This window comes from Phyllostomus discolor, chromosome 2 (assembly GCF_004126475.2).
Source record: "Phyllostomus discolor isolate MPI-MPIP mPhyDis1 chromosome 2, mPhyDis1.pri.v3, whole genome shotgun sequence".
Lineage (NCBI taxonomy): Eukaryota > Metazoa > Chordata > Mammalia > Chiroptera > Phyllostomidae > Phyllostomus > Phyllostomus discolor.
The window spans coordinates 166,643,695-166,696,218 of record NC_040904.2 but is presented as its reverse complement, the minus strand read 5'-3'; the positions used below and the strand labels follow the sequence as shown (position 1 = coordinate 166,696,218).

The 52,524-nt window shown below is 44.7% G+C and overlaps 1 protein-coding gene across 2 annotated transcripts; it reads left to right on the top strand.

Annotated features, from left to right (window-relative positions):
• The first annotated feature begins 12,204 nt into the window (after positions 1 to 12,204).
• On the top strand, positions 12,205 to 33,538 carry TMBIM6 (transmembrane BAX inhibitor motif containing 6). Of its 2 annotated transcripts, none has more exons than XM_028532710.2 (10): positions 12,205 to 12,554; positions 21,948 to 22,035; positions 22,437 to 22,545; positions 25,490 to 25,610; positions 27,266 to 27,314; positions 27,421 to 27,518; positions 27,724 to 27,803; positions 28,261 to 28,361; positions 30,084 to 30,159; positions 31,522 to 33,538. In XM_028532710.2, the coding sequence occupies exons 2-10, from the start codon at positions 21,980 to 21,982 to the stop codon at positions 31,543 to 31,545; spliced, it is 714 nt and encodes a 237-aa protein (XP_028388511.1). In that variant the 5' UTR covers positions 12,205 to 12,554; positions 21,948 to 21,979; the 3' UTR covers positions 31,546 to 33,538. The 2 variants fall into 2 exon arrangements, with proteins under 2 accessions (XP_028388511.1, XP_028388512.1); XM_028532711.2 differs by lacking the exon at positions 12,205 to 12,554 and adding an exon at positions 13,156 to 13,263.
• The last annotated feature ends 18,986 nt before the right edge of the window (positions 33,539 to 52,524 follow it).

The window sequence follows — 52,524 nt, the reverse complement described above, 5'->3', positions numbered from 1 at the left end:
CAGGGCACAAGCCTGGGTTGCAAGCCCAGGGTCCCCAGTAGGGGGTGTGCAAGAGGTAACCACACCTTGATGTTTCTCTCCCTCTTCCTCCCTCCTTTCCCCTCTCTCTAAAAATAAATAAAGAAAATATTTAAAAATTAAAATAATACAGGTGAAAGATGATGATGATTTGGAGCAGGATAGTAGCTGTACAGGCAGAGAGAAATGCTCAAATTTTTTTAACCTCTAAATACTTTCTTGTGTATTTCTTAAAATCAAGAACATTCTCTTATATAACCGCAATACAAATGAGTCAAGAATCAGGAAATTAACATTGATAAAATGCTGTTTTTCAACCTACAGGTTTTATTCAGATTTCACCTATTGCCCTAGGATCCAATCCAGGGTCCAATCCAGGGTCACCTGTTTCATTTCATTGGTCATGTCTCATCAGCCTTCCTGCGTCTGGATCAGTCTTAACCCTTCTTTCTCTGTTCTTCTCAACTTTGACATTTTGAAGAGATAGAACCAATTATTTTGTAGAATGTCCCTCAATTTGGATTTGTCTGATAGTTTCAGACAAATTAGACTCAGGTTATATACATCGGTGACAGGAATCCCCCAGAAGTGATATAATACTCTTCTCACTGATCCTATCAGGTGGCAGGTGATTGTGATTTGTTCCCATGTTGATGATGTTAACTTTGATCACCAAGTCCTGGACAAGTCCTCCAAATTTCCCTGCTTAGTTACTATTTTCCCCTTTGTAATTAACTAACCTGTGGAGAAATTATCTGAAGCTATTGGAATATCCTATTCCTTATAGTACATTGGTGACTTTTGCCAGAATCAAATTATTATGATTGTCAAATAGTGGTTTTAAAACTCTATCATTCCTTCTGCATTTATTAACATTTTACCATAAGGGTTTCCCCTTCTCCCTTGTTTACTTATTTACTTCTGTCAAAATAGATCCATGATTCTGATTTTATTCAATGGGCTATAGTCCATTTCTATCATTACTTATTTTGATGCTCAGATCAACCCAGATTTGGCCAGTAAGAGCTCCTTCATTCTTTGAGCACATCTTAACTTCTGGCACAGCGTGGTCCAAGCATACCCTTCCAGCCCCAGCCCTGGTCTCAGCCACTTTGCTAAGGACCCCTGGTTCTTTTTAGTGGGGAATGTTAATAGAATTCAAGATCTGGAACTAGCTGTGTTCATTGCCACTGAGGTGTCATGGCTCATGTTCTTACAGTGAACAGACTGGAGAAAATAGTCATTTTATATAATTCTTGCCTTTTGCCACTCTATGTTTATAGCTCCTTTCTCTCACCATGAGAAGCCTGGCTCCCCAAAAGATCAATATATTTACTCCTTTGCTCAATTCTACAATACACATAAATTTGTTTCGAAGTTACTATGCCCATCTCACTATTAACTAGCCAGTTAAGTCAAATTTAAATTTTCTTTGCACTTCTTTTGATCCTTTATCTTCAAACTGAGGATAGTGAAAGTACTGTAGCTGAAAGATAAGTCTATCTGTTTTGTTTGTTTCCAAATTAAGTTTAAAAAAATCTTGTTGATTTAACTTTTGGAATTTTAATGAGGCTGTGTCTTCATGTGGGCCTCTTTGGGTTCACTTTATTTGGGACTTTCTGTGCTTCCTGTACCTGGATATCTGTTTGCTTCACCAGTTTCGGGGATTTTTCAGTCATTATTTCTTTATACAGGTTTTCTGTCCCTTTCGCTCTCTCTGCCTTCTGGGACCCCTATGATTCAAATATTGATATGCTCGATGTTGCCCAGAGGCCCCTTAAACTATCTTCATTTTTTAAAATTCTGCTTTTCCTTTTGCTATTCTGTTTGGGTGACTTCCACTTCCTTGTCTTCTAGCTTGCTAACTCCTTCTGCATCAACCAATCTGATGTTGATTCCCCCTACTGTATTATTTATTTTGTTTCAGTTATTGTTTTCTTCCGTTTTGATGGGTTCTTTTTTTATTTGTTCTCTTTGTTGTACTCACTGAGCTCATCTGTCTGTTCTTCCCCTGCACTCATTGAACAACCTTATAAACACCCGTGTCTCTAACTCTTTATCTGATAGAGTGCCTGTTTCTGTTTCATTTAGGTCTTTTTTGGGAGTTTTGTCCTGGTCTTTTGTTTGGAACATTTTTCTCTGTCTCCATAGTTTGGCTGTCTCTCTGTGTTTGTGCCTAAGAATGATGCAAAACAGCAGCCTCTCGGTCTTGAAGTTGCCTTGTGTAGGACCTTCCCCTTTGTAGACTGCGTTTGCTAGGTGTCTTTAGCAGGCCAGTTGGAGCTGAAGCTAGAGTGGGTGTAGGACAAGGGAAATCCCAGGGGACAAGCAGTGCCAGGACTGCTTTGGAAGGCTGGTTCGATTTGTAGATGTAGCAGGCTTAGGCCCTGAATAGTTCCAGGCACAAGCCACACTGGGCTGGAAACTGACGCTGGAGCAGTTGCAGGCTTCAGGGATTCCCTGGAGTAAGCCCCTGGGGCTGCAGGAAGTCTCAGGGACCAGCCATACCCAGGCAGGAGCTGTAGCTAGGGTGGGTGAGAGCCAAGGGGAGTCCCAGAGGCAAGTCACACCTGTGCCACATTGGCAGGCCAGCTGGAAACTGGAGCTGGAGCAGGCCACAGGCAGATCCAGGGACAAGCCGCATTGGCCGGAGTTGTGAATGGAATAGGCAGGAGCCTCAGGGAGTCCAAGGGACAAGCAGCAGAGCTGCCGTGGGCCTGGGGTGTGAGGGGCACTGGAATGGCTTTGGCCTGCAGTTAAAGTGCCTGGATGGAGCTCCTGCCATTGCAATCATGGAGTTGGAGAGGGTCACACGTGGTGCTCAGTGCATCCCAGCTGGGAGAGCGTTCCCACAGATCTCCTCCTCCTTGGTAGATGCTCTAGGCTTAGTAAATGAATTTCCTTCCCATATAGCCTGGGTGTCCCTTAAACCATTGTTGTTTACCCTCAGGAAGGGCGAGCCTGCACAGGCCCTCCAGTGATCCCTCCCGACTGCAAGGCAGTACATCGGGTAGGAGTGCTCACAGTGCCATGTCTCTGACTCTCCTGCCATTTCTATGTGGTCTCTCATTTGTTGTACAGAAGCTGTTCAGTCAGCCCCCAATTCTTCAAGGAGAATTGCTCTGTCTGTAGGTGTAAATTCAATGTGTTCATGGGAGGAGGTGTTCAGTATCTCCCTATATCACCGTCTTGGACAGGAGCCCTGAAGCGGTCCTGGTGGCTTTGAAAATATAGTCAAAAGAATTGCTTCACACTTTGAATGTGGAGGGTGAATGAAAGAAAACCCAAAAGGATTTGACCTGAGCAACTTGTGGCAAGAGTAGATTTTGTGAGGGAGCGATGGAAAGAGAAGATCAGGAACAGGGTTTTGGCTATATTGAGTTTGATTTGCTGATTGGACATCCAAGTAAAGGCACCCAGTAGGTACTTGGATATATTCCAAGCCCAAGGAATCCAGGCCAGCAATATCAGTTTGGAAATCATCAGCACTATTTATGCTTTTGGGGAAAAAAAGTTTATTGATTTCAGAGAAAGAGAGAGAGAGAGAAAGTAAAAGTAAAAGAAACACATCAATGTGAGAGAGAAACATGTACCAGTTATTTTCCATACACATCCCTACTGCGGAGCAAACTCACAACCTAGGCATGTGTCCTGACTGGGAATCAAGCCCTCAACATTTTGGTGTATGGGACAATGCTCCAACCGAGTCACACTGGCTGGGGCCATAAATGATGTTTTTTAAAGCTGGTAAATTCTACTTTTTTGTAAGTCAATCTGAGTTGAATTTCTTTTTCTTTTTTTTTTAAGATTTTATTTATTTTTAGAGAGGGAAGGGAGGGAGGGGGAGAGAGAGTGAGAGAGAGAGAGAGAGAGAGAGAGAGAAACATCAATGTGCGATTGCTGGGGGTTATGGCCTGCAACCCATGAATGTACCCTGGCTGGGAATCGAACCTGGGACACTTTGGTTCCCAGCCCGAGCTCAATTCACTGAGCTGCACCAGCCAGGGCTTGAGTTGAATTTCTATTGTTTATAACCAAAAAGTCGAGTTCTTGTCTTTCCAGACCATTTAAAACTCTCTCCCAAGAGGCTCAGCCTCTTCCAATCAGTTGGACAAACCAATCAATTCACATCTTAACCCCTCTTTTCTTTTTTGTTGTTCACTAGGCTTTAAAAAAAAAAAAGATTTTATTGATTTATTTCAGACAGAAGGGAAGGGAGGGAGAAAGAGAGGGAGAGAAACATCAGTGTGTGGTTGCCTCTCTCATGCCCCCTACTGGGGACCTGACCTGGCCGGAAACCCAAGCATGTACCCTGACTGGGAATTGAACCCAAGCGACACTTCGGTTTACAGACCAGCACTCAATTCACTGAGCCACAACAGCCAGTAACCCCTCTTTTCTTATCACTCCACCCAAATACGCACTTTCCCAACTGCTGTATCGGACTCTTCTAGGACAGAGCAGTTATAACATGACTAAACACTTCTACTAGGCAAAAAAATAAAGAACCCATGAGGGGAAATAATTCATCAGTCATTTATTATGGATGTTCAAGGAACGTCTAGCGGAGAGAATAGCTTTGACAAGACAGTAAACAGCAGTGTATTCACCTCTGTGTAGTCTCTTGGTCCCAAACCTTCTGTTTTTCATTTTGCTTGACGACCAGATTTAGATACTCTAGGGTTGTCTGGAGATTGCTAGATTACTGCTTTCATTGTTAACTCCCTGCTCACCCGTCTTCAAAGCTTTCTTCTTTTATGCAGGATAAAGCCAAAACTGAATCTGGTGTTCAATGGTCTGTGTCGCCTCCAAACACCAGTGCCCCTTTAATTGACTTTCGCTATCTTACCTGGCTCTAATATTTCCTGAACATTTTGCTTCAGCTGAAAAAGTCCATCTCCAGACATTAGTTGTGCATTCTTATGTCTTCAGCTTTGCTCCTTGGGGTAGACAGAATAATGAATGGTTCTCCAAAGTACCCTTGTTAATCCCCAGAACCTGAGAATGTGTTATTTTACATGCCAAAAAAAATTTTGCAGATGGAATTAAGCTGAAGATCTTGAGATGGGGAGATTATCCTGGGTGATCTGGGTGGGCTCAATGTCATCACCAGGATTCTTGCAGGAGGGAGGCAGAAGGGTCAGAATGAGGGGAGATGTATACAGATGCAGAGGTCAGAATAACACCGGGCCACAAGCCAGGGGATGTGGCACCCTCTAGAAACTGGGAACGGCAAGGAAACAAATTCTCCCCTAGAACCTTAGAAGGAACACAGCCTTGGTAAGACCTATTTTCCAACTTCTAACCTATAGAACAGTAAGATAATAAATCTCTGCTGCTTTAAGTCACCGTCTATGGTGATATGTTAGAGCAGCACTAGGAAATGAATATACTTCTGCTGGGTCCCTGATCTGGATTTCTGTTTTCTTCTACAGACCTATTCAAATCCTATCCAGGATCAGCATAATCTAGTTTTTAACAGAATCTAGTTTGCAACAAACTCTTATTGGATGCTTATCATGTGCAAAGCATCTGGCTAGATAGCAGTAGATAAAGAATGCAAGATATGAAGATGTGTAAGAGACCCCCTGACTGCAAAAGAGCTCGCAATATAGAGCCAGTGAGGCAAGACAGAGATTTGTAGGAGGAGTATAAACCACATTTGAAGGCACCAGATGGGACCACTGGTGTTATATCAGTGGGTACCAGCTTTATACCCTACCCCAGAGTTCTCCCGGATTTAAATGATTACAACTCTTATTTTCTCTACTTTTCATTTAGAACTTAATTCAACAACAGTTACTGAGAGTCTACTACATGCAAGACACTGTGCTAGGTGCCATGGAGGATACTCAGAAACATAACTTGTGTTTTTTCTACTGCCTTTTGTTTAATTATTTTGTGTGTGTATGTCTTGTCTGGACTGCGGGATTTTTGTTTGTGTATTTGTTTAAGACATATGTATCTAGTACCTCCTTTGTTTCAAGTACAAAGGAAGATTCAATGATGAATAGGTATCTTTTTTTCAGGTGCTCACAGTCTAGTAGGAAAGAGTCCAAAGTAATGTTTACAAAACAGCATGATAAGTGTTGTAACAGAGAGGTATACAAAGTGCTTCTGAGAGAACCGAGGATGGGGTTGGGAAGGAAGGCTTCACGAGGTACGACACCTGAGCTGGGGCACAGGAGGGAAAAGTGAGGCAGTGAGCTGAGAAGGTGAGGGAAGGAGGGGTGATCAGGAAGGGGAACAGGCATTCTGGGTAGGAGGAACATCGCCGGCCAAAATGAAGATCAGGGAAAGAGCACAGAATGCACAACGGAAAGAATTTCAGTAAGGCTGAAATGTAGAATGTGTAGTGGAAGGACAGGGAACAACGCTGGAAAGGCAGGTCAAGTCAAGTTCAAGAGGAATCTTGTGCTCAGCTGAGAAGTTTGCTTTTTATGCTGTAAATAGTTCTGTGTCCTAGACAGTTTTTAACTCAGCTCTTTGGAAGATTCCTTCAGGAGCATTTGAGAATACAGAGAGGTCCGTAGTGATGATGATGGAGAAGATAAGGGCCTGAACCAAATCAGAGCAAGGGGAACAAAGAAATGGAAAGCTGAGGGAGAATTTCGTTAGTCTGCTGGAGCTGCCATAATAAAACACCACAGGTTGGATGTCTTACACACCAGAAATTTATTTTCTCACAGTCCTGGAGGCAAGAAGTCCAGGGCCAGGGTGCCATCAGGGGTAGTTCTGGTGAGGCCTCTCTGGTAGATAGCCACCTTCTCTCTGAGCCTTTCCTTTGTGCACACTCAGAGAGCAAGGGGGCGCTAGTGTCTCTTCCTCTTCTTTATAAGGACAGCAGTCCTATAAGATTATGGCCCCACGTTATGACTTCCTTTATCCATAATTACCTCCATAAAGGCCCTGTCACCCTGCGTTATTAGGTCTTCAACAACTCCCACCTCCACCTTTGCCTGCCCCACTAAGGAAGCTCCTGTATTATCTCTTGTCTCTGCTAAGGTCTTTAGAAACACACACATCCCCTCCCTTGTTTTTCCTGAGGGCGCGTGGGGGAGAAATATGAACACAGATATTTCAAAGGTTTTGTTAATAATTTACCCTTTTACAGCTAGAATGTTCTTCCTCTTCTTCTTTGCTATTTTCTGCTCATCCATTAAAAACTACAACAAGAAAAAAACCATAAACTCATAGGTCACTTCTTTCATGACTTCTCCAGATCTGATTACGAACTTGTCTGTGAGCACATCAAGTCTTAAATATCTCTGTCATCATACTATGACAACATCAGACTGTGTAAGGTACTTCAGGGCAAGTAGATATTACTAATGTCTAGCAATAGCACTCACTTCATGTCTATTACATGCTCATTAAACAAATGAATGACTTCATACATTGTTACCTCCTTCCCACACAGTGGGAGTCCTTCTATATTCTTTATCATTCTTCCCAAATACAGTCTGACTGCTCTTATCACTCAGAACTCAATGCAGGAAATAAAACCCTCTCCAAGTAATTTAAGGCTATAAGGACACACGGGTTTACAGAATCAGTTGGAAAGTCTAAAGGGGCCCAGTCTGGGTTGAAACTCTGGGAACGACCTTCAGAACACCGGAGAAGTGCTGTGCCAGGGAAGCTGCTACCACTGCCACAATCAAGGAAGGTGGGGCACCTGGAAGTCCTCCCCTGATGACTGGGTTTGAGAACAAGTAGCTACAACTCTGACCTGGAAACTATAATCAGCACATTGCCGCTGCTACACTCTGATGCAACCACCTCTCAATATTTGCAAAGCTAGAGACATCACTGGATCACAGCTGTAAAAAATACATCACATCTCCATGACTTTGCTTGCCAGGAGAAATAGCCAAAGTAGCAGTATAACTGCCTTTGTCTCACTTCTGCCTTTTAAATCTCACCCGAGTACATCTGACTGGCTGCAAGATATTTTGAGAAAAATAATCCTTAGCTTCTCAGCCTCTGCAGTATAGCAAAGCACGCTGGAAAGAGATGGGGATGTATGTTGAATGCTAATTAACCATATTTGCCACTCCGCTTGTCTGAAATATATCCAGTGTCCTATCATCTGCAGCTGGGTCTCTTCCTTCCTCCCCAGCCCCCTTGCCCCATGCCCTGGTGCCTAAAAGACAAGGGACAAATCTTTGGTCTTGGTCCCTTTAGTCTACTCCTTCAGGGCACACTTCGCCCTTTTCTGTGACCTGGGTGAAGCAAAAATTCTTAGCTGATTCTAAAAGCACAGACCTTAAGAAAAAATGGGTGTATTGAACTTCATCAAAATTAAAAACTAATGCTCTTTGAGAGGCATTGTTCAGAGAACTAAAAACAAGCCACCAAATAGGAGAAAACATTATATGTAATATAATATTTGCATATATATTTTAATATGCAAATCATATATCTGGCAAAGGGCTTTTAAAAATATATATTTATTTATTTTAGAGAGAGGGGGAGAGAGAGGGAGAGAAACACCAATGTGCAAGAGGTACATTGATCGGTTGCCCCCTCACATTCCCCAACTAGGGACCTGACCCACAACCCATAATCGAACCTGTGACACTTTGGTTCGCAGCCTGCACTCAATCCACTGAGCTACACTAGCCAGGTGGCAATTTCTTTAAAAGTTAAATATATACCTACCAGCCCTGGCTGGTTTGATTCCCAGTTAGGCCACATACCTGGGTTGCAGGCCATGGCCCCCAGCAACCACACATTGATGTTTCTCTCTCTCTCTCTTTCTCCCTACCTTCCCTCTCTAAAATAAATAAATAAAATCTTAAAAAAAAAGAAAAAAAACTGAGGCTTTCAACAACAACAACAAAAAATATATATACCTAGCCCTGGCTGGCGTAGCTCAGTGGATTGAGCGCGGGCTGGGAACCTAAGTGTCCCAGGTTCGATTCCCAGCCAGGGTACATGCCTGGGTTGCAGACCATAACGCCCAGCAACCGCACATAGATGTTTCTCTCTCTCTCTCTATCTCCCTCCCTTCCCTCTCTAAAAATAAATAAATAAAATCTTTAAAAAATATATATATATACCTACCATATGATTCAGTCATTCTATTCCTAGATATTTACTCCGAAGAAAATATGAGCACATGAAGGAAACATGGGCACACAAAGACTTGTACATGAATGTTCTTAGTACTTTATTTATAACAGAAAAAAACTGAAAACAATCCCGAAGTTCATCATCAGGCTAATTGATAAACAAATATTGGTAATCTATACTATGGGGTACTCCTCAGGAAAAAAAAGGAATGAACTATGAGCAATAAATAAATCTCAAATTTGTGCTGAGTAAAAGAGGCCAAACGAAAAGAAAAAGAGTGCATACCACCCTGGCTGGTGTGGCTCAGTGGATTGCACACTGACCCGTGAACCGAAAAATCTGCAGTTCTATTCCCACTTAGGGCACAGGCCTGGGATGCAGGCCGGGTCCCTGCTTGGGGGCGTGCAAGATGCAACCAACTGATGTTTCTATTACATGTCAATGTTTCTCTCCCTCTCTTTCTCCCCTCTCTCAAAATAAATATTTTTGTAAAAAAGAGTATATACTGCATGATTCCACTCCATAAAATTCTAGAAAATTCAAACTAATCTATAGTGATGGCAATAAGGTCTATGTTTGCTTACGAATAGGAGAGGGTGAGAGAAATTACAAGGAAGCATGAGAAAGTTTGAGGAGTTAATGATATATTTATTATCTTGAATTTAATGATAGTTTTATGACAAAACTCATGAAAATGTACATATTATATATGCAGTATATTATATGTTTATTTTAAAGATTTTATTTATTTTTAGAGAGAGGAGAAGGGAGGGAAATAGAGAGGGACAGAAACATCCATGTGTGGTTGCCTCTCTCACCCCCTACTGGGGACATGGCCTGACTGGGAATCGAACCGGTGAAGCTTTGGTTTGCAGACCTGCACTCAGTCCACTGAGCTACACCAGCTGGAAATATTATATGTTAATTATACTTAAATAAGGTTTTAAATCAGGTTACTTTAAAATTAAAGTAAAGCAGAGACACTTGGACTGGGGAAGAAAAACAAACCATATACTCTCTTTGTATATATTCATTTACATGATTGCTTGATGTCTGTCTTCCTTGAGAGAGAAAAACATTCATAAAGCTGTGGCCATGCTTGTTTGCACAAATGCATATCTAATATTTAACATAGAATCTTAGGGGCTTGTCAAATATATGTTGAAAAGAGGAAAGAGAGCCCTGGCTGGTGTGGGTCAGGCTTAGTCTATTGAGTAAGGGCCTGTGAATCAAAGTGTTGCAGGTTCAATTCCCAGTCAGGGCACATGCCTGGGTTGCAGGCCATGGCCCCCAGCAACCGCACATTGATGTTTCTCTCTCTCTCTTTCTCCCTCCCTTCCTTCACTAAAAATAATAAATAAAATCTTTAAAAAAATCAACTAACAGTCCTGGCCAGGTGGTCCCCTGGCTATGTTGTTCAATAGCTTGGAGTGACATCCTGTACACCAAAGGTTGTGGGTTTCATTCCCAGTTGAGTCAGGAGGCAACTGAACGATGCTTCTCTTTCACACTGATGCTTTTTTCTCTTTCTGTTTTTCTCTCTCTCTCTCAAAGCAATAAACATATCCTCAGTGGATTAAAAAAAAAAAAAGAGTCAACGCCCTGGCTGGTGTGACTCAGTGGATTGAGTGCCAGCCCCCAAACCAAAGGGTAGCTGATTTAATTCCCAGTCCGGGTGCATGCCTGGGTTGCAGGCCGAGTCCTTGGTGTGGGGCGTGGGGGAGACAATCACACATTGATGTTTCTCTCCCTCTCCTCCTCCATTCCCCTCTCCCTAAAAATAACTAAATAAAATCATTTAAAAAAGTATTTTTTTTTTAAAAAAAGGTTGCTGATTTGATTCCCAGTCAGGATACATACTTAGATTGCAGGTTTGATCCCTGTTGGGGCACATACCAGAGGCCACTGATTGATGTTTCCCTCTCTGTCTCTCTCTCTCTTCCACTCTTCTTCTCAAGAAAAAAAAAAAAAATCAATAAACATATCCTTGGGTAAGGATAAAAAAAAGGTGTGTCTATGTTGATACATGTAAATCTATTGCCTCTGCTGTATGGTTTTTCATTGTATAAATCTGTTCCTCAACCTTTGTTTTATTATCTTCCCCAGCGAGAAAATATAATTAATTTTGAGTTCTTAAATGAATCACAATTTTAATTTCTCCCAACAAGAGAAATTAAAAACTAAGTAATAAAGTTTTTGTTGGATAGGAATAAGGTTGGGAGGGTCACTACTACAAACCACATCTAAAATTTTTGGTACCTCTAAAAACCAATTTTCCTGTTGCCCCTGTTGACATTGCCCCGTCGAGAAAACATGAGATAAATATATCAGGCTTATAATTTTTTATTTCCAGAAATGCTGCAACAAACAGCCTTGGGTATGTATTTTCTGCCCTGACCAGGGATCAAACCATCAACCTTGGTGTATCAGGATGATGCTCTAACCAACTGAGCTACTTAGCCAGGATTATATTTTCACATATATGTATAAAAATACATACCTATAAATTATGAGGGTATGTTCATTTCAGCTTGTTAAATTGCTATGCAAGGTGTTTATGCCAGTTTTTCATTACACCAATAGTGTATGATTCCGTTTTTCCACTTCTTCACCAATACTGGAGTTGTCAGACTTTTTGATTCTGCCAATCCTGTGTGAAATACTATACTGTTGTCTCAATTTGCATTTTTCTAATTACTAGTGAGAATTTTTTCATGTTTATTGGCCACTTGGGTTTTCTTTTAGTTAATTGCCTATTTATACCCTTTGTCCCTATTTATATTGATTTTGGTCTCTCTTTTGGGGGGGGGTCTCTTATTTGTGGAAAGAACACTATTTCAGTTATCTATGAGACTCCAAAGTTGATGGTATAAAACAATCACCATTTTATTAGGCCTGTGGGTTCAAAGATGCTCTGAAGTTTAAGCTCCACTAGATTCACAGCAAGTTGGCCTCTATGAGAGCGCTTTTCTATGTGTTTTCTGAATCTCTTTCCTTCTTTAACATTTCGTAAAAAGCCTTAAGCTAGAATTCTGGGACTTAACAGCGCTATTCCATCACGCGTCATAAGGGTTCCATTATTTGGCCAAGCCTGTGTCTTGGGTAAGGCCTGCCCTTCTCCACTTCCTTCACTACAGCCAGCTTTGGACAGCAATCCTTCCTTACTATAGGTGAAGAACGCGGAGACCTTTTCTACGACGCCGGTTGTTGGCCAGGGACTTGATTGACAAAGACGTTAGCGAATGGCTCTGAAGTGAGCTGCCCAAGTTTATGCATGTTTAGTCAAAGAAAGGGCAGACATGCAGCCAATGGCCAATGAGGGCTGGCCTGAAAATGATCGGGGGCGGGGCTTCCTTGGAGGGGCGGACTCCGGATAAAGAGTCTGAAGCGGACCTGGGGCGAGTCAGAAGCATATCCGGTGTTTAAAGAGCTTTGTGGGCTCCGGAGAGGCGGGTGAGAAGGTACGTGTGAAACTGGGATTGCGCAAGCCGGCAGTGGAGAACGAAACGGGGGTTACTACTTATTGTATGAACGAGGATGGGAGTAGTCTCCGTTTTCGGACAGACTGGAGCTCGTGGGAAAAGACCCTCAGCGACTGGACTCCAGAGGGCTGGGTGGAGAGGGGAAACGGGAAACTGCTACAGCGCACGCGCAGCTGTACGGCTGCGCGTTGGGGGGGAGGGGGGAAGAAGTCAGCCAGGTTTTGTGGAGCGTTCAGGCGCCCACTCTTCGCGGGAGCGCTAGCGAAGACCCTTTTTATCCTCTTCCCCCCCTTACTCCCAGTCTGCGTCCCCCTTGCTCCGCCAAGAACAGACGCTGGGGCCCCTTGCCCAGGCTCATTTGGAATTTAGGGCATGTCCTCCACCCCTTCCTTCCGAAGGGAAAGAAAGCGAAACCTCCCGGGTTTGTGGTCACCCCTGCCGGACCCGACCGATCACTGCTCCACCTCCGGGCCTCTGGGTGAGCGCCTGAGTCCCTCGAGAAGGGCCTGGTCGGGCAGGCTGCCCTGTCACGGCGGGGCGGGTGATGTCACGCTCTGTGACACGCGAAGCTCCTTAGTTACGTGCAAGCCAACAGCAGAAGCGGGAGGTGTGGAGAGATCGGGCTTGGCTTGGCTATCCAGCCCTACAGGGCAGCCCGCTCTGGTCTGATTGGTTTACCTTCGGACAGGTGAGGTGGCTTGGTTTTATTTAGTCCTGAGCTTTGTGGGCGACTTTCTCAAAGTCCGATTGGGAAAGGCGGTGGTGTTAGGCGTTGTGTTTTTTTCTGGAGCCTGCTTGCTGGAGCTATGATAATTAGGCTGTGATATTTTTGTGTATTAAGTGTGGAATTGCTATCCCGTGCCAGCCCGGGTTGCGTTGCCCATCCCAAACAAGGGCAAAAACCTCTGAACTTGAGACTCTGTTTTAACAATAGTTAACTTATGAATGTGTAACCCAGTAGAAGAGCTGACTGTGCCTGAAACACAAAGATTTTTAAGGTTAAAGGTTAATGGAGAATAGACTTTTCTAGTTACTTATTTATTTCTATTTTATCTTTTGGTAGAATGTGCAGTTTAAGAAGTCAGTTCAAAACGGGTTTTTCTAGTCGCACCACCACATTTCTTATGGCTTCTGTGAACACACTTATTTCTGTAATAATTAGATTTACTCTCTTTGATGTTTTCGTATTCCTCTGTTGAATATTACTATGTTGAAGTTTAGATTCTGCAATTTTCCGGCAGGGGGACAGAATAGTTGAATTCTTGAGAAATGCAATTCGTAATTTAGATTCAGAGTTTCCTTCTTAAATTATTCATCTTGTTGTGGAAACAGGACTTAGTACCCGCTTTCTTTCCTTCTCTACTATTGATCTGACTGAAGCCTTGCTCCTAAGTAATAGGAAAGATCAAATTAACCCACATAGCCAGCATTTGTATAGTTTTTCCTGTTATGGATATAGTTCATGCTTATTGTAGAAATGCTAAAAAATACAGAACGTGTAATAGGAATCAGCATATGTTAATTTAAAAGAAGATTTCCCTTGATCTATGGCTGGAACTGCCTTGATGAAAACTTGCTTTTCTACTGTAGGGTGTACTAGTAGAAGGGGTATCGCCACACTTCAGAGGTCAGAAGACTCATAACCTGGTTCTGGCTCTGCTGTTTCCATATTTTTGACATCTGATGTTGGTCTAGTTGATACCAATGTCCATTTTTCACTTTAGAATTATTTCACACAGGTTCTTATTGGCATTCAATAAGCTTGATAGAGCAGGTGTTAGTTGTCCTTATCTTACAGGTGAAGAAGCCTAGAGGACCATAGGTAAAATGACTTTTCCCAAAGTTATGTGTTAGAAAATAGCAGGACTTGTGACTTAAATCCAGTGCTTGTGCCACTATTACACTGCCTTTTTTAACTTTCTTTTTTTAATCTTTAAAATGGGACTTGCTCTTCCCTCATCTAATGGTGTGAAGATCAAAGGGGATAATGTATATAAAACACTGTATATGAAAGTTGTAAAATTTTATATAAATGCAGTCAGTGGTATTGTAGGAGATGCTATTGCTGGCCCGAAGAGTTTCACTTTATTTCATAAACTACCACAAGAGCATTAATCTCTCCTGGGAAGACACTGAATATTCCCTCGATGCTCAATCTTCTAAATTATCCTTTGCTACCTTGACTTGGTTGTAGAAGCTGGTGGAAATGTCTTCCACTCAACTGTGTTTTGTTCCCCCAGAGCTTCTAATCAGATTTCATGGAATGGTTTTTATGCACATTTTTGTTTTCCAAAGACATTATTCAAACCTGGAGGTTAGGCTAGCTGTTAGGAACACTTAAGTTGACCACTCAACAGGTCTCCCTCTCAGCAAGCTGGGGAATGTTGATTTGAGGTTATAAAGTTCTTTTTTTTTTAGATTTAATCTTTATTGTATTTTTTTCCTTTTACCATTTAGTCCCCTTATACCCTCCTCCCCCTGAAGTTGTAACATTCTTGATCAGATAGATAATGGGATCTGTATTTGCTATGGAGACTCTTGGTTGTGCCTTGAAGTGTGGGGGCTTGCAGGCTGATTCATTTGCAGGCTCTGCTCTGAATGTGCTTAAAGCCAAATGTGTGCGAGTTTTGTTACAATTAACTGGAATCTAAAACAATTGAAAAAAGAGCTTCAGGGGTGAGGATTGTGTGGATGTGCAGTTTGTCCCAATCTATGCCTCCTTTCATTTTGGCTAAATATGGTGTTAACTGGGGAGGGACTACTAGTTTATATTGGAAGATGATTATGTATTTAGGACATTGGGGCCTCCTTATGATTCAGAGTCTGTCAACAGTTGTGGTCATAGAGAGGGAGATTTAGTAGTGTCAAAATTTGGTACAGCCCTGGCTGGTATAGCTCAGTGGACTGAGCGCAGGCTGCGAACCAAAGGGTCGCTGGTTTGATTCCCAGTCAGGGCACATGCCTGGGTTGCAGGCCAGGTCCCCAGTGGGGGGTGTGCAAGAGGCAACCACACACTGATATTTCTCTCCTTCTCTTTCTCTTTCCCTTCCCCTCTCTCTAAAAATAAGTAAATAAAATCTTTTAAAAATTTTTTGGTACAAAAAAATAATATATTGAAGGCAATAGGCATTTCATCTCCAGGCACTGGTATGGTTCTGAGGCAGTGCCCTAGAGAGACAGGATTTAGTGTTAGCTAATCCAGGGGTTTTGGCCCAAATTGGGTGGCGTTGGAGGGGCTGGCAGCTGAGATATGTATGGTTAAGATCTACAGTAATCAAAGTCTAGTCCTAGTTGAAGAGGAATTTCTCAAAGCAAATAGATCAACTTTTTTTTTTTTTAGATTGTTTATTTTTAGAAAGAGGGGAAGGGTGGGAGAAAGAGAGGAAGAGAAACATCAATGTGTGGTTGCCTATCACATGCCCCCTACTGAGGATCTGGCCCAAAACCCAGGCATGTGTCCTGACTGGGAATCGAACCAGCAACCCTTTGGTTCACAGGCCATCACTCAGTCCACTGAGCCACATCAGCTGGGGCTTGATAGACCAACTTTGAACGGTCAAAGCATCAAAGTAACGACCATTTACTTCATCAAAAGCTCTATCACATCAGATTATCACTTAGTTGTTAGGCTGTCTCAAAATGCTTGTGCCTGTGTGGGACAGGAAGTACAGTATAAATGTCCCAGAAGAGAGGCATGGCATTTAAAGAAAAGTCCTTTTTAACTAGTGATAAGATTTGTCAAGTTTCTTTAAATTCTAGTTTATAACTTTCTTACCCCCCGTTTATTTCTCATTTAGGTAAATATTAAGATTTCAGGATATATAGCTAGCTGTGAGTTAATGGTGAATAATATTTTTTAAAATAATTTACAGGGTATATGTAAATTAGGCCTGTGATAAATGTCTTCTAAAACTATACTTTAAAAAGGGATGAACATACACCAAGGACTTGAGAGTAATAGTAGAGTCAAATCTCAGTTCTTGAACATTTTGGTCCTTGACCAAGTTATTCGTGGAAAAAATGTCTTGGTTGTCTAACAACTTCAGGTCTTGATTCTCTACCCGACAGCCCTTTTATTGCTGACACCTGTATGATTAGTCATGTGTCTCTCAGGTGACCAAAAAAAGGAGATTTGGCCCTGGTTGGTGTGGCCTAGTGGACTGAGCACTAGCCTGTGAACCAAAGGGCACATGTTGATTCCCAGTCAGGGTATGTGCCTGGGTTGTGGGCCAGGTCCCCAGTAGGGGGTGTGCGAGAGGCAACCACAATTGACGTTTCTCTCCTTTTCTTTCGCCCTCCCTTCCCCTCTCTCTAAAAAATAAATAAATAAATAAATAAATAAAATCTTTTTTTAAGAGATTCCGTTTTCAAACAAGTCACTTCTCGGACAGTTTTCCAGAATGAATTTTCAAGAACTGAGGTTCCGTTATATTTTCTTTAGTAACAGTAATGGTTAACATACTGAATCAGTGTTATGTATGAACCACTATTCCAAGCACTCTATTTGAGTTATCTCACTTAGTCCTCAACCCTGTGAAGTAGGTAATATACAGGGTCCGGCACAAATAATACCCCTTTTTTTAATTACAAAATCATAAGCATGTAATTCTGTAATATAACAATAACACACTCAAGCATACCATATGACATTTTAGGTGAAAAGTTCAAATTAAAACTATAAATTGTTACACCCATATTATTACCCTACCAACCACACTCAAGCAGGTGTGACTTCTGCTGGACCCTGTATATTTACTCTTTACAAATGAGGTAACTGAAGCACAATGAAGCTGAGTGCCAGAAATTTTTTGCATGTCATACAGCTAAGGAAGTAATGGTCAGATTCGAGTGCAGCAGGTTTTGCTTTCAATTACTATGCTTAAGGATATGGCTGTATAAATCCTGAAAACTATTCAGTAGGAGGAACTGAAAAATTACAAATGCTCCTGCTGCCTCCTTTAAAAAAAAAACAAAAACAAAACACGTGGGATTTCTTTTTTCTCTTAAGTATCGATTTGGTCCCTTCCAGATGTGAGGGATCAGAATTCAAGATGGTCAAATTACTACGACAGGAATGAAGAACCTCAGTTCACTAACTAAATGTTTAATTAGAAGTGTGAGCAGTGCTTCTTTGACTTGCTGGTATAATGTTCAAATGTATGTGCTTTAGGCAGCTGCTCTCCTGGCTCCAGCAGCCAGCAGGCTTTTTTCAAAGGCAAGGTTTTTTGTTTCTTTTTAATGCATGATTGTTTCTGTTTTGCACAGCTTTCTTTTTAAACTTTCAAAAGATCTTATTTATTTACTCTCAGAGAAAGGGAAAGGAAGGGAGAAAGAGAAGAAGAGAAACATTGATATGAGAGAGAGACATTGATCGGTTGCCTCTCCTCTGTGCCCCGATCAGGGTAGCAGGCCCAGAACCCAGGCATGTGCTCTGACTGGAAATTGAACTGTGACCTTTCACTTTGCGGGACAGCGCCCAACAAACTGAGGCACATCGGTCAGGGCCGTTCTGCATAGCTTTTGACCATGATTCATAAGCACTGTACTTAATAGGTATTGCAATAAGATAGCAGGGAATGTTTGTAATGTAAGTCCTGGCCCTTTACAATAATCTTTTCATTTTAGGACAAGGGTAAGGAAGATACCTAGAACAAACCAATGGATTTAAGAAGACCCTAGACATAGATAATATGTTTCCTCATACATAGTTGTTAATGCTCGGAATGGCAATAGGGTAGAATTATTAATGAAAGACCTATCTTTTATATCCTTCCTTCAGGGTTTAGTAGACCATGTCAGCTGGGTCTGATATTTATCAGAATTGTCTCTTCTGAGGAAGGCTGATGAGCATGACTTCCTGTCCCTGAGGGACATCTAGGCGACTGCAGACCTTTGCCTTAGTTTTCACTTCAATTAATGTCGCATTTTGGTTGGTGAATACACACTTTGGCTACCTGTACATATGTCTTCCATTTGTGTTTCATTTCTTGATTAAAGCTGTGTTAAGTAGCAGGGGTTTTGAAGGGAGAAGTCCTTTGGTTTTTTGTTTGTTTTTTGGGTTGGCTCTGGCAGAAGCAGCTGACCTGGGGAACCACAGAATGGTGACACTTCCAACAGCTTTAGCAGTATATGCACGACAGATTTGGACAGATTCTGACAAGTTTGGGGATTCCTGCTCTCCTAAGGATGAAGGCTTAAAATGAGGCTCTGGACCAAATTAATGGAATTTGGCTATGGTTTACACCTGAACATTTACCTATCATTTACAAATGTAGTACGGGCAGATTTCCCAGGAGTCCAGAAGGCACTGTCCTCATTGTGTTCTATGTGAATAATCCCACCTCCCTGTTTTATAATTAGTTGAATATAGAATTTCTAGATTTCTGTACCAGTTGAGATTCAGGGTAAGAAAGACCAGTGCTGGTGTGTTTTGTAATGGGCTTTGATGTGTGTTGGGACTGCTGCAGTAAAGAACTTCAGAGCAACAAGTAACATACATTTTTTTTAATTGTGGTAAAATACACAATGTAATTTTAATATTTACCGTTTTAATATACTCTTTTTAAAACAAAGATTTTCATTAACTGGGGGGTCCCCTCTGGATGTTAGCTGAGCTATTTGGTTAATGGTTTATTTAAAACTTCCTGAGACTGAGAGTACTTTTGGTAAGAACACTTTTTTTAACTCATTACTTACCTGCACCTTCGTTCTTATCTGTTTGGTACAGATCTAGAGCAAATTATCGTATTTCCTTGGTTCTAAAACTAACTTTTCCCCCTCATACTTTAACATTTCGGAAAAGATGTGATATGTACATCATGACATCTTAAATCTGTATACTGTATTGCATTCTTCCCCCTTAAAGTTATGAAAATTGCTGTTATATCTTTACATCTAGAAATTTTGGTATTTACATTAATTTTTAAAAAATTATTGACTGATTTTAGAGAGAGAAAACAACATTCCACTTATTCATTCATTGGTTGGTTCTCGTATGGGGTCTGCAACCCTGGGTACCGGGATGACGCTCTAACCAACTGAGCTACCTGGCCAGAGCGGTAGGTATGTTTTTAACTTAAATGTTAAAATAGGTAGTAATGTTGGGAAACTGGTTTTATTTTTTATGGTTTTAAACTACAAGCCACTATTAAATCATGGAGAAATTCCTGTTTGACACCTCCTTCCTTTCCCTCACACAACCTTTGATGGTTTTTCCATCAGCTGTTGTAAGAGCCCCGGAAAGGCGCAGTCATTACCCCCCAGGGAATGTGAGAGAGGGACCTGGGACAGGGGTTGCTGCCATTCTCCCCTCCTGTTTCCGCTTGGTGGAGTCTGGTTACAGAGTGTTGCCCCTTTCTGACTAACAGTCCCCTGGGTATCTGAGTATTTACTCCCACCCCCTCCTTTTTTAACTCTTGAAATTGGAAGCAAGAGATACTTCAGGTTGTTGTGAATACTTCAGAGAAACTTGGCTCTAAAGGTTGCTTCAGTACTGTTGCAAGTTCTGTCTAGGGATGTCATTAGGGGAGTTAATGGAAGCCTTAAAGACACTTTGCAGGTGCTGGATTCTGCCATCCTGTAAGCGTGCTCTCTGGAGGATGTACTCATCATGGTTGTGGAAGGCTGTGGCTGACAGCGCAACAGCCTGCAATAATTGCACCATCTAGGTCAAGAGGACCTGGAGCCCTGAGACTTAGAGAAGAGAGCATCAGCTTTAGTAGGTTCTGCCTCTTCTTACCATATCTGTTCTTAAGAACAGAACTAACAAAAGAATTAAGGTGAGTGGGAATGGTGGGAAAGGAAAGAGGAAATCAGAAAGCAAGCTGGATGTTTTAATTGTTTCATTTGTGAGAGAGCCTCGGGAAACAAGTGGTAAAATTTTGAACTCTAAGCATGGTATCTTTCCACTGGCCCAGGATGCCTCAGGAAATTGGTTTGCTTGCCCAGATGAGTTTTGCTGAGTATTAGATTAAGTGCTGATGAGAATGGGTGTGAGTAGTTTTAGTCCCCTCCTCCGCTCCCTTTTTTGGTAAATTTGAAAAGGATCGGGCCTTGTGAATCTAACAAGAATCTGGAAGATTTATAGCTAGCAAAGATGAAAGCGCTTGATTAGATGTTTAGTTCTGTAGATTGAGTGTGTTTGTTTAGGATTGCATGTGAGGTAGGGGAGGGAGCAAAACTTAAGAGCCTGACTTGATGGTATTGATGTGTAATGTGATCTGGGTATAGTTTAGTTTTTGGGGTTTTTGTTTTTGTTTTTGTTTTTTAATGCCCTTTGGGACAGTTGGCAAGATCTGTACATCAGATGATAGAATTGTATCATTGTTAATTTCCTGATTTTGATCATCATTTTTAGGATATACACACTAAAGTATTCATAGGTGAGGGGCATTTTATCTGCATGGCAAAAAAAAGTCTACACATTTGCTATATGTAGAGAAAGGATAAAGCAAATATGGTGAAATAGTAATTTAGTCTCGTGGTGATGGGTATACAGGAATTCTTTGTATTACACCAAGTCTTTTGCAGGAAGGGTTCTGAAATTATGTTAAAAAAAATGTCTTTTAGCACAATTTTCTTTTTCATGGAGGTAGGAACTTTCCTCTTTTTAAAATTATGAATCTCTTTGTAGTTCAGTTCTAAAATGCATTTGGTAGAAAGCTTCTACATGTATGTTTTTAAAATGTAAGTCTTAGTGTAGACCTTTATAGTTTTTCTTTTTTCTTTTTAGTCTTTGAAGTTCTGTACCGTTGCTGAGGGAGTTCTGTAGCATCTTGAGACAGTAACAAAATCTTTCTGTTTCAGTGTCTGGGTTCCTTTAACTACATTGCTAATCAAGAATTTCTCAAAGAAAGTGGTCTTTTGTTTTATTTTTGAAGATTTTATTTATTTTTAGACAGGGGAAGGGAGAGAGGAGAGAGAAGAGAAACATCTGTGTGTGGTTGCCCCTTGAGCACCTTCTACTGGGGACCTGGCCTGCAACCCAGGCATCTGCCCTGACTGGGAATCAAACCAGGACCCTTTGGTTTGCAGGCCAGTACTCAATCCATTGAGCTACACCAGCCAGGGCAGAAAACAGTCTTTTAAAGGGGCAAATTGCCTCCTGAAAGAATAGAAATTAAATTCCAGTAATGAAGTACCTTATAGGAGAGGAAGATGGGTCATTTCTTCCATCCCCTTTAAATTGGTTGATTATGATTACAAGTGAATTCTAAAAGGAAATATATAAAAATAAAAATGGTTGTGTTAGAACAGTGGGATTGTAAATACTTTCAGTTTTCCAAACTTGTATTTTTTACAAGAAAGTTGTTTGTTATTTTGTCTGTATTTGTACCTTTAAGATAACCTTTCTTTTTACTCTTTATTCCACAGTGCGGAGGCCGTGTCCCACAGACTCTGGCATCATGAACATTTTTGATCGGAAGATCAACTTTGACGTGCTCTTAAAATTTTCCCATATGTAAGTGTGTTGACCTTGACCACAGTTTCTTACTGCTCTTCCTTTCACGTCTGGTTTTCTTTTCCTGGTTTATTAAATTTTGTGTCCATCGACTGACATTGACTTTGCTAGAGTTCTGAGGGTATGATAAGCACCAGATTCCAAGGACTGCTGTGTGATCACTGGAAAATCATTTCATTACTCTAGTTTCAGTGCTGATTGTTCATAATTACGGATTTCAGGCTCTCCCCCAGCATTTAATATTCTCTGTTAGTTAACCTATGTTCAAAACATTCCTTTTTAAATTGTAACATGACTTTTACTTATCCCCTGAGAAGGAGAAGAGAGGGAAATGATTCTTAGCTTAGAGATGAGGTTGGATTGGCCCCGGAGTGATGGCTGTTACTCACATTCTTTCCCAGAACCCCCTCGACACAGCAGCACCTGAAGAAGGTCTATGCCAGCTTTGCCCTGTGTATGTTTGTGGCAGCCGCAGGGGCCTTTGTCCATGTGGTCACTCATTTCATTCAGGTAAGAGCATTTTTTTGTTCTGGTTGCTGTTGTACAATATGTAATTGGAAGAGACTAGCTCAGCAGGGTGGTACAAGCCTATACATCTGTCTCCCTAATCCTATTTAGAAGTTTGGTATCTGAACTCAGCCAAAGCCAGCCAATAAATATTGAGGACATGTAGAGCCCTTTAACTTTTCTAGCGACTCTACCCTGTCTTGATGTTCAGCTTTGGAATTCTTAACCCTGACACTGGAGGATGTGTCTGTTGTGCAAGACCCCGCCCACTGAGCAGAGGCATAACGTGCGTGCTGATGTTCTCCACAGTAACCTTTTTCTCTTTTCCTCCTGCTTCTCTTTTTTTGTGTGAATGACTGTACATGGCTGTACATGTACAGGAATGACTCCACTACATGGATACAAAACACTGTGTGATTATCAGGAGGGGCTGGGTTGGGGCCTTTATAAGATTTGACCCGTTTGGTTCTCTGGTACACTTACATCAGCATGGTTGAGTGAAAACCCCTTTAATAACTCAATTTCCTGTGTGGAGGGAGAGTTTGGGTTTCGTCAGTAGGAATAGAAGGGACAGTTGAGGAGTAATCAGTAAGTTTGAAGTTCTCACTGGCCAAGACTGGTCCCTAGTAGAGCGTCCTTTTCAGGGTAAGTACCAAGGTGTGCCTGTGTTGGCATTGGCACTGCAAAGAACTGTCCTTGTGCCCAGGCATTTCCTTTCAGGGATTGTGTGAAAAATTACTCTAGATACTCAAAGGATAGGACTTTGATCCCTTGAATTTAAGACTTACTTTTAGAGAGAGGGAGAAAAACATCAATGTGTTGAGAGAGATACACTGGTCAGATCAGTTGCCTCTCACACACCACTAATTGAGGACCCGGCCCACAGCCCAGGCATGTGCCCTGACTGGGAATGGAACTGGTGACCTTTTGGTTTGCAGTCTGGTGCTCAGTCCACTGAGCCACACCAGCCAGGGTGATCCCTTGAATTTAGATTAAAATATACTCTATCTTTTAGGCAAGAGTGGCCCTTTTAAGTAATGTAAAATACAGTCAACCTCATTATTCATGGATTTCGTATTTGTGAATATACCTGCTCGCTAAGATCTGTTTGTGGCTCTGAGATCAGTACTTTCGCAGACATTCACAGTTGTACCCAAAGCAGCAGACAAATGTGAGTGCCCATCACACCATGTGCCAGCTGAGGTTGAACCAGACAACCCACGGCCGCATTTCAAGCTCTTAAGCTGTAAATAGTAGTCCTTTTTATGGTCCATGTAGTGCTGCATTTTTTGCATTTCTGTTGATAATTTTGCTGTTTAAAATGGCTCCAAGTATAGTGCTCAAGTGTTCTTAGTGTTCCTAATTGTGAGAAGACTAATGTGCCTTATGGAGAGACTGTGTGTTAGATACACTTTGTTCTAGCGTGAGTTACAGTGCTGTGGCTGCGAGCTCACTGGTAATGAATTGACAAATATAGCGAAGGTTTTGTATTGGTCAGTTGATGAAAATGTTGTGGTGGGGGGTTTGTGAGAACCTAATCACTGATGCCCCACAAGAATGGACTGTATACCTTTAAAGGGCAGAAGGAACTTTGTGTATTTATATGTCCTGAAGGGTTTCTTTCTTTTTAAATGCCTATAGCTTTTTCCCAACGCTTTATAAGACTTTTTTCTTACAAAACTGAGGCCTGTTCATTGTAGAGAATTCAGATAACAGACTAATGATAAGTAGATATAAAACTCTGTAATCCTATTACCCAGAAATAACTACATGCGTTTTGATAATAACCCTCTGTCTCAGTCTGTTCAGGCTGCTATAAAACAATACTATAGACCGGGTGGCTTAAACCAGCGGTCCCCAACCCCTGGGCTTGCTGAGCTTTGCCTCCTGTCACCCCGCTACCCCCATCAATCCACAGTGGTTCACCTGAGCCCCCCTCACCCCCATCTTCCACGAAACTGGTCCCTGGTGCCAAAAAGGTTAGGGACCACTGGCTTAAATAACAAAGAATTGTTATTTTTTTAAAAGATAACTACTTATTTATATTTTAGAGAGAAGGAAAGGGAGGGAGAAAGAGGGAGAGAAACATCGATGTGAGAGAGAAACGTCAATCAGGTGCCTCTTGTATGCACCCCAACCAGGAATTGAACCCCCAGCCCAGGCGTGTGCCCTGACTGGGAATTGAACCCATGACCCTTTTGCTTTGTGGAATGAAGCCCAACCAACTGAACCACACTGGTCAGGGTAACAGCAAACTGTTCTTACAGTTTTGGAAGCTAGGAAGTCTAAGATCAAAGTGCTAGGAGATTTGTCATGTGGCGAGGGTCCACTTCATGTTTCGTAAACAGCCATTTTCTTGCTGTGTCCTCACATGGTGGAAGGGACGAGGGAGCTCTCAGGGTTCCCTTTTTATAAGAGCCCCTTCCTGAAGGCTCCGCCCTTATGACCTAATCACCTTCCAAAGACCCTGCTTCTGAATACCATCATATTGGGAGGGGGGGTAGGATTTAAACCAGAATTTGGGATGGAGGACATAAACATTTCGCCCCTAACACCCTCTCTCAGTCTTTTTTCTCTGTATATGTATATGTATTTGCGTATATTTGAAAGTGATCACAAAGGGGTCATTTCTACTTGTTCTACAGGTTGGCATATATTTTCAGCACTTATCCCTGTGGTTCATTTTTGGCTATTTCTTGGGCGAGACCCATAGTTTGACTAGGGTAGTTGTGGTTCATGGACCGCCCAGGCCAGAACAGCCTCCAGCGTCTACCGTGGCCCTGACCCTGTCCTTCAAGGCTTCTGGCTTCTCTCTTCAGCCCACACTGTATTTTCCACTGCCTCCAGGTTAGAAGCAAGTACTAGGCAGTTCAGATGACTATTTGATTCTAATGAAGTCTCCTGCAAGATAAATTTGATACTTCAGCTCTGATTCTGGATCTGACAGGCTGGCCTGCTGTCTGCCCTGGGCTCCCTGGGGTTGATGATCTGGCTGATGGCCACACCTCACAGCCGCGAGACCGAGCAGAAGAGACTGGGGCTTCTTGTTGGATTTGCTTTCCTTACAGGTGTGTTAAGGGATTGGGTCTAATTTGGGGGGCCGGGGGTGGAGACTATTTTTTAATATCGCTTCAGAGTAGGTTCTGAGATTCTTATTTATTCTGATTTACCCCAGCTGATACACTTATCACCCAACTTTATATTTGAATGTTTTGCCTTATACTGCGTTCTTACTTCGTGTAGGTGCATCTTGTTTCCCCACATGGAGGATAAGCTCTTTGTGACTGGTGATTACTTTTGTATCCAAAAATAAGCATTCGTGTGCTTGAATGAATGAGGTTTAAGAGCTTAGGTAGCATAACTTGTTACTGGTAGACATGAGACTAAACAAGGCCTAAGAACCTGACTTAGTTGGACTCACACTGGCAAGTATTGGAGAAACATCCACCCATTCTGAACCCTACAGGCAATTAATTAAAGCCATACATTGAAATGCATCACACAGGGCCTTTTGCTGATTTTCAAGTAAAGAATGAAAAGCACAGCACTTGTACAACAGTGTCTGCAATATTCAAGACCTGGAAGCAGCCCAAGTTCCCATCAGTAGATGAGTATATAAGAAAGCTGTGGTACATTTACACAGTGGACTGCTGGGTGACTGTAAAAAAAGGAGGATATCTTAACCTTTTGCGACAGCATGGGTGGGCCTGGAGATTATTGTGCTAAGTGAAATGAATCAGTCAGAGAAACACGAATACTATATGATCTCACTTATATGTGGGATCTAATGAACAGAATAGAAACAGATATGGATAGGTGGAACAGATGGACAGCTCTCGGGGGAGAGGGAGCCAGATGAAAGAAGGTGAGGGGATCAGCAAAAAATCGTTTGTGCATGATATGTACACACAGACAACAGTGTGGTGACGGCCAGTGGAGGGGGCAACGGTGGGGAGAATATGAGGGCATCTATAATAGTGTCAACAATAAAAATAAAGTTTTATTTAAGCACTTCTAGAATTGTCATTAAAGGAAACCAGACTAAAGCTACACAGTAAAAATACTTAAAAAGCAGCATTTGATTTAGTACAGCTCAGTCTGAGTGAGTCTAATCTACACCATGTTGAAGAGATTGAAGAAGGGTGGGGATTTAGAGATTAAGATTTTTAGATCAGGAAACCTAGTTTCCAAAAGCATTACGGGGTGGAGTCCAAAGGAGAAAGGAGAGTAACCCGAGTGGAGGAAGTGCTGGAGCTGGAACAGGTTGCCGTGGCCTGTCGCTGGCACAGACCACCTGCGGAACTGGTCTGGCTTCTGCTCTGCTGCAGGGTCAGTCCTGCGAGACTCGGAGATTGCCGGCCACAAGGCTCTGCTTCACTCTTAACCCTTGTTTCTGATCTCGTGCCTGGTCTGGCCCACATTGCATCAGTCCTCCTCAGAGGAATGGTTTAGCTCAAACTGTTTGGCGTGCCTATGTCATTTATCCTTCTGGGGCTTGTCAGTGGTGTTCAGCTGACAGGACAGTTTTGCAGCTCTGTATAAATAAACTTAGTTGAAGTTTGGTTGAAAATAAGGAGAATGGGGAGAGAGGTTTACTTACTTTAGTCCACACATTTGTTTCTAGGAGCAGGAGCATACCTGTGCTATTAATGGTCAGCTTTCGGACGCGGGTTCTCTCCGAGAGTTGTGGTAGTAACGTGTTCTGGGGCTCTTTGTTTTCCAGGAGTTGGCCTGGGCCCTGCTCTGGAGTTGTGCATTGACATCAACCCCAGGTAACTATTTTGGTAGTGTCTGAAGTCCCTCTACCTTCACAAATGAACCTTCTGAACACAGACTGTGTTGCTGAGGCCCTCAGTCTAACGGTCTTTTCCATAACAGCATCCTCCCCACGGCCTTCATTGGCACAGCGATGATCTTCACCTGCTTCACCCTCAGTGCGCTCTATGCCAGGCGCCGTAGTTACCTCTTTTTGGGAGGTAAGTGTGGCCTGGAAAACCCGGAGAGGGTCTCCACTGTAGCCGGGATTCTTACTAGGACTGTTCCCCCTCACCCCAACTGCTGTGGCTATGGGGTTGAAGTAGAAAGCCTTCCTTTTGGGGGGGACACAAGGAATGGCTGTAGCAGGGTTGTTTTACTTTACTTTGGCTTCTCTCAAGATCGTTTTTTGTCACCTGTTAACAGGTACCTTGATGTCAGCCATGAGCCTGATGCTTTTGTCTTCCCTGGGGAATCTGTTCTTTGGATCCATTTGGCTTCTCCAGGTGAGACTTTGCATATAACTTTCCAGTGGCCCTTGGCCTCACACTTCCTTTTCTTGCTTAACCCTGAAGCAAGATAGACCAAGAATCCTCTAGGATGCTCGCCTTTGTTGGGCAGTGCTCTTGAAGCCTCCCCACTAATCCCCCTAGGATGGAGCCCTCTGCGGGTAAAAGTTCAGGCTAAAGGAGAAGATGGTTTGCCCAGAGATTCATTTTTCTAAGGCCAGTCCAGCAGCAGCTCCTTGTTAAAATGTTTGAATCTCTTCCAATAAAAAAAAAAAGTGCAGAACTGTCCTGAGAGAGGTAAGGCGATCGTCACCATAGGCTTCAGTTCCCATGAATGTTAGTGTCAGTGGGGTTAGCATTTGATGTACTTTCCAGTGGCCAAGAGCCAGAGAGAAGTGCGGCTTTCTTTTCTACGCTGTGTGCATATGGTGACCTCATCTCGTCCTTCTGTTAGGCAAACCTGTACTTGGGGCTGCTGGTCATGTGTGGCTTTGTCCTTTTTGATACTCAACTCATTATTGAAAAGGCTGAAAATGGAGATAAGGACTATATCTGGTGAGTGTGGGAATGGGTCTTTAACAAGAATGAAGAGGCTTATTACTCTGTTCTGCTGCTCTTTTCTGAAGCCGAGGCACAGTCCGTTGCCTGGCCCACCTTTCTGTCCGAGTTGGTAGGGATAAGAGTAGCTTGGGTAGCGCTAGCTGGACTTAACATGTTCAGGCTTCGGGGTGGGGGTGTGGGAGGATAATGGTTTTAGAACTAAGCACCAAATAGCATAGTTTCTCTCAATTCCTGAAAAACAAGTTAAAAAAAGATTTTATTTGTTTGTTTATTTAGAGAGGGAAGGGAGGAGAAAAGATAAGGAGAGAAACACTGAAGTGCTTGAAATGCATGGATCGCTTGCCCCTCACACACCCCCAAACTGGGGACCTGGCCCGCAACCCAGACATGTGCTTTGGGAATTGAACCACTGACCCTTCAGTTCACAGGGCAGCATTCAATCCACTGAGCTACACCAGCCAGGGTGAAAACATCAGATTTTTAAAAATGGAACTATTAATACATATTTAGATACCATATTTTACCATGTATAATGTGCTCCTGTGTGTAATGTGCACCCACGTTTTTGGCCTGAACTTTCAGGAAGAAAATATTTTGTTTAAATTTTTGATTCAATTATTTGTTTATATTTAGATATTCGTTTTTTGTATTATAAAGAAATTTAGCACTTATTTTGAACATGTTACGGCACAAGAAATTTTATGTAACAAATAATTACAAAACAAGAACAAATATAAGGTATTTCAGGTACTACCCATGTATAATGCACATCCATATTTTCCCTTAAGAATTTGGGCAAAAAAGTTTATATTGTACACAGCAAAACATGGTATCCATACTATTCATAATGGTTACCTGTAGGCAGAGGAGAAGGAAAAGGACTTTTCACCTCTTATTCTTCATGCCTTTGTATTCTCTAAGTCTTTAACAGTGAGAAGATATATATACGAGTTTTCAAATGTAGGCGTCTTTTCATGCTGAAACCCTCTCAGTCAGTGGCAGGTGGTTCAGGCAGGGTTCACAGCTGGGCCCCTGCAGAACCTAAAGCTCAGTTTCTCTTTTCTCTGTGCTGTGGGTTGGCCAAAAAGTTCGTTCAGTTTTTTCCGTATGATGACTCTGGTAGTGCTTAGTTGTCTTTTCATTTGAAACAGTTTTGTTAGATTGTATTGTGACAGTTGTCATGTCAGTGTGCATTAAAAAAATCAAAATTGGTGAATTTTTGCACAGCTGTTTTAATATTGAAGGTGGAAGAAAATATGCAGCATTTCTAGTGTATTATGCTTTATTATTTCAAGAAAGGTAAAAATGATCGAACATGTCAAAAGTTGTTTGCGACATTTCTTGGTACTATCCACATTTTGGCTAAATCACTCTTTGCTGTGGGGCCGTCTTACGCATTGAAAGATGTTTCCAGCACCCCTGGCCTCTACCCACTAGAAGCCAGTAGCAGGAGATAGCTGACCTACTCAAAGCATCCAAATCGATAAAGTTGTTGAAAATGAAAAATGTGTCTTTTGTTTTTATGGAAAAAACATAATGGACTTTTTGGCCCACCCGATACATGGTTTCATTGAGTTGAGGGGATTTCCGACACAATTTTACTTCCTCAGTTGGTGGTGGAGTGTTGTGAAGCCAGTTCACGGGGTGGGAGCTCTCCGGTTTGCCTCTGTGCGGAGGAGAGGAGGAAGGGCCATCTGTAACCTGCTTCTCTTCCAGGCACTGCATTGACCTCTTCTTGGACTTCGTCACTCTCTTCAGAAAACTCATGATGATCCTGGCTTTGAATGAGAAGGTTAGTCGGCCCACTGCCCAAAGATGGGAGAGTGGCTCCTGAACTCAGCCCCTTGTATACTTCAAATCCCAAGACTCGCTGCACGCTGTGTAGGTGCAGGGGGGTGGGGGGGTGTGCGGCATTGAGTAAGAAGTAGCGACCAGAGGTCTTTAGCTGATGGAGAAAAAGGAACAAGGAGAAGCAGCCTCCCCTCCCCCCCCTTTCTTTTTTCTTTTAAACTAATCCGGAAGATGAGTATCAAAGGGAAGACTTCAGGGGCAGCAAACAGTCTGCTATATGAAGAATTTAAAGGCTATAAAGATAGTTATGATTCAGAAAAGGATACACTGGATTTGTATAATATTGGCAACAAACTTTTGTAAATTATTTCAATAGTAAACCAATTTATCCATTTGTTGGGTTTTTTTTTTTAAGATTTTATTTCTTTTTAGAGAGGGGAAGAGAGGGAGAAAGACAGAAACATCAGTGTATGGTTGCCTCTTGAGCACCCCCTACTGGGGACCTAGACTGCAACCCAGGCATGTGCCCTGACTGGGAATCGAACCAGTGACCCTTTGGTTCACAGGCTGGCACTGAATCCACTGAGCCATACCAGGCAGGGCCCAATTGTTGGTCTTAGCCTTTTTTTTTTTTTTTTCCATAGAAGCCTTCTGTATATATAGTGAGTACACTTAGTCCACCCTGCAGCAGGGGAGCAGATGACCCCACCAGCTTTTCTTACAGTCCTTACTATGGAGCGAGACTCAGAGCAGCGGTGGTAGAAGCCCATGACTGGGCAGGTTTGGTGGCTGTCTGGTCTGTGCCACGACTAGACTGAGCACCAAACAGGTGCCCCAGTTTCAGTGAAAGCAACTCAGCTTTCACTTGTTAGATACACTGGGCTTCCACCTAAGATTGACTGAAGGGTGCCCCTAGGCTGGAATGTTTCTGGATGTTGGTCTATGTGCAGTTACGCTTCCTTCTGAGGCCTGATGGGAAGTTAGTGGTCTTGGCCTTGGTCTTGGCCTTTTGTTTAGTTCTTTTAGGGTAGACTGCCAGACAGGAGCTTTCAGTGGCTGAGCTGCAGTGGTTGTGAGGAGCCGAGAGTGGTCGGGCAGTCCATCTGGGTGCTCTTGAGTGGGGGTGGAACAGTCGCTTGAAGTTTATTCTCTCAAGTCTGTCAGCAACTTGGGGGCCCCCCGGAGGAGGGTAGTGAAGATTCAGTTCCTGCCGCACGAGAGGAGCGAGGAGTGTTTCTCACTCCCTTTTACTGTCCTGATCCCTTCCAGCCCCTAATGAAAGGCAACCAGGTGTCGGCTCACTTGAGTTTTAGTTGAATGTCTGATGCCAAAAATTTATTGGGTCATTTTTCTCCATTTCCAGGACCAGAAGAAAGAGAAGAAGTGAAACGACCATCCAGCTTTTTTCCCAGTTTGGCTTCCTCTCCCTCCACCCCTTGTTTCCTCTGCACACATCACATATGGCGTGATCTCTGATAATGAAAAGCATCAGAAAAGCTTTTGTACCTTGTGGTTTTCTCTATTTTGAATTTTTTGATCAAAAAACTGATTAGCAGAACATAGTTTGGAGTTTGGCTTCATATTCCTGGAGTTCTTCCCCAATTCCTTTTCTGTCATCCCCAGCCCTAGCTTCTTCCTCCACTGAGGCAGCCAGTCCATCGTGATGAGGAGTGAAACCACGGAGGGAGACGACTCCAGGAGGCTGCTTCCCGACTGAGCCGTACCAGGTGGATCTGAACTGCTGGGTGGAGGCCCCTCGGCCCTTCCTCAGCACTGTTTGGTGGGTGCACAGTTCCTGTGGCATGGGCGGCAGTGTTTTCCTTGGGAAAGAAGTTTGCTGGTCCTCGTTACTCAGGCTCAGCATATCTGAGCCGTCAACCCCTACAAAGAAAATGAAGAGCCTCTTCTGGTGGATGCTTTGCTTCTGAGCTGCCCAAGTGGCTGCTAGTCTGGCAAACACTTTCTGCCTTGCCATCACCAAAGGAATGTGGATTTGTATGTGTTCTCTCCCCTATCTTGTGTCTGACCCTAAGGGAATCTGCCTGCCTTCCATTCCTGGGGTGGGAGTGTTTCGGCTCAAAGGGAAGACTAATTCTTGCCGGCACTTAAAAAAAAGGCTAATGGTGTATGGCAAGGTAGAGCCTAGAATTCCCAGAATTCCCCTGGTCTTTATTTTTTTTTACTGGTTATCACCTTAGTTACTGAGCAGCCCCCACGAGGTGGCTCTGATTAAAGGTCCCAGGAGAGGAAGATCAGGGGAAGAGAATGGCTGAGCCTCTGGGGGACAATTGTAACTAATCCTGCCAGACAAACTTGTTGGGACAAAGTCTCTACCGTGTGATTCTTTGTTCGGATCAACGGAACAGGCCCTGATGGCTGGGGAGGCAGCATTCACCCCCGTCCTTTGATGCATTTTTGTTCCCTTCCCTCTGGTAATGTCCCTCCTGATAATAGTTACTGTCAAGCCAGAAACTTGGGGTAGGAAATAAATGTTTATTTTACACATGCATTTTAGTTTTGGCTCTACACCTGTTCTCTGTAGTTCTGCAGCCTTCCTGGCAGGGCCCAGGTGACCAGGCCTGCAAGATACTGAGTTCCCTGCAGTTTTGTGGTTGTAAATGGAGGGAGGGCGGTGCCAGTGGGGACCACCAGCTCCTCTGTGGCCTGCAGAGTCAGCTGGCACAGATGGGTGGCGCTTGGGAGCATTTGTGGCTCTGGCTACTCACAGGGCTGGAGTGAAAGGGGAGCTGAGCCCTGGAAAGCTTATTGCCCATAGGACACCATTTTTTTAGCTCTGCCTGTTCACACGCAGCGCACGATTTGGCCCAGTGACTGCTCATTTGCAGCACACCGTCCCGTGAAAAGATTTGTTCCCAGGTTGTGTTTCCCGAGTGGCGTGCCACCCCGGATGACTCGCTTCCACAGAGGGTGCTGCCCTCTGAGCTGCTGCCTCCAGTGTCTGGCTTGAAAACTTACTAGAACTTCCTTCCCATTAATGTCCCTCCCCCACCCCCCCTTTACAACTCCATACGTTCGCTGGTGCTTTGCTAGGCCTGCGAATCCAAGTTACACCTCTTGAAGCCAAACTCCACCTCTTGTGCTTTTTTTTGCTTGGGTTAAAGGAGTTTTTCTTTAGAAACAGTGCCAAGAATGATGAGATATAAAAAACTACTTTTAAAGAAAATGTCTAATAGGTTTTTAAAACAGTAACCACTGTAATTACCACTTTCTTTTCTAGTTCCTTGCTTTTCAGCTCAGGCTGCATTCTCTAACATACTGTGAAGAAAAAGGTGTTTTTGATCAGAAATATATGAAATCTACATAGTCTTAATTTGTAAAAAAAATAATAATAAAGAAATAAAGAAAATTCCTTAACCTTTCCTGGTGTGAACGTATTTTAAATTCAGGGCCATGGCCGGACATGGTGGGGTTTGAGGGACTTGGTAGCGGGAGCCGGGTGAGACGAGGCTCTTCACTCTGGGTGTGAGCAGAAGGAAGCGAGCACCCCACTCGTAGTGGGCACTCGCTCTGTAGCCCCAGCTCGCCACAGAGGATGGGGATTTTTTCTGTCCGATACATGGCCCGAGCCTTTTTCTGGTCCTCCCCCTTCCCAGCCTTTATTGTAGGTGGGTTGTGGCAACAGTGCGTGTACTTGGTTCCAGTTTATAGGCAGGCTCAGGAGTCTGGGGTGTACAATGGAAAAAAGGCATAATCCACTCATTTGGTGAGTACTTTGGGTCCCCGGTGTGGCCAAGCTCTGTTCTAGGTGGTAGGAATCATCTGCAAAGAGCATCCTTGCCTTGTTTATGTATGAGATTGTTAGCCAGAGTTTGGGTTGCCACCTGGCTCTTCTGTTTTGGCACAGTTGCCCTCTGCTTGTCATGTCCATTGTGGCCACAGGGCTTCCTATTAGGGTCTGACTGTTGCCTGTTACCTGACTGGTTCACCTAGGTTACTTCCAGTTGACGACCTCCTTAAACTCTGCAATACCCCCATCCCAGCTAAGGATCGCTGCTTTCCCCAACTTAGAAGATGTGCATGAAGCATCTTTTCTCACTCTCCTCTCCTGCTGCCTGAAAAACGTCAGTCTCAGGTTCTTTAAAACCCAATTTTAGCCTCGTACTACCTTCTATTTGAGGTGAGGGATGAGACACAAAGGCGCAACGTAGTGCTCACAACATACCAGGGACTACACAAAGTGCTTTACGGGTTTTAATATTCCCAGCAGCCTAAGAAGGTGGTATTTACTTACTACACAGGGTCAGTGGCTTCCAGAGTCGCACCAGCAGGCAGAGACAGCTGCATGTCTGGAAAGAACCCAGGCACCCTGTCTCGAGCTCCAGCCCATCACTTGGGTAACGCTGAGGTGGGTGCCATCCTGCGCTTCGTTTTGGCTCCAGTTCTGGCCCTGGTGGAGAGGGAAGTGTGAGCTGTTTGGGTAAAATATCCCCACCACCAATCTGCAACCTTTTAGTGTTTTTTCCCCAGCGAGCCCACCAATTGCAAATTAAGCAGAAGGGATTAACAAAACTCCTGGTGCAGCAGACCTGCAGGCCTGAGCTAGAGTGAGGAAGCATTGGTGTCCAAGCGGAAGGACCTCTTGTGTTGGGCGAAGAGAGAGTCCTGCCTCTGCAGGTTATCAGATGGGGCATCTCCACGCTGCGGACGAAGACAGGCACCTTAGCCACTCACAGCCGAGGGCAGGAGAACTATAGGAAGGCGTTGCATGCTTACGTGGGTAAGCACAGTGGGCCGTGAGACACCCATGCAAGACATTTAGCCTGATCTGGTGGTTCAGGGAAAAGAGTTTTGGAGATGACGACTGAGCTAAGTAGGGCTCAGCCTCAAAGACTAAGTCAAAGCGAAACAGTTGAATGGGTTTTTCCAGGTCAAAGAATCGGTATGAGAAAAGGCACAGCAGCATGGTTCAGAGGGTGCTAGGGTGGCAAGAAAAAGGTTTTGATGGGTTGTCAGGTTTGAGAAGACGGGTAGGAAATGGGAGGGAGGGGTGAGCTGAGGGCCCCCACAGCCACAGTCAGGGACACTGAGGGCTTCTTCCCAGACGGCCGCAGTAAAGCAAGTGTCACAACAAAGTGAGTTGTAATCTTGTTGCTGACGGAGGGCCTTGCCTTCAAATTGATATTTAAAAAAAAAAAAAAAAAACAGCTATGAAGCTCAATAAAAACAAGCTGAGCCTGTGTTCCACGCTGAGGTGCTGGCTTTGCCCTCAGGGAAACCGCACAGAAGGGCATTGGGCAAGGAGTGGTCAGAGCAGCCCTTCGCATCAGGTGACCGGAGAGTAACCTGGGAAAGGAGCCAGTTGGAAGGCAATTATACTCTTAATGCCCAAGTTATGGTCTCTCTCATTACCCACTGAAAGGAACCAGAGCTCCTTGGATAAATGGTGCTTAAAGGTCGGCACAGGAAACATACAGGATGAACCTGGAACCTCTGACTCCGGAAAGAAGCTGTCAGAGCGGACTAGCTAATCCACAAGGACTCAGAGGCTGGCCGAACGAGGCTCCCACTGGCTCGAGATGGGACTTTCAGCACTGTAAGGATTCTGAGAGCAGTGGGTTGAAATCAAATATTTTTAAATTCATGATGATATTTTAAAAATATCTTACCAGTCACCTCTGGAGGATGCTGTAACCGGTCACTTCTGAATATTTGTCAATAAAGGGAAGTCAGCATCTAGCCTTCCTTTTCTGTGTTAACTGTACTTCAGGCAATAGAAAAGTAGGTGAGAGTTTCTGTAGAAATAGTCCAGCTGATAGATGAAGAAACTATTCTGTAAACCTTGATTGACATAATGAAGGTAGATGATGATCAATAACCACTAACATTGTAGTAATAGAGGCACCCGGACGTGTGCCCGCTGATGGACGCAAACCCCACCGATGATGCTTTAAGTTGTGGATCTAAGGACCAGTTTACCGGCAGGACAGGGACTGAAAGACAATGTTAAGTCACATCACTAGGATGCAAACGGCAAAATCCAGTAAAACTTAAGGACAAACAACTTGATTTCTTTAAAAAAAAAAAGTGGGGGACGGACAAAGAAATAAGAACAAAATTAAATGAGGGAAGGGAATCCAGAGTTTCAGACTTAGGAGTGAGCCATATCAACAAAATGCAGTGATGCAGACCTGTTTGGATCCTGATTCAAATAAACAAAGGGAGAGGGAGAGGGATATCTGGAGCCATTCGAACGTGTAGTGAGCATTCTGCAGCACAGGCCCCGAAGGCTCAGGTCCCCTGGCATTCGCACCCTCTCACAGCGACACAGCGAAGCAGGCTGGCGTGTAGCACTGAGGGAATAAATACTGGGTGTCATTTATGAAGCCAGGTCAGTCATGAAAAGGGCATTGTAGCTTCCTCCTTAGCTTCTTGGTTCACTTGCTCTGGGGGAAACCAGGCACAGGCTCTGAAGCCCTTCAGGTGCCCTGTGGAGAGTGCTTGCCGAGAGGACTCAAGGCCCCCACTCCCCAAAAGCCAGCATGGACTTGCCAGCGAGGGTAAAATGAGCCGCCTGGAAAGTAGATCAAGCTTTCAGGTGACTGCAGTCTTGTGAAACACTGAGCAGGACAGCCTAGCTAAAATGCTCCCAATTTCCGGGCCCATGGAAACTGTGAGCCGCAACACATGTTCATTGTTTTCTAAAACCACTAAGTTACACAGGAACAGATACCTAACACAGGCACTGACTACAGAGGTGATTTAAAGAGACATGCTAATGCATAATGTTAATAATGTTATCTTGGTTACGTTCTTTAGAAGTTATCTTTTAGAGGCCTGGCTGGTGTGGATCAGTTGGTTGGAGCATCACAATCCCGTAGACCAAAGGGTTGCTGGTTCAATTCCTGATCAGGGCACTTACCTGGTTTGTGGGTTTGATCTCCAGTTGGGGTGCATACGAGAAGCCAACTGATCCATGTTTCTCTCACATCGATAGATTTTCTCTCTCTGTCTTCCCCTCCCTTGCTCTCTCTCTAAAAGTGATGAAAAAAATGTCCTTGGTGAGGATTTAAAAAATAATAATAAAATAAAAGTTATCTTTTGGAGATGCATACTGAGTTATTTATAGATGCATTGATACGCTGATATTTGTCTCAAAATAATGCAGCTGGGTGTCTGCAAAGAATGGGGGTTAAAGCTGCGGTGAGTGTGGCTCAGTTGGTTGGAGCATTGTCCCATAAACCAAAAGGTTATGGGTTTGATTCCCAGTCACAGCACATGCCTGGGTTGTGGGTTTGGTGCCCAGTTAGGGCACACACAAGAAGCAACTCATCTATGTTTCTTTTCCTCTCTCTCCCTCCCTTGTCCTCTCTCTAAGCATGTCCACGGGTAAAAATAAAAAAAGAGTGGAGGGTACAGAGGAAGTGAATGGTCCTGAGTTACACTGGTTACAGCTTGGCAATGGACATAGTCATTGCACTATTCTGCTTTTTTGTATGACTGAAATTTCTTGCTTCTTGTCAAGACAGAGTAGATAAATCAATACTCATATCCTCCCACAACCGCATCCGAAATACAACTAAACTACAGAACAAACGTCATTCAGAACCTCCTGAGATCTAGCTGAATGGAAGTCCTACAACTAAGAATATGACACATCCAGAATGTTAGGAGGGGTGGAGACGCCACGGATTGGTCCCACACCCCTGAGTGGCAGATCAAGGTCAGGAGGGATAACCTGAGGAGCGAGAGGTTCTGGCCCCCCACCACACCAGGCCTCCCAGCCCAGGGTTCCAGTGCCGGGAAGAGAAGTCCCCACAACTTCTGAATGTGAAAACCAGTGGGGACTGTGACTGAGTGAGACAGAACTAACTGCTGGAATCTAAGGCATTTCCTCTTAAAGGGCCCATGCACAGACTTACTTGGACGCACTCCCTCTGAGCTCTGGCTCTGGGGCAGCAACTTGAAAGGCACCAGGGACATACAGGGAGGAACTGAAGTGTCTGGCATCGAGGCGAGAACTGGAGGGGCAGCTTTCTCCCAAACGGAAGTGCTGGTAGAAGCCATTGTTCCTTTTCTGAGCCCTCCCCCCACAGGGCCAGCAGGAGGGCCCCCTATCTCAGCCTCCATCAACCTGACTCACATTATTTGCCCCATCCTGGTGATTCCCTGAGACCTCTCCTCACCAACTTGTGGGGCTGACCCAAGTTGTTTCCAGTGGCTTTTCCATATGAATGGCATGTCTTGGCTCACACTTCAGACTTTCCTAAAATCTCTCAAACAAGCAGCATCTGCCTTGGTGTGCCCCATGCCTCTTACTTAATGGCCCTAGACCCAGCACTAGTGGCATCTAGCCTTGGTTCACAGCTTGGCTTCTCCTGGGCACCTCCAAGCCCAGCACAAATATCAGCAATCTGTAGTTCACTTTGTAGCTCATTCCTGGTGGCCATGGGCAGAACACAGGCCGTGGCTGACCTTGGGCTGCACCTCTTGTGAGGCCCCAGAGCCAGGGCACCCAGAGGACAGCTTCACACCATGTCAAAGCACCACCCAACCATCTCCACAAATGACACACTCAAGAAGTGAACTGAGCAGACACCAGAGCCCCACTGAAGTAAGTCCTGCTCTGAGTGGCGGGAGATGCTGGAACAGCTGATCTTAGTGGCTGCAGCCAGTCCTTGCAGGCGATTGGTCTTGGAGTAAATTGTCCCATTGACATGCCAATAGCAATCAAGGCTCAACTAAAACAGGAGGGTGTACACAGCGCACACAGGGGTGACACCTGGAATGCCCAGCTTGGGTGAATAGGCAGCCTGTGTCACTGTACCCTACAGGACACCTACTGCATTAGGCCACTCCACCCAGACCAAGGGATACAGCAGCTCCACCTAATACATAGAAACAAACACAGGCAAGCTGTCAAAATGAGGAGACAAAAAATATGTCCCAACAAAAAGAACAGAACAAAACTCAAAAAAACTCCAAAACTGAGATAAGTAATCTAGATGCAAAGTTCAAAAACACTGGTTATAAGTGTGCTTAGTGAACTTAGGGGAAGAGTGATTGAACTTAGAACTTCAACAGCATAAAAAAGGACTTGAAAATCATGAAAAGAACCAGTCAGGTTGTGAAGCTTTTGAATAAACACTCCTTTCCTTTATCACCACCCCCCCAAAAACAAACAACCCCCTCCAAAAATGAACCAGTCAGAAATGAAGGATACACTAACTAAAATGAAGAATAATTTACAGGGAATCCACAGTAGAGTAGATGAAACCGAGAATCAAAACAGTGATTTGGAATATAAGGAAGCAAAACAAACAACCAACCAACAACAACAACAACAACAACACCCAATCAGAACAGCCAAAAGAAAAAGAATTTAAAAAATGAGGATAGTGTATGGAGCCTCTGGGATAACTTCAAATACACCAACATTTGCATCATGGGGGTGCCAGGAGGAGAAGAGAGAGAGCAAGAAACTGAAAGCCTATTTAAAAAAATAATGACAGAAAACTTTCCTAACCTGGTGAAGAAGGTAGACACACAAGTCCAGGAAGAACAGCAAGTCCCAAAGAAGAACCCAAAGAGGCCCACACTAAGACACATCATCATTGTCCTGGCAGGGCGGTTTAGTTAATCGGAGTGTCCTGCTGTACATCAAACGGTTGAGAGTTTGATTCCCAGTCAAGGCACATACCTAGGTTGCAGTTTCAATCCCCAGTTGGGGCATGTATGGGAAGCAACCGATCGATATTTCCTTCTCACATCAATATTTTTTTCTCTCTCTCTCCCTCTTCCTCTCCCTCCAAAAATCAATAAACATATATGTGGGTGAAAATTAAAAAAAAAAACAAAAAAGATGCTCTGGCTGGTGTGGCTCAGTGGGCTGGGTGTCATCCTTCAAGCAGAAAGATCATTAGTTCTATTCCCAGTCAGGGCACATGCCTGGGTTGCAGGGCAGGCCCCCAGTTGGGGGCGTGTGAGAGGCAACTAGTCAATGTTTTTCTTACACATTGATGTTTCCTTCCCTCTTTTTCTCCCTCCCTTCCTCTCTCTCTAAAAATAAATAAAATCTTTAAAAAACAGACACATAATAATTAAAATGCCAAAGGTTAAAGACAAAGAGAATCTTAAAAGCAGCAAGAGAAAAGCAGTTATTTGCAAGGGAGCTCTTGTAAGATAGTCAGCTGATTTCTCAACAGAAACTTTGAAAGCTTAAAAATATAAATTATAAACAGAAAAAGAAAGGTTAAAAATATAAATAATAGCCCTGATGGTGTGGCTCAGTTGGCTGGGTGTCGTACTGCAAAGTGAAAGGTCACCAGTTCAGTTCCCCGTCAGGGCACGTGCATGGGTTGCAGGTTTGGTCCCAGTCGGAGCATGTACGAGAGGCAACCAATCGACGTTTCTCTCTCACACTGTTTCTCTCCCTCTCTCTCTCCCTCCCTTCCTCTCTCTCTAAAAGTACATAAAATCTTTAAAAAATATGAACAGTAAAATAGAATAAATAGATATCTACCAACAATTGAATCTAAGATACAAGATGATGAACAAGTAGAACAGAAACAGATTCATAGATACAGAGAACAATTTCATGGTTGCCAGATGGGAGGGGGTTGGGGGGTTGGGCAAAATAGGTGAAATAAGATGAAGGGATTAAGAAATTGATAGTAACAGAATAGTCCTGGGCCTGCCTGGACAGGTAGCTCAGTTGGTTAGATAATCTTTTTATTTTTAAAGATTTTATTTACTTATTTGTAGAGAGAGGGGAAGGAAGGGAGAAAAAGAAGGAGAGAAACAAAGATTGGTTGCCTCTCTCATACCCTCTGCTGGGGACCTGGCCCACAACCCAGGCATGTGCCCTGATGGAATTGAACCAGTGACCCTCTGCTTCGAAGGCCAGCACTCAATTCACTGAGCCACACCGGCCAGAGTTATAATAGAAAGTTTTTTAAAAAGAAACTTACAATTGTCCAGGCAAGAGAAAAGTTGGTCTGAAACAGTCATAATTATAAAGCTAGGAGTAAAGACAATGGAGTAATATATTCAGGAAGTGAAATGCCCAGGCATTAGAGAGTGGGCAGATGTGGGGAAGTGAGAAAGACAGAAGACTCAACGGTGGCTGACTCTCAGGAGTCCGTGTGGTTCCTGTTAGCCACTTGCCAGCTGTGCAAATGTAAACAGGTTACTCAACCTTTCTGTGCCTCACTTTCCCCTGTGTAGAGTAGAGGTGAAAACTACTTACCTCCTACTATTATTGTGAGGATTAAGTTAATAAAATTATATACAGAACTTAGAACAGTGCTTAGTAAAATTTCTGTGTTCATTCTTCCACTGGGGAGGCCCGGACTGGGAGTGGGATGGTAGTTTTGACTTTGGACGTGCTGAAAATACAACAGTGAGGGACTCCCATGCAGATGCCAGAAGGTTTGCATATGAATCTGGAGCTGGGGGACAGGGGAGGCAGTGACGGAGCAGATGACCATGGAAGTGAGCAGCCCCTTGAACAGACACTTCATCAAAGAAACACAAATGGGAAATAAGCACATGGAAAGTTGTTAAACATTATTAGATATTAAGCAACTGTGAAGTAAAGCAGCCATGAAATACCACTATGCATCTATTAATACAGCTAAAACATTTGTTTTAAATAGTGGTAACACCAAGTACTGGTGAGAATGTGGAGCAACTGGATCCCTCGTACATTGCCATTGGTAAAATAAAGTGGTACACCACTTTAAACACCAGTTGGTAACTTCTTATAAAATAAAATAGCATGTATTAGCCCTGGCTGGTGTAGCTCAGTGGATTGAGCTCGGGCTGCGAACCAAAGCATCGCAGGTTCGACTCCCAGTCAGGGCACATGCCTGGGTTGCAGGCCAGGGCCCCCAGCAACCACACATTGATGTCTCTGTCTCTGTCTCTCTCTCTCTCTCTCTCTCCCCCCCACTCCCTCCCTTCCCTCTCTAAAAATAAATAAATAAAATCTTTAAAAAAAGAAACTTCATTTAAAATAAATAAATAAAATCGCATGTATTAACTGTAAACCCTGCATTTGCACTACTGGGTATATATCTCAGCACTGCATCTCCTAGGTGCTGGACTACTGTCTGTTGTATAAGCAACAGCATGGGTACGTGAGGAAACGAAGGAATGAGGGAGTGCTCTGTGTGGGAAGAAAGGTCCCCTGCAGAATTTCCTGACTTCAGAAGGGTCAGGTGGAGAGAGGCAAACCAGGCCAAGTCCTGGCTTCCTTGCTAATGCTGCGTGCCTTGGGACTGGACGTAGGAACAGTGCCCACCATGATGCCAAGGTGGGAGGCCAGACTAGCAGGGTTGCTCCCAGGGGAAACAGATGTGAATAGGGAAGAATTTATGTCCATCCAAGTCCATATATTCATATTTTCTGTTCCTTGTGCAACGCTCGTAGTGGGTATGGGGAGATGGTAGCCAGGATTTCCTGCATTGGTCTCAAATGAAAGGAGAGCACCGTGTATTTCCTCTTTTCACCACAGGGTGGCAGTTCAAGCCTGCAAACCTCTGGGTGTGGGCTGAGGCTATTGCACCACCTGGTGGTGATATATTTTTCAAGTGTTCTGAGGTATTTTCTTTGCATACAAAGGATTGTAAAGAACACATGAGGCAAACTTAAGTTTGCAATTTTCAAATAACTCCTCACAGTGCTTCTGCCTTAGAGATAGCCCTCAGTGCTACTCTGTTGATTTCTACAGGAGTCAACGGCAGAAACCCGATTTTGTGATGGCTTCTGCTGCCCTGGGTCCCGGCTGTCCTCCGCCCAGACTCCGCCCCGCCTCCTCACTCTCCTGCAGGATCGCTCTGCATTATCAGAGGCCTGTCTCCAGCCTTCCTCTCCTTCCCTGTTCACGCCACTCTGGGACACTTCAGTAGCCCTGTGGATGACTCCATTGCAGAGCTCTGAATTCCTTGATCGTCACACCTCTGGTGACTTGGACCTGCACTCATTTCAGCCAGCTGCATCGGATATGAAAGTCTAGAATTCTACCCTCAGACCGCAACCCACATCCTTCCAGCTCTCACATCGCCTGCCCCCGCCTTAAAAAAACAAAACACTTTTATTTACTGTTTTTACAGAGAGAGAGAGAGATTGATTTGTTGTTTCACTTGTTTATGCATTCACTGCTTGACTCTCGTATACTTGTATGTGTCCTGACCAGGGATCAAACCTGCAACCTTGGTGTTTTGGGATGACGCCTGAATCAACTGAGCTACCGGACCAGGACCTCTCTCCCCTTCTCACCTGCACTTTGGTTGCATTAAAACTCCAGCCCTGCCCTTTAACACTCCCCATGCCCGACACGACTTTATCCTGCTCCTTTTGCCACAGGTGGGCACAGGGAACAAGGTTATAGGAAATCGGGACAAAGAATTGAACCGAACACAGAGTTTATAGCAGAGAACATGGCAGCAGTTCAGCTCCAAGCAGAGATTGACCTCATGGGCTGGAGGAACTCTATTCTTACGGGCAGATCCTTCCCAGCTAGTTTTGGTGGGCTTTACTGCGCATGTGCAAGTACTTGTATTCCTTTAAAGTTACTGCACATGTGGTCTCCCATGATTTTCCCTGATTGGCCACCGGAGAAGTGATTGCACAATGTTACTGAATGGGCCCCCCATTTTCCTGGGGTCCCCCTGTACTAGGTTCACCTTGCCTGCCACCAGGGAATTATAGCTCTCAAAGTCAGAGATTGGTGAAAAGGAAAGGAATTATTTATTCAAAAGTTCTAAGAGTTCTAAAAGTTCTAAGACTTAAGAGTAACGACTTAATGTGTTCATTAAAGTCCTAAAGTCCCTTAAAACACCTGCAAACACACAGTCCTTCCTTCCCCCTTGGCCCAGTCTGGGGTACCGTATCTCAGGAAAAGAAATAGAAGTCTGTGGCTCAGGCAGCCCCCAGTTCTTCCCAGTAATCCATGCTTGGCTGGCAGGCCTCCCTCGGTTCCCAGCACCATTAGCTGTGTCACCAGGATCTCCAGTTCTTAATCCAAAACCACATGGCACCTTCTCCTGGCCCACCAGCAAGAGTCCTTTCACCCCTTTCCTTCCCACAGTGCCTCTCCTGCATTCTTCCAAACTGCTGAGAGAGAGTTCTGCATCGCTGCTACGTCTTGCCTTCTGGCTTCCTAAGCTGCATGGTTCTCAGCATGGCTGCCACACCTGGGTTTAAATCCTAGCACCAATCTTCCTCTGCAGCCCCATTTCCGACTCTTCCCACAATTGGTTACACCTGCCAGCATTCCCATATTTTTCCAGCTTTTCTGGGCTGCCATAATAAGTCTGGGCAGGCATGGCCCTGTGGTGTGGAGCCAATCATCTCCAAGCTCTCACTTAAGCTCTGTAACCAGGGGGAGTTGCCTTCCAGCTACATCTTGGGTATAAGCCACTCCCATCTCCCTGACTCAAAGCATGGCCACAGCTATTTAACATATCCATGAAATCGGTCAAAAGTTATAGATCTATTAAATGACCATTCTTGAGGTTATTTGCAAAACTGTTGCTATGCAGAACAACTCTCAGTGGCCCTGCTCCATGTGTCCCATCCCCCAGTTCAGACTTGTGGGCGTGAGGACATCCCATATTTTTAATATTTCCTGAACACCCTGAGTTCTGGACCCCATTCCAGATCCTTCTTTGGGAGGCCCCCTGGATGCACCCTCTTACACTTTCAATACCCTCCTAGCATCACCTCCACGGACTCTAGAGCTGAACCCTCTGAGTTTGAATCACAGCCCCTCCTCAGACAAGCTTTAATATTAAGCACGTTGTGTAAGCTCCCTGAGCTCACTCTCTCATATTAAAATGGGGATGACAATACTTACCTAAAAAGAGTGTGGCGAGGGCTAACCGCGTTAATATGGATAAGCGTTTAGAACAGTGCCTGGCATACTGTAAATCTGTGCACATGTTTGCTCTTTTTAAAATTATTATTATTATTAATTATTATTGTTATTACTCAAGCTGGAGCCTGTAGTGGATGACCTCACCAGCCAGCTGAACTTCACCAGCAAAGCCCATCCTAGCACCAGCCCCACAACCTTTCTTCTCTCGTCCTGGAACCAGGCCTGGGAAACACCAACCACGAAAATCCCGCTCTCCTGGGGATTGGTGCCACCCCCTGGCCATCGCTGCTCTTCAGCCTCCACTGAGCTCCAGTCTTCTTTGAAAATCCTTGACTTGTCTGGAGCCTGGTCCTTCTCTCCCACCTGCAGTGACCACTCCACATCTTCACCACTTTCCCCACCCACATGGTACAAACGAGTCCCACGAGGTAAACTGGAAAACGTGGCCGCCCTGTTCTGCAGCTGTTCCCGTCGACACGTGATGATCCCCCTGATCCTCACAGCCCCGCACAGCCGCTGCTCGGCTCCCACCTCCTGAAACCCTTCCGCTGGGACCCAGAGCTCACGGCCCCGCATCAGCAAAGTCCCTGTGGACGGAGCCTCTTTGAAGATCCCTGTGCCCACCCCCCTCCCCGGCTCTCCCTGAGGACACCCCTCATCCCTCTCCCCGCAACCCTCTCAGGTGGGCCCTGCTTTCCTTCCCTCGGCCCTGCGCCACCCAGCCTGTAGGTGTGTGGGCGCCCTCCTTGCTCCTCAGTGCTGCTTCCAGACAGTTCCTCCCTAAAGCCCTTCAGCTTCGGACCTCAGGCCAGCAGACGAACCACCTCCTTTGCCACTTATCTACCGGTGTCTTGTTTCTCCAAGGGCTTGGCTCCTGCCTCACTATCCTTCCCTTTGATAACTAATTTTGTCCTCATTCTTGGCAACTTCAATATCCACCCAGATAATCCTCTCCATACCCTGGCCTCTGGGTTCCAGGATCCCTTCTCCTCCAATTACCCTGTCCTCTGTTCTCTCTGAGCCACTCACTCCCTTGGTCACTTTCTGGCCCTTGTCATTACCAAGAACTGCAGCCCCTCTGTTTCAGGGTCCCCGGGTTGCTTTAACAAGTACTACAGACCAGGCGGCTTCAACAACAGAAATTTTTTGTCTCAGTTTTGGAGGCTAAAAGTCGAAGATCCAGGTGTCGGCATGATAGGGGAACTCCAGAGCTAAAGATTTTAGCTTCAGTCATAGCTGATGGAGTTAAGTGATTAAGGCATGTGGAAAGCTGTTGTTCCTGGAACTGGAATGCATGACTCCCGGGTGGTCGACAAACAATTCGACCTTGTGCCCCAGGGGGTCTGCAAGCCGGTGGGGATGGTATCTGAGCCATTGTGATGCATTGTTGACCAACAGATACAGAAGTACTAGGAAAATTGCCTCCGGACTGCAACTCTGATCCAATTAACCTTTTCCCCAACCCCTGACCTACCCTTTTCTCTCCTTGTAAAAAGGTCAGTTTGAGCTGAGATGTTAAGATGCCTTTTGAGGGTACTTGGCACACTGTTTTCTCAGGTCACCGGCATCTGAATAAAGCTCCGGTAAAGATTCAATCCTTGTCTCTACTCATTGGTTCTGGTAGTGACAGGCAGCGTGAACACCGGCTTTTCCAGTTTCAGGCAGGGTAGGTTCCTTCTGAGGGCTGCGAGGGAGAATCTCTTCCAGGCCTCTCTCCTAACTTTTGGTCCTTTACTGGCAATCGCTGGCATTCCCTGGCTTGTAGATGCATCGCCCGATCTCGGCTGTCATTTCATACGACGTTCTCCCCGTGTGCATGTCTGTTCTGGGTCCAGTTCTCTGCTTTTATAAGGGCACCAGTCATACTGGATTAGAGCCCACCCAAACGACCTATTTTAACTTGATTACCTCTGTAATGACCCTATCACCAAACAAGGTCACATTCTGACTACTGGGGTTAGGGCTTCAACCTTTCTGGGGGTGAGGGTGTTAGAATGTACTGGGAGATGGAGGACCTAAGGTACCGCCTACGCTAGAACAAAGAAGGTATGCATCACCAGCTGAATCCCTGACCCCGAGGTTCCCTATTATTGGAAGCAACTGAGGCATAGCTGCCGGCATCCTGCTGGAAACCAGTCAAATCTTCACTGCTCCTCCCCTGTCCCTTGAGCTTTTCCCAGAAACAAGGCCCATAAATCTCCTGGACTTTCTGTTGCTGAATCAGTCATCCCTGACCAGAGGACATTGTCTTGCAAACACCTATACCCTGGACACTCGGGACAGATCAGCAGGGTGACCCACCCTCCCCGGGTCTTGAATAAAAACCCTTAATTAGATATTTTTTGCTCCTGGTCCTTTCTTAGCTACCTAACAGAGGGGACACAATTTAACCCCAGCACCTCCCATAATCTCCATTTCATGCATCCCATGCTCTAACCAGTACATTTCTTTTCAACCTGTTTCCAACTCATTCCCCCAGTGATCTCACCTCCTGCGTGCCTGTTTTCCGTTGTTCTCTTTCCCTCCTCCGCCCAAGGTGAAGCCCACAGCCAGTGAATAGAACCACCCCCTTGTGTACATTCCCTTGTCTCTCCCTCCTCTGCCTCACTCACTTGGTAAACCTGCAGCCCTGGCTCACCCAACTCATTGCCCATTCTGTGTCTAACGTGGCCGGGACCACTCCCCCACCCCAAAACATCCATGTTAATAAGTCTCACTTTAAATTTTAATCACCTCAAGTAGACCCTCATTCTGCTTGGTAATCCTGCTACATCCCCAAGTCTGTTCACCCTTTCGAGCTCCTACATGACTATCACCCGATCTCCCCTCTCCTCAAACCTCCAACGCTTCTTTCTCCCATTCTTCCTCTTGGCTGATGATGACCTTGGTTATTTCCTTGAGAAAATAAGAGCAATCAGATGAATACTTCTTTCTATCAGTATACACCCCCACAGACACCCAGCTACCTGCCTTGTGCTTCCTCCTTCCTGCACCTGTGGATGCTGCCGAGGGCCGCTCGTGCCTTAGGGCCCAGCAACCCCTCCTCTCTCTCCGGAGTCATCAGATTTTCTCTGTGGCACTGTTCCCATAAGTATAAGAGAGCACTTTAATGTCTTCTATCTTTAAGAAACCCTCTTTCAGGACTTGGAGCGGCGACTCCCTGATAGCAATGAGCATATACCACCCCCAAGATCCTAGTTTCTCAGTGTCATTCCCCACGAAAAGAAAGAAACCCGGGGTCTTGGGAAAAAATGGCTGATTCCCGGGCTGGGTTGTGGAAAGTCCAAGGTGAGTCTCAAGCATGTTATTCCAGACAGTACGTCCTCAAACAATGACAGGGATTTGTCCAAAAGACAGAAGTCACCTTGAAGGGATTTCTACCAACCAAATCGTGGACAATTTGAGCATCAAAGTAAATAATGATAGTAATAGATTATAAACCACTGAATAAAATAGAAAACTGTGAGTCCATACTGATAGAAATAAATGAATAAAAAGTTTGGTTAAAATAAAATATTCGTATAGTTTCAGAGACCAACTTCCCCACCATGTTCTTACTAATTATAAAGGGGAAAATGGTAGATGTATGGCAAACACCAATCTAAGGTAATGAAAATGAACGTCCTTAGTCATGAGACCAACAGAAACCATGGCCTGTAAGGCACAAAAGTGTCAAGGTCATGCAAGTTAAGGACAGACTGAAGAATTGTCCCAGGCTGAAAGAGACTGAGGAAATACGACACTAGATGCAATGTGTGACTTTGAACTGGCTAACAAAGGACACTGTTTGGGCGCCTGGTGAAACTTGAATGCACTCCAACGCTTAGGTTATAGTTATGTATTAATTCCTGATTTTGATAATGGGCTTAGGGATATGTAAGAAAAGGCCCCTTTTTTTGTAGGACATAAACATGGAAGTACTGGGATGATGGATGATCAAGTTGGCAACTTACTCTCAAATGGTTTAAGGGGAAAAAAGTGCTTTGTATTGTACTTGAAATGTTTACGTAAATTTGAGTTTTAAAACTAAGGCTTAAAAAAATTAAAAATCCAATTTCTTGACCCCACTTCCCTTTCCTGCTCTCTTCCCCTGTACTCCTTGGAGGGAGTACCCACTCAGCAGAGGTGGGCCACTTCTCCCTCCCCCCCCTGTCTTGGCCACTCCACACCGCTTCTGTTTCCATCAGTGCTTTTGCTACGGTCACCAGTGACCTCCACGTTGCTACATCCAGAAACAATCTTCAATCCTCCTCTTGCCGGACCCATCAGCAGAGCTGGACTCAGATTAAATCCTTCTTGGAACATTGTCCTTGCTTATATTCCAGGGCCTCCCTGTCTCTGGGTAGCATCTCTTCAGCCTCCCTCGCCATCTCCTCCTCATGCCCTCTGACCTCGCTCTGACCTTCCCTCTCCTTTCTCCCTTGGTGGTCTCACCCAGTCCCCTCGCTTTAAATAACATCCATGTGCTGATGATTTACTGTAATTTATATCTCCACCCAGGCTTCTTTCCTGAATTCTGGACATCCATAACCAACTACCTTCTCCCTCTTTTCCACCAGATGTCGTCACTGATCATCCCTTTCCCAAGCCTGCTCCATGCACGGTCTTCCTGTATCAGCTGATGGCAACTTCTCCCCACCTGTTGCTCCAAACACCTGGGAGTTGTCGTGACTCTTCGCATTTCCTCGTGTCCATCACGCGAGCGAATCTGGTCTCTAGTGTCTCCACCCTGGCACAAGCCACAGCCACCTCTCACCGGAGTTACCCAGAGGCCTCCTTACTGGTTTGCCCCGTACTTACCCTCCACGGCTTATCCTTGTCACCCGACAGCGGCTCCCCACTTCACTCGGAGCAAAAGCCGAAGTCCCTACATGGGGTTGCAAACTCGACGGGATCACTACTTCAACCAAACTGGCTAAGAATAAAAAGGTTGATAATACTCAGTGATGTGAACAATAGTCTCTGTTATACGCTGATGAAAAAGTAAAATTTATTAATATGTAGAAAACATTTAAATTAAGCCTCCTGTATGACCCAGCAATTCCATTTATAGGACTTTATCTCAGGGAAATCCCCAAGCGGCCAAGGGCCCAAGTGCAGCGCGCACCGCACCGTGCGCCCCGGCAGAGGGAGCCCGCGCGGCGCCCGCACACAACGGGAGTCCGTGAGTACCACGACGGAGGTTCACGGGCTCCGGCCAGACCTCCAAGTAATATCAAGTGCTACCAGAAGCGGATCAGTAACTATGGAATAACCCCATTTTCTAATAAAAGGTCAACATTAGCGTGCTGTGTGTATTTTAAAAAATGATTTGAAGGGGTTCCCAATCAACTCAGGTTATGTGTGAGGAGGGAGGTGGGGTATGAACGAGACTCTTCCTCTTCCTTGTGTAACATTCTATCCAATTTTACTTACTTTTATTAAAAATAACCATGAACATGCACTTTCATAATTTGCATGTCTTTAATAATTACAAAAAGGGTGATTATTTTAATTTAAAAATTTCTAACTTAAAAAAATTCCCATTCCAATGTCATAAATGCTTGGCTGTGTTTACTCCAAATTCACTTGCCTTTAAAAATGTGTGTGCTTGAAGTAACTCACTCAGGATTACAGGTGGGGGAATATAGCTTAGAATTTTCTGCAGAGGATGGTTTTTTTCTTAAAAGTTCTTTGTTGATAAAGAAAACAAAACATACTAGTGGTAGGAAATCTAGAAAAGGGTGAAGGATAGAAACCTCTAGCAACCCAGAGAAAGCCTCGGGTACACATTTTGGGGCATTCTCACCAAAGGTGGGGTTCCCGGGGAGGGGGACGAGAAACATTTCCTTATTCTCGCTGATGCCTTGACATCATTTGCAGGGGGTATAAGGTGGGCGGGGGCTGGGTGTCTGGCAGTTCTGGCTTCCTTGGGGGAAATTCAGAAGGGTCGTACTGAATGGAGAGGCAAGCAGTCACCCAGAGAAATCAGTGAGGCCCCCTTCACCCTTCAGGCAGAGCTTGCAAACTGGGATCTGAAACGCTCTGCGGTAGTGAGGATCTTGCAGTTGTTTAGCAAAACCTCTCCTCGAAGGACAAGGAAATCAGTTTCCAGGGAGTACTGTATCTTTAACTCATCGGAGTGTCCCCCTCCACAGAAGTACCTCAGATAGGGTGTTCGGCCTGTGGGGGGCACACAGTTATGTGGGCTGCAGGACGGCCCATCTGGGCCCCGCACCCCTTAGCAGTCTGACGGGGGAAGGAGAGCCGCCCACCTTGGAACAGCTGCAGGGGTGGGGGGTTGGGGGGGCTGGCTCCCGTGTGGCTGATGCTTCCCTGCTTCGGGGGGGGCTGACACTGCCCCAGGGACCGAGGTGCCACCTAGCATTCGCCAACAGTGGAGAACAGAGCCTGGTAGCAGACTGACCAGACCCTGGTGACACAAACACGGATGGACCCACTGGTCTCGGCTGGTGAGAGGTGGAGTCCAGAGTCAAACCCACCAGGCCATGCTCTTTCCCGAGAGGAAACAGAATAAATGTCCTGTGGGCAAACGACTCCATCCTGGCAAGGAAATGAGCTAATCCACCAGTTCAAAGAGAGAAAAGGGCTTGGAAAACCAAGAAATAAAGTTGTTAGGGGGATAATGTAGACTTCTTTGAGCCTGCCTGGCAAGAAGCAGAGATTTGCAGCTTCGTACCATCACCCTTAACCCCATAAAAGCCGAAGGCACAGGGGGACAGGAACCTGGAGGGAAAGACGGAAAAAAGTGGGATTCTGACATTTAAAGAAAACTGACATTTGACTCGATCCTTCCTTCTCTTGGTCTTGCCTCAACGTCTTCAAGCGAGGGTGACACGCTCCCTCCAGGGGGCTACGGCAGGGGTCAGGGACCAGGAGGCTGGCAATACGGCAGGGGTTCATTTTAACGGGGAGTTCTTTCACGGCTTTCTGGAGCATTAGGAGGCGGGACAGACACTGCCGGAAGGAGGTAGTATATGAAAGGGGGTGCTGACACCCTCCCCATTCTGTCTTCCCTGAGTGGGTCGGAGCCCAGGACAGCACCCACAGTATAACCGAGTTCTGAATGTGCTCAGCACTACCTCCTGTCTGGGCGCCCCGCCCTGGCTGAGCCTGCCTGTGGTGCCGGCACACCGCGTGTCTGCTGCAGCTGCCCCACGTCCTCGGCGAACTGTCTAGAGCCCCAGCCACAGGGCCAGGAGTACTGAGCGTGTGTGCTGGCCAGGTGGCCTCCAGACGGTATGCCCCCCGGGAGGCAGTCAGTGCAGGGTGTCAGTGGGCGCTTGGCAGGAGTCACCCTCTGTCTCGCAGCCCGGGGGGCAGGAGGCTGGCTTGCCACCGGGTTCACCTCCAGATCATTGCTCAGCTCCGTGCCCAACAGGAAACCCAAGGTCTGCAGCCCCACAACCATCCCGTCCCTTCTCATGCCAGGGGGAGAGCCTGAGAAAACTCCCAGAAGTCTAGACCCTCATTGCTGGCCTCCCTTTCCTGAAGTGAGAATTTGAGAGCCAGGGGACCTCTGGTTGA

Excerpts from the sequence above, each read along its gene's own strand:
- TMBIM6 (XM_028532710.2), top strand. The coding sequence starts at position 21,980 with ATGAACATTTTTGATCGGAAGATCAACTTTGACGTGCTCTTAAAATTT. Across the intron at positions 27,315-27,420 it reads TGCATTGACATCAACCCCAG|CATCCTCCCCACGGCCTTCA; the intron begins GTAACTATTTTG and ends TTTCCATAACAG. Across the intron at positions 27,804-28,260 it reads GATCCATTTGGCTTCTCCAG|GCAAACCTGTACTTGGGGCT; the intron begins GTGAGACTTTGC and ends TCCTTCTGTTAG.